Source organism: Numenius arquata, chromosome 6 (assembly GCF_964106895.1).
Source record: "Numenius arquata chromosome 6, bNumArq3.hap1.1, whole genome shotgun sequence".
Classification (NCBI taxonomy): domain Eukaryota; kingdom Metazoa; phylum Chordata; class Aves; order Charadriiformes; family Scolopacidae; genus Numenius; species Numenius arquata.
Window position 1 is genome coordinate 23,671,833 of NC_133581.1, and position 71,788 is coordinate 23,743,620.

General features: G+C 38.3%; 3 protein-coding genes across 11 annotated transcripts; 1 reads left to right on the forward strand and 2 right to left on the reverse strand.

Annotated features, from left to right (window-relative positions):
• The first annotated feature begins 1,383 nt into the window (after nt 1-1,383).
• Nucleotides 1,384-27,480, forward strand: BMAL1 (basic helix-loop-helix ARNT like 1). Of its 7 annotated transcripts, none has more exons than XM_074149517.1 (17): nt 1,384-1,523; nt 4,611-4,631; nt 5,636-5,674; nt 5,987-6,028; nt 6,839-6,996; nt 8,441-8,520; nt 9,525-9,617; nt 11,235-11,352; nt 13,833-13,982; nt 15,372-15,615; nt 20,002-20,108; nt 20,458-20,608; nt 20,846-20,934; nt 22,846-22,954; nt 24,659-24,752; nt 26,370-26,472; nt 26,791-27,480. In XM_074149517.1, exons 1-17 carry the CDS (start codon nt 1,384-1,386, stop codon nt 26,949-26,951), a joined length of 1,899 nt encoding a protein of 632 aa, XP_074005618.1. In that variant the 3' UTR covers nt 26,952-27,480. The 7 variants fall into 7 exon arrangements, with proteins under 7 accessions (XP_074005618.1, XP_074005617.1, XP_074005621.1 ...); XM_074149516.1 differs by having other exon boundaries at nt 15,369-15,615; nt 26,791-27,437; XM_074149520.1 differs by lacking the exon at nt 4,611-4,631.
• Nucleotides 27,481-27,800: 320 nt separating this feature from the next.
• BTBD10 (BTB domain containing 10) lies at nt 27,801-59,301 on the reverse strand. 3 transcript variants are annotated; one of them, XM_074149526.1, is made up of 8 exons: nt 59,224-59,301; nt 37,694-37,887; nt 36,757-37,042; nt 34,326-34,428; nt 33,502-33,622; nt 32,211-32,408; nt 30,764-30,874; nt 27,801-28,919 (listed from the first exon to the last, which is right to left on the reverse strand). In XM_074149526.1, the coding sequence occupies exons 2-8, from the start codon at nt 37,845-37,847 to the stop codon at nt 28,609-28,611; spliced, it is 1,284 nt and encodes a 427-aa protein (XP_074005627.1). In that variant the 5' UTR covers nt 37,848-37,887; nt 59,224-59,301; the 3' UTR covers nt 27,801-28,608. The 3 variants fall into 3 exon arrangements, with proteins under 3 accessions (XP_074005627.1, XP_074005626.1, XP_074005625.1); XM_074149525.1 differs by lacking the exon at nt 59,224-59,301 and adding an exon at nt 50,948-51,048 and having other exon boundaries at nt 27,802-28,919; XM_074149524.1 differs by lacking the exon at nt 59,224-59,301 and adding an exon at nt 43,774-43,898 and having other exon boundaries at nt 27,802-28,919.
• A 5,382-nt stretch (nt 59,302-64,683) lies between these two features.
• On the reverse strand, nt 64,684-65,845 carry PTH (parathyroid hormone). The gene is made up of 2 exons (XM_074149916.1): nt 65,751-65,845; nt 64,684-64,957 (listed from the first exon to the last, which is right to left on the reverse strand). Exons 1-2 carry the CDS (start codon nt 65,834-65,836, stop codon nt 64,684-64,686), a joined length of 360 nt encoding a protein of 119 aa, XP_074006017.1. The 5' UTR covers nt 65,837-65,845.
• Nucleotides 65,846-71,788: the final 5,943 nt, after the last annotated feature.

Sequence of the window (71,788 nt, forward strand, 5' to 3'; positions counted from 1 at the left end):
TAAGCCTGCAGAACAGAACAATGTTTAACCCCTCTTTCCATTGAAAATGCCAACTGCTGTTACAAGGGAAAATAAAATAGTAAGCCAAGCTCAAACTGTCTTACTGCTATGGCCACCTTAAAAGCGAGGCAGCCAGGAGTGAAGGGAGAAGTCTGTCTTTTGCACTGTAACAGCAGTTTGACTCATTGTAGTAGCATCTGACAACAAATGTGTTCCAATCTGATCGTTGTTTGTGAGTGGAGGGGTTTTATGCAAAGGCCAAAGAATGGATGATAAGCAGGGCCCAAAAGGAAGCAATGCTAAAGGGATTCCTTCTCTTCCAGAGCTTGGTCCGTTGGAGATACACATCCCAACATCTAACCCTTTTGATGATGGATAAAACTTCTACTTCTATAAGGAAGTTAAAATTTGATCCTTGAGTAGAAAACATCTGTTTGCTATTGTAAACTGTGTCAAAGCCAATTGTTTTAAACAAACTTGTTTTAAAAGTGTTTTTTAAGCTTGCTGGTTTTCTTCCCATTCAGGTTTTTGAAAGTACTTGACTAACAGAATATGAGGCATGGAAGAGTTTTAAGGTGATCAGCTGCTTCAGGCTGAGCATCATTGACTTTCCCCAGGTGGATCTAGGCTTCTAAGACAGGCTTTCAGGTAAAAGCTCTTTTGTTTCACAGTTGATGCCATTTAGTAATGAATAAGCTTTCCACAGGGTGTCTTCCAACAATATAGTTGTTTGCTGTCTAGAGGATTAAAAAGTGTATGTTTTGGATGAAAAAGCTAATTAAATTCGTTTGCGCCTCTAACTGTTCTTAGACCATCATTGGGTTATAAATTTTTTTATTTGTAGTGTTTGCTGTGGTGGATGTGTTTCTTTAACCTGATTTGCTATGGAAATCTTCTGAATTCTGTTCAATAAAGTTCAGTGGAATTAGAGCTCTCAAAACTTACGAACTTTGATAGTATGATTTTCAAATGGAGAGACACACTAAAACTAGAATTCCCAGTCAGCAAAAGACAGACAGAATTTATCCTTTATTTATGTTAGGTAGAAGCAGTTGACTGGCCGCTTAACATAAGAATAAACCTGGTTTAGTTAAGGATCATGCTAACAATTCTTTAAAAACAATTATGTTAAGTAATGTGTTTTGAGAATGGTCATGGTTTGTATGCAATATTCGATACACTAGTAGGTGGAAAAGGAGAAATTGCCTATTTTCTGTTTTACAGAAAAGGAAGTAAAAAAATAATTTTTTTGGTGGTTTTTAAGAATACTAGGTTTGAGATTTGGGGATTTTTTTGTTTAAAAATATGTAAGCTTCTGCTTCTAATAATGCATTTTTGGATGTGGTTTGTTTTTTTTTCCTCTTTTCTATGTTAGACAATCCAATGGCAGACCAAAGGATGGACATATCTTCTACAATTAGTGACTTTATGTCACCAGACCCTGCTGACTTGATCTCCAGTTCCCTTAGCACTTCAGGAATGGATTGTAATAGGAAAAGAAAGGGAAGCTCTACTGATTATCAGTAAGTTGGACTTCTCTTGATTTAGCACTGCTAAAAAGAGGTTGTAACAAAACAATACAGTGGTGGGGACGATAGAAATATTTATAGCAATTCTTAAGTAACATTTTCTTGGCAACCTGTCGTAAAGGTTTTAATAAAGGAAAAGGCTACTATGCACTAAGAGGAAAGTTCATTATTTAACAATAAAAATAAACCCTTCATCTCAGTGCAGCCAGAATTGAAGGCTATCAAATGGGGTGAGGCTGAGAAAAGAAGCCTTTGGCTGATAAGGGGGGGAAAAATTAATACTGATGAAATGTACAGTGTGAAGGTTGATTATATTAACCATTTACCTAGAAAATAGAATGTCTGATTAGTGGGAGGGAAGATAGTAAACTCATTAAAAAGCAGGAGCAGAACTGAGAATAGTTCCTTTTCTTCACCTATTTTTTGCCTTTTTAGTCACTTCCTATCAATGTGCCGCCAGCCTTGGCCTGGTGAAGCTATTTTGTTCTCCCAGTTGAACATGAATCTGAATAGTCACTGGTTTGCACCAGTAGATCTGCCTTTCATTTAATCAAGTGATTTAATCTTGTGTTGGTCCTTGACTGTAGGCTATTATTCCTGACAAAATAAAAACTTGGTTTCTTCTGAATCAGTGGTAGAATGTGGTTTTGTTTCAAGAAAGCTGCTTCTCCTTAGGCGAAGCTTGCTAATAACAGTGCTCAGAAGCAGTGTCCAAGCCATTGCTTCGGTCTTGGGGCAGGTGTTTGAAATAAAAAGGAATCACACCAACTCTGCTTTAGAATAGTGAAGGTCATAGTAAAGTTTGTCAAATTTCCAAACGTGTAATGTCTTCTGCACTAGGGTACGCCAAGACTGACCTACTTACTCACTTTGCAAACCTCATATGTATTGTAACTTCACAAAATCTAGCTGCAGGGTAACTTGTGAATGGGTCCTATCCGTTATTAATACAAGTACGTAGTCCATTTTTATGTGACAGCACAGATTTTATCATTGTGGGCCTTTGTATTGTTGACAGTTCTTTTTACAGAGAGGGGTAGAATTTTTAATCCATGCTGAGCATGACAATTGAGACTAAGTTCCCTGTGCATAGGACTTCTTTTTAGGAGAAGTTACCTGCAAAATGTTAAGAACTGTTTAAAGACCACAAAGATACAGCATACGTACCTTCTCTAATATACATTTAGTCTTCCTGAAAAGCACATGACTCCCTCTAGTTGAATCGACTACTACAAAATTCAGTGAACAGCCTCAATCTTACCAACTTCCTCTTCTCTAGAAAGGATTTCTCCATCTTTATTCTTCTGGGTAGGAAGCATTGCTCAAGTCCTGTTTTCCAAAAGACAGCTTGCTCTTGTAAGTTATAATTCTGCCCTTTAGGTTGTGTGTGCATTTTACTAAATACGTGAAAACACTGTTTCCTTGAATCCTAAGTAAAACAAGTTTACAACAGCTGTCGTCATACCACAGTTCATGTTGTGTTGCAAAGGAAATGGTGGCTAGTAAATATTATTTTAAAATAGAACTTAAGGTAGACTTCCTTGATCCCTACTTTTATATGTATGTATTAGTAAATGTTATTCAGAAATGTGACTGTTCAACAGTATTTTTTTGCCTGTTAACAACTAATTTTTTACATAAATTGTCTGAGCGTCCAGTTTTATGCTTCATTTACCAGTGAAGTCAGGGAATAAAGAAGGAAGAACCTGACTGTTTTAGTGCAGTTCTTTGTTCACCTCTCAAGTCCAAGCAAGCATTTTCATCAGCTGCGCTTTCAGCCCTCCACACCAGTTTCTTTTCAATTCTTTCTCCTGCCACTTCTCCAGGAAAATTCCTGTCCAACCTATTGCTTTCACTTCAGGAAAGGTTGTCTGTTCTCCACTATGGTCTGTTTTAGTCAAATGCTGGAATCCAAGACTTCATGCACAGGTCTATAAACAGTTAATTTCTTTTCTTGGGAGTAGAGTTTTCAGTTGAAATAATATATGATCAGAAAACAAACTATCCTGAAGCATTTGTAACTTGCCTTGTACTTCTCTTCAGATTTTGCTTTCTGGGTTTTTCTAAGGCTAAAATGAGTTTTGTCACAACAAGCATCCTGTAGCTAAAGGTGGCATCACAAGTGGAAAACTGATGCCTCGTTTCTGTTTCCAAGTCCTCTTCTAGACCTGCATGCTATTTCTTTGTGAGCATCAGAAGTGCCTTGAGCCATTGACTAAGACAGTAACCCAAATGTGCAAATTGAGAAAACCTTTAGCATTATTCAAACTTCTTTTAAAAACTAATAGCAAAGATAATTGATTTAAAAGTGCAATGAATAATATATGAAAGACTACCACGTTTATTGTTAAGAAAGCTAATGTCCAATGTTGAACAGGAATAACTGGTATGTTAATGGCTAATACGAGAAGATTTTTCATAAGGATCTTATAAAACATAGCCTCTTAACATGTTAAAGCTCAGTGGTATTTCAGGATCGCTTTACAGTCTTGAAGTGATGCCAGAAGTTAGTTTGCATGTAGAAATTCTGTTTAATTTCCTTATGATATGATAAAGTCTGTATAAAGTTCAGAATTAGGACTTTAATACTGACTGAAAAAAATGTTCATCTGTTCTGCTGGGCAGAATCAAAAACTGAGAAACTTGGGATACATTTTTTGGTTTGTTTTGGGGTGGTTTTATATATTTATTTTTTTTTTATTTCTGGCCTTAGAGTCTTCTGAAATCCCATTTATCTAACTACAGGGGCAACATGCATAAAGCACAGATCTTTTGTTTCTGAAGATGAAACAATATCTCAATGATTTGCATAAAGTAATTTAGGTTAGTTGTTTTACTAGTTTTTCATATTAAGTGTAATAAACTATGCTATCTTTTCTTAAAAAGCAGATTTACTTTTTCAGAAAGTAGGTTCATTTAAACAAGCTTGTCACCTTAGAATATGCTCACTGCTATTGTCTTGTTTTCATTGTGCTTTTCATTTCAAATAGAATATAAATTAGCTTGAGAATTTCAACAGAAAATGTAAGACGTTATTCTTATTTCCTATATATGGTGTACTTTATTTTTCTTTCTTTTCAGACTTGATGGCTTTCCTTTTGAGTAAGTATAAATATTTTAATAATCAGTTTCACTTGAAAAAGATGCTTGGTGTTTTTCATTGCTTTTCCCTCCCCTTTTCCTAAAATTAAAAAATTAAACCAGAACAAGCCAGGCTTCGGAGCGTCCATTTAAGCACAATTGTGCAGATTTATATATCAAGGCATTCTCTTCCTAATTCTTTTGTCTAACAGTGCTGTAGTCTTAGGCATTCAACTTTTTTGCACCAGATACCTCTATGGAACACGTTCCTTATTTCTGTACATATGGTTACAGTATTAAAATGTAGTAAGGGGGATCCTTTTTATTCTTCATGCCTTCTTCCTTACATTATTTTTTTTCTTCATGTTGAGGCAAAAGTAAGCCATGTATCTACACTGAAAGTTGTACTAATTTAAAATGTGCCTGGTTAGTTTCATACAGTCTCTCATTCTGTTTGTGCATTTGGCCATTTCCAGTGGTTCACTGGTCTAGATTATTACCATCTCCTACCCCAATATCAACTACCAGAAGGCAAACTGAAGTGTAGAACACACTGGCATCTGCACAAAGTAATTCAGGGCAATTTGTGAATTTTATGCTACGCGCTTTGATAAATGGCTTTGGTTGAACTTTTAACAATAGTAAATGCAAGTTAGTGGCCTTATTTCTGATGAAGGCAAGAAAAATCTGCTTTGATATGGCTTCTTCTTTTCCCTCTAGTTAACTGAAAAACATTTTTATAACAGATGATATCTTTGAACTGCAGCATGTTTTACTGTCAAACACATCAAACTATGCCATTTTGTTAGCTCCAAAGGAGACACAACTAATTTAAGAAAATGTCTTAATATTACAAAAAACACACAACTCCTTTAGTCCTTCTAAGTTCTCATTTTTCTATTCTTATTTTTGTATTTAGGATTTAAAGATGACAGGAATACTTTATTCTAATTTTATGATAGTTTGATAAAAATTTTCCTAATTCTGCTTAATTTGTGATATATTGCTTTATTCTGTTTCTGCAGGGAAGGTATGGATACAGATAAAGATGACCAACATGGAAGGTACTGTTGATACAGTCACTAAAATGTTAGTTCCACAGTACTGACATAGGAACCTGTGTGTCTATACCTGTTTTCAGTGTCATTGTGATGAGGTGTCCTAAATTGTCTCTTTGCTGGGACAAAGGGTTAAGATTGTTAAACTTTGAGCCACAATATTATAAATAATGATATTTTCTGAAAGAAAGGTTAAATATATATTCAAATTCTTTTAAAAAAATAATTTAATGAGGGTCAGTATATATGTAAGATGCATTAGAAGAGTGTTTTTTCGTGTTTTCAACACTTTAAGTTTGTGATACCATTTCTCAACAGATTGGAGTATACAGACCAACAAGGCAGAATAAAAAATGCAAGGTAATATTCTGAAGAAATCTGTTGAAAACAATTGATCTCTTGCCTTTTGCAATAAATGTAATACTTGCATGTGTTTCTTATTGTAAAAATACTTTTTTTCTAGCTTTCACTTTCTCTTATTTTTCCATATTTTTGCACTATTAATAATTTTCATGTATAAACTGCACATAGTTTTGTGAAGATGCTAACTTGGTAGGTAACTTGATTTTAGTCACTTCTGTCAATATTAAAGTTGAAATTGAAGTCTGTATGTGTTTCTGATAATGTTACATTCTTAATCTTGTTCCTTTCAAATTCAATAGTGCGTTAAAATTTTTAACAGTGACTGTAATATAGGAAAATAGAAAACAAAAATAAAATAACTTAGTGTTTATCATAATTTTTCCTGGTTAGGAAGAGTTTAGTTCAAATGGAAAGCTGTAGGATCAGTAGAAGACTTATATTGTCACAGCAAAAGGTAGTTTTCAATACTTAGTACATTCATATAGTATACCGATTATAAATTCTTAGTTGAACGCTTTATTCAATATTTATATACACTGGAATTTGCTTATCTGTGACCTTTATGATTCCAGTTATATTTCAGTGTACGTGCTAAGAATGTATGTGCTAATAACTCTCACACAAATAATGAACAAAAATTGTCTGAAGAATTCTGTATGTAGATAACCTCCTCCTTAAAATTAAGTTGTTCTTTTCATGAGGATAAGAGCGTATTTTTGTGTTTTTGTTATACTGGGTTTGGAGGTGTTTTAATATGATTTATTTACTCATGCTTTTCTGTTTTTCCTCACCACCTTACTTGTTTAGGGAGGCTCACAGTCAAATTGAAAAAAGGCGTAGAGATAAAATGAATAGTTTTATAGATGAACTGGCATCTTTGGTACCAACATGCAACGCTATGTCTCGGAAGCTAGATAAACTCACTGTACTGAGAATGGCTGTCCAGCATATGAAAACATTACGTGGTAAGCTGATTGGGGTGGAGGGGGGACGGGGCAGGGCAGGACTGCAGGAGGATGGCAAAATGGGTTTTCCCCAAAGCCATGTTTTTTTCTCCCCGTTTCTTGCCCTTTTGCCAAAAAGGAGTAAGTTAATGCATTTTGGGAGGACTTCTCCTTTTCTTAGCATTTGATGCTGCGCGTTCATTTATAACTTCCTGGTTCATGGTCCGCTATCCTGATCTTACTGGGAAGTTTGTGAGTGAGGAAAGAATAATTTTCTGTTGTCTGACCTGATTGATCACCATTACTAGATTCAACAAAAGGAAGGCATCTGAGGCTGGAGGGGAGAGAAAAAACATTCAAGTGGCAGTGCACAGTTGAATCTTGCCATGCTCTTGGGCAGGCAATGTGCAAAACTTCTTGGATACAGAGGTTAGATTTTAGGTGTAGCTATTATTTCTACAGGACTTCTGAGGTTTTGTTTTCATACCTTTGGATCTGTGTGAAAGAATTAAAAATACTTTGAAAGTTTAATCTTAATCCTTTTAACCAGTTTCTGTTACAAGCACCTGAAGGGAAACACACAGGTTTGGAAGAGTTAGGATTGTTGCAACTTTCTATATGTCCTAAAGCTTCATATAAGAGCGGATCAGTGCTTGGGTGCAATTGGTGATGATGGTGAAAGCTTAAGCCTTTGAGAAATATGCCCCTGAGAAAAGATAGTGATGCAGCTAATTTAAAGGAAGAGTTGGTGTTCTAGTTTCTAGGAGACCTGGTGTCTTCCAATCATATTTATCTAGTGCTTTTGAAAGGTTTAACTTTTTCTGCCACTGTCATTTGGTTAGGTTAGTACTTCTTAGCAGTTCAGTGGTTACTAATTTGACTCTTTTTTTTGGCTTGAAGGGAATAGAATGAGAAGAATTACTATTTAATAAATAGCTGCCTCATTTGTTGCTAATTTTGGGCTTTTGGCATTGTGAGATGATGTCATTGTAACGTTCTTTTTTGTCTTTGGTATGGAATGAGAGAACTGATTTCTAAGTTTCTAATTGACAATCTGTTTCCATGACCTTGTCATGTTTTACTGAGTTATAAACAGAAGAAATAGTTTGAAGGTTTTTATTCTTGAATCTCTTAGTTTTCATTTCTAATTCTGAAATAGATCATAAATCAAGCATAGCATTTGGGTTAAAATGTATGTTGAGGAACACTTGTATTTCAGGAGGCATTTAATTTGTATTGCTACATAATGCAGTGTTTGTGCGTTAGAAAAAAAGCTTCATCCTTTTTTGGGTTAATACCAACAGAGCTCATGTTGATAGTAAAACAAAACCAAAATTCAACTTTCATTTTAAAGAACATCTGCAATGAATAACAGCATAAGAAGAAGCTGAAGGAAAATTGCTCATTTAAGTGTGTATTGTTAAGCTTGTGATAAGGGGATTTTTTGTTTGTTTGTTTTCTTTAGGTGCCTCAAACCCATATACGGAAGCAAACTATAAGCCTGCTTTTTTATCAGATGATGAATTAAAACATCTTATTCTCAGGGTATGTTTCAGCTTTTAATTAAGAGATGTTAATGGCTGTGGATATAAATCTCCCAAAGCAAAGCACCAGTATTTTTCTGCCTTGTATCTCAGATTAAGAATGTTCTGATTATGGAGGATAATGTAGGAATCTGGAAGACTACTGCATAAAGTCAATGAGTTTTAATGATGACTAGCATCTTTTAATTTAAGCGGAATAATTTAAGAGGCATATCTGAGGATTTTAGTGGTAACCATCACAATCTTCAGTTATTTCATTAAATGAGCCAAAATTACACAAATTGTTTTTGTGCAGACTTTCTGCCATGGGCTACCGTGTCATGATTTTCAGTCTACAGTGATATAACGAACACCCTTTTTGAGGTCACTGATGTAACAAGACTTAGTATGTTTGGCTGCTTGCTGTGTATTTCTTTTGTAGCGTGGAGAGTATGTATCACTTGTCAATAGTTAAGCTGTTCCAGTGGTTTGTGTAATTTGTGAAGCACTGCAGTGTCCAGATGCAGCATATGCAGAATTTAATTTCAGCAGCGTTGTGACTCTAAAGCTAGAAAACTAGGGCCTAATCCTGCATGCTTTTATGTGACTGAAAAAGAGTACTATAGAAATGAGAATTACTGCCTACAGACAAATAAATATCCAGGTTATGTTTGGTTTCTAAAAGAGGAACTATGGAATAAATACAGTTAAAATAATATTTTAAGTTGAAGGCATTATTGAACAGAATCATAATATTATTGTACAAAACATGGATTCTTTCTTCCCATAAAAGTGACTTTAAATTCTGGGCATGATGCCCAGAATTATGCCAAAATTGTTTGCAGATGCAAATAAAACTTTATTGTAATTTCATATCTTGCCTGTTGAGTCAGTTATCTCTAAATGTTAAGGCAGCTCTCCTAGTGTAGAAATTCCACTGTATATAAAGTGTTTTTAAAGGTTATAATGATGCAATGAGGATGTATAACTTAGTAATTTACTTTTTTTTTTTTCTCTCATAATTAGGCAGCAGATGGATTTCTTTTTGTTGTGGGCTGTGACAGAGGGAAGATACTGTTTGTGTCAGAATCTGTCTTCAAGATCCTCAACTACAGTCAGGTATTCTTTTCCATTTTAAGTAATCATAGAATCATAGTGTGGTTTGGGTAGGAAGGGATGTTAAAAATCATCTAGTTCTAACCCCCCTGCCATGAGCAGGAAGGGGCCTTAAGAGATTGAAAGCTTTCTATGATTATGCATTTATATGGAGGGGTATTTATGTGAATAGTTTGTCTTGAAAGCTGAGATTTGTTGCAAAGAACGAACTTTTCTCTCCCACATCATTAAAAGAAGACTGTTTCTGGTTTCCATTTAAACTAAGGAGGTGAACTTTACTTCACTGATTGATGCATTCTGATCAGGGATTTACCCTGAGGCTTGTAAAAGAGTTATCTAATTGGGAGTGTAAGCAAATACTGAAAACTCAGTCTAAAGTTCTTCCAGTAGCTTTACATGAAATTTTTTTACTTAGTTTTCTTTCTGTCTGTTCTGGTTTTGCTAGCATACTTACTCATGGAAGCTGGGAAGCAATTATACCAAAGCCAGGTTTCTAATATATGCTTAATGTGAGGCTTAATTTATATTCTTCATTCTTTCTGTCATCTGTCCTCCTTACCAAATTTTAAAACTATGTTAGCTTCAGAAGTTTTCATCAGCCAGCCAGTTAGTTATATACTAAATACCTACTCATCATGTACATACTGAAAGAGAACATTTGCAATTACGATTTTTTTACTTCAACTGTGCAGCATATGAAGTGAGACTGAAGAGAAACCAAAATATTTGTTAGTGGTGGATTGAGCATGCTATTTCTGCAAAACTCTTATGAAAATAATGACATAAATTACTATGTAACATAGTCATAACTTCAAAATATACAGAGAAAGCATACCTTTGATTAAATCCTGGATCTCAGATGTTTGATATTCCTTGGTTAGACCTGTATGTAAAAGGATTGTTTAGAATGGATGTGCGGTGCATTGACCCTCTCTGGCTGGCAGGTGCCCACCAAAGCTGCTTATCACTCCCCTCCTCAGTTGGACAGGGGAATGAAAATATAACAAAAGGCTCATGGGTCAAGGTAAGGACAGGAAGAGATCATTCACCAATTACTGCTACAGGCAAACAGACTCAACTTGTTTAGTTTAATTTAGTACCAACCAAATCAGAGTAGGATAATGAGAAATGAACCCAAATCTTATAAACACCTTCCACCCACCCCTCTCTTCTTCCTGAGCTCACCTTCACTCCCAATTTCTCTACCTCTTCTCCGTGAGCGGCACATGGGGGACAGGGAATGGGGATTGTGATCAGTTCATCACACGCTGTGTCTGCCGCTCCTCCCTCATTCTCTTCTCCTCATGTTCTCACTCCTCTCTCTGGCTGCAATTGCCATTGCCCAGGGGTTTTCCTGGTTTCTTAAATGTATTATCCCAGAGGCACTACCACCCTCACTGATGGGCTCAGCCTTGGCTGGCAGTGGGTCTGTCTTGGAGCCAGCTGGTATTGGCTCTGTCAGACAGGGGGGAGCCTTCTAGCAGCTTCTCACAGAAGCCACCCCTGTAGCCCCCCCAAATTACCAAAACCTTGTCACACAAACTCAATACAGGATGCTAAAATTGGGAAAATATACTGAACAATTCTTTTATTTTTTGACTGAATATTCAATCTCTACAGAATGATTTGATTGGTCAAAGTTTATTTGATTACCTTCATCCTAAAGACATTGCCAAAGTGAAGGAGCAGCTCTCTTCTTCTGACACTGCACCACGAGAAAGACTTATAGATGCAAAAAGTAAGTATTACCACCTTTTGAAAAAGTGTCATATAGTCTGAATATTTGCCTAATATCAAAAGTTTGTGTGTGAGGTTGTCATGTCTGTCCTCAAACCAGGACAGGGGTGCTGTTTGGATTGTGTGTGATGCAAAGGAAGTTTTAGCTTAAAGACAGAAAAAATGGAAAGAAAAAAAAAAAAAAGAAACAGATCATTTAACCACAGAAACATACAATGGTTAGAACTGCAAGGCACCTTAAAGATCATCGAGTTCCAACTTGCCTTCCATGGGCAGGGACACCACCCACTAGACAGGGTTGCTCCAAGCCCCATCCAGCCTGGCCTTGAACACCTCCAGGGACAGGGCATCCACAACTTCTCTGGGCAACCTGTGCCAGGGTCATCACCCACATAAAGAATTTCTTCCTAATATGTAGTCTAAATCAATCCTCTTTCAGTTTAAAACCATTACCTCTCGTCCTATCACTACACTCCCTGATAAAGAGTCCCTCCCCATCTTTCCGGTAGGATACCTGAATGCAGAAGCTAGTAGGTTTAGCATGCACTCCAGTATGGATGCATTAGTTTAACTGGTTTCACCTGTGTGGTATTCTATCTTTTCCAGGCATCAAAGGTTTCTTTTTTCTCATTGAAGTATTTGTTCTGATCTGTCATTCTCAATCGTCAGAACACACTCAGTATTATTTTGGTCATCTTTAGCTGTCAGTCAAGATAGAGGAATTTATTTATTTAGTACTGGCACTATGACCTAACCTTTCTCTTAGAAGGTTTTTAATCTGGTCCTTGTAATAATATTTCCCTGCTACGTCTCTTAGCTCTGTTCCACTCTGTTGTTTTAAAGTAGTTCTGTATCTGTGTTGCTTTTGAGGTGAGTGGGTGTTTAATTCACTCTCATAACAGGAGTCTGCATTGCTTAAGTAGAAGATGATATCTTAAAACTGCAGATTTCCAGGTCATTAAGTCTCATGCTTGTCAGGAGCAGAAATCTCTAGGATCTCATCTCAAAGAAGCCAAGAGCTCAACTTCAGAAACTGAAGCTGAGGGAGATCATTCCAGGGCAGTGAGCCCAGAGGCTCCAGCTGGATCAGCTGAAGTTTTTCTGGTTCCTGGTTTTGTCTGGTTGTCAAGCATGTATATCCAGTGCTAGCTCCTTTTTTTGTATGCCTCTGACAAAGTTAGGGCAAAAATAAATACTACGAATTACAGTCTTCCCATCTGCTATGATAGACTGATTGGTAGAATTTCAAGAACTCATATTCTTAAGACTACTAGTATGTATGTATTCATTTTTATGTTGGCATGAGTGACTCAGGCACAGCTTGTGCTCTCACTGAACAGCAGGTTGGAATGCATGTGGTGCAGGATGGTCTGACCTCCTTGAGGTGACCTCACTCCATTCTAAAGTTAAGGGAGGCAAACTTTACACTACAATATTGGTATTGTTTTCCTCCTTATGTTAAAAGCCTACAGGACCCTAGAGGTTTTTGTACAATGTTTATAGCTGTTTGTTTATACACATTCCCATGCAGAAATGGTTGAAGTGGATAGCAGGCTGTGGAAAAGATGCTATGTGATTTAAATACTCCATCAGCTCTTGAAGCACTGTCCCCTGGAGCTCCAGCTGGATCACTGGCATTGCTGATACACGTGCTTCTGATGCATGCCAAGTATCTTCCTGTAGCTCTGTTTGTACCAGCGCTCTGCTGTTGGCTCCCAGAGTTGATGTGTGTGTTGGTACTGTGTTTCTCCAGTTACTTTCCAGGGAAAAGAATCTAAGAATCTCCTGTAAGAATATGGTAAAGGTCAGGGCGTGTTCATATGCACTTCTTTGAAGCTGAAGACTTCTTACACATAACTGGAGATCTTGGGGATTTGCAGTCCCTGCTACCTTTTTTCCCCTTTCCATCAGAACAATGAAGAAACTTGCTGTTTAGAAACACACCAGTTGAGGTGGACCTGGAATGTCACTGGGCCTCTTCTGCTCTATGCATGCATTATGTGCTCTCTGGGTGGGTGCTGTGATAGAAAAGCCTTCCAGTCTGAAGGGTCATGGGCCTATTGAGTGACTATATGTATGAAGTACTGCTCTGCTCATGATAAATAATCTCTCTCTATTTTTGATCAGTTGATTAGTGTTCAAAGAAATCAAATTTATTGCAAAACTTGTGTGGATTTTTATAATCTTCTGATAATCTTTGCATTTATAACCCTGTGTTCTCGAGCTTATGTCAATGTTTTCACACTAGAAAGTGTAATCAGAAATTCTAATGTTGATATGGTCAGTTGAGTCCTGCAAATATTCACTTATGAAAAAACTCCAAAATAGGACTTCTGCTTCTGAAAAAGTATATAAAAGGACTTCTGTGAAAGTCCCAGCAACGTTGAAACATCATACAGTTGGGTTGTATGATGCAATAATTTGTATGGTTAACTTTTTACCTGACAAAGGCGGCTTCCTCACTTCCTCTGTTTGCTACAGCTGGACTGCCAGTTAAAACTGATATAACACCCGGGCCATCACGACTGTGCTCTGGAGCAAGACGGTCCTTCTTTTGTAGGATGAAGTGCAATAGACCTTCAGTCAAAGTAGAAGACAAGGATTTTCCTTCAACTTGTTCAAAGAAGAAAGGTAACAATTATACATTTTATTACCAAATGTAATGGCTGTCAGGCTTGGTTTTTTTAGTACAGTTGCTCATTTGCAGTGGTTAATTTTTTTACATTTACTGAACACTGTCAATGTTTCTTATTAAGATACTGAACTATGTCTAGGTCTGTTACTTCTTCATACTTGCCTGCCCATTCCCCCCCAGTAGTAGCTCTTACACACTGTATAAAGCCCAATTCTCCTCTCTGCTTTCTTGAAATTTTTGCAGGCAGTTTGTGCTGGCAGTTCTGGTATGGTTACTGCATCTTCTCCAGACATTGATCGTGTCACATTCAGTCTTGACCTTCTAGCCAATGTCTCCAACAAAGAGGAGCTGTTACCTATTCTGTTTCTTTGCTGCATATTTGACAAGTGATATTTGGATGGATATCCAGCTTAAAAAATGAGATTTTGGGGATTTCAGCTGTGGTTTTGGTACATTATGAGTACTGAAAACATAGCATTTCTACACCAGAAGTGTTTGGTCATAACACTATCAAAGTTGGTAATATTTTTTGCCTCCGCAGGCTATTATTGTAGACATATTGGAATATATATTTAGTCCCAATTTGAAAGTTGCTTCTTTGAGTATTTTGGATAATACATTTGGTATTAGTTAGTGGAAAGTGTCAACTAGAGAACAAAAGGCAACTTCAGTGTTTTGTCTCTGGATGTGACAGCTGCCCCAAGTACTTCATGCTGTGTCTGAACCTAGCAGGAACCTTGGATTGTACTTTACTGCTTATCCCGAGAAAGCCAGTTTGTGCAGTTTTGGATAAGCCTTTTACTGTACCTCTCTTTGAAAGTCGTCTTCCTTGTGGTTTCAAGGCCTGCTCAGTGTTGAGGAATAGGAATTCTCCTTTCAGATACTTACTGACTTATCATTGTGAATCTTCATCCTCACCTCCATGTACAGCTGTCCCCAGTATACCCCAAACAGTGTATATTCTGCCAAATTGTTCCTGTTTTTTGTAGGAGCCCCATGTTAAGTTGAAAAAGCATCCTGTTTATTCATATACTAATTTCTTCAAACAATCCTTTTGATTATTTGCATCCTTTGCTGAAATAATAAAATGTGACGCAGCTTCTACTTAAACATTATCAAAAACAACCTTGGTCTGAACTATGTGGTGTTTCAGTGTAAACAATGGTTTTGCAGAGATAAATTGTTTATTGAATTATCGCAGATTAACTGCATTGAAGCAGGAGTGCTGAAAAATCCCTTAGTGAACAGTATCCCAGATTTCCTGGATACGAGAGGAGATGAATTATTAGCAGAACTGAGATGAAGTTCTTGAAAGCAATATCCATGACCTAACTGCTTTTTTGTTTTGTGGGTTTTTTGTGTGTTTTTTTTTCTTTTTACAGCAGACCGCAAAAGCTTTTGCACTATTCATAGTACAGGATATTTAAAAAGCTGGCCACCAACAAAAATGGGACTAGATGAAGATAATGAACCAGATAACGAGGGTTGTAATTTAAGCTGTCTTGTCGCAATTGGACGGCTGCATCCTCATGTAGTACCACAGCCAGTCAACGGTGAGATCAGGGTGAAACCTACGGAATATGTTTCTCGACATGCAATAGATGGGAAATTTGTTTTCGTAGATCAGAGGTAAGAATACTTGTAATAACTTTCACAATAAGTCACTGTCCAACAGTGCTTCACTGACAGCTTTACTTAAAGCAATGTAAATACTACTGAAAAAATAAATGACTGTTCTTTGCAGCTTTTTACTAAACCCTGACTGCAAGTTATTTTGGTTCTTGAGACCCAGCTCAAAGCTATTACTGTGTATTTATTCAATATTTCTGATTAAATTTTAAAAAACCCCACCCAAAACCTCCAAAATATGGCTTACTAGACAGAATAATCCAGGGATCGTTTCTGCCCATTTGTTAAGGGAATGTGTATGATGTGTAATCCTCAGAAGAATATGCTGTCCTGTTTTTAAACTGGACTTAGTAATTACAACCTTTGTCTTGTTTGAAAACTTTTGCAAAGACTACAGAGTTAAGTTACGGCACAGGCTGCATCAGGCTTTGATAGCATATACATTTATTTAACTATATACTTAGGTACATTCTGCTGAATTAATACTTCTGTATGTGATCTTTTGTATTTATAAGAAAAGAAGCTTTTCATAAGCTTTGCTTCTTGGAAAAGGTTTGAGAACTTGTACCAGTGTGGTATCTTCTTTCAAATATCAATTTTATGTATTATCTAAAAGGCTAATTCTTATATTTTTCAAAAGAAATTGCTTGAATTTTCTTAAGAAGCAGAGAGACATGACCTGGGTCTTCCTTCAAAATAACTGGCATCGTCAAAGGAAAAAAGGTGGTTGAAGAATGTTAATGGAGGGTTTCTGTTGGGTTGGTTGAGAAGGGCTTGTTTGGTTCCCTTCCTTGTCAAGATGGATTGAGACTGCCCAGATGGGACTGTTTCAGGTTGCCTGTGGCTTAGGCTTAGTTGCTCATAATGTAAAAGAAGGCCAGGCTCCAAACTCTGCCAGAATCTGCCTGCTGGAATTTGTTTCGGGGTGTGTCTAGCGTGTCAGCTGACTTCTAGTGGACTTTGAGGGGAAATAAGAGCTGATAGTCTTGAGAGGAAGTGCAGTAAGGAAAATTTTTTATTTTTTTTTTTCGGGTGGGGGTGTGTGCGTGTTGTCTGGTCTCATTGGGGTGGTTGGGTTTTCGGGCTTGGGGCCTTTGGGTTTGAGTTGGTTGTTGGGTTTTTTTGGTTGGGTTGTTTGTTTTTTTTTTTTTAATTTGATGGAAATCTTTTTGAACTACCAGCTCTTCAGCAGCAGCACTTAGAGCTGGTGATCACTCTGGGAGTTACGAGAACATTTGCAGACTTCTGTTGCTCAGAAAGCGTGCCGTTCTGCCGTGCCAAAGTATGGTAGTTTTTGAATGAGTTTTCTTTTCAAAAGATCGGATGTATTCCCCTGGTGGATAATTTTGAAATATTTCTAAAATATTAAGGCTCAGAAAATTGGATTTAAACACATATGCTCTTATTTAATTGTTTTCCAGCTGTTGTTTACAGACCTTGGAATGTGTATACTGCTTCAAAGGGATCTTTGAAAAGGAATTTTGTAGAAGTAAGCCTCATCTGTAGGCTTAAACATGGCATCCTACGTTCCCTGCTTCCACTGGAGAATATTTAGGCACCTGTAAAAGCTGAAAACTATTAATTTATTTCTGTATTGAGGGTTTTTTGTTCATACAGACTTGCACTGTTCCCTTGTCATTTACCCAAGGGAATCTGGGAAAGAAACTCTTTCTAACTTTTTGTGTTTATGGATTGCATGGTCCCTGAAGAAGAACTGCTATAGATTAGGTACCAACTAGCTGGGCTACCGCACTCAGAGAACTACTTAACAGTTCACTGTCAAAGTGGCAGGCTCCACTGAACAGAGTTTGAAAGAGAACCATCCCATCTCTTACTTCTTCAGTAGTTCTAACGACTCTGGATGGTGAATGTGAGAGTAAAATTAAGTTTATTATCTATGCAGATGACATCATATTAAAGCTTCAAAATTCAAAGCTGCTTTGTTAAGTCGGAAAAGGAAGCTAAGGAAAAAAAAGTAAATAAAGGATGAAATTCAAGAAGGATGAGAACAATTTCCTTCCTTGCTTAATAGAATATGGTCGGATATTGAAATCACTGAGTCTTTTGACATCAGCTGTAATTTGGTGCATCTTCTCCGTTCCAAAAAAGCCTGTTTATCCTGCTATGAATGTACATGTAAACAATTTGACAAGTTGCTTACTGATGCCCGTAGTGGCTGTTACCCATCTGTGTCAAGTTTCCCACCACTCCAGTTCTGTTAAAAGGTTTGATTACTGAAATTCGTGGAAAATTACTGGAATAAGGCTGACTTGGTTCCTAGGTCTTCGTTTTTAAAGATAGGCTCTGTGTTTTGCTGCTTCGTGGTTTTCCACAGGCTCTCAGAGATAATTCATCAAAGCAGTCTTCGAGCTGTCAGCAGTTTAAGTGTCCTGGGATAAGGTTCACCAGACAAAGGCCAGTTTGAAAATTTCTGTTATGTAAATGGTTGTAATGTTTCCTTCTCCAAGGCTGAGGTCTTAGAGCTGTCATTGAGGACTTCAGGTGTAAGCCACCTGGTTGGTACTGAATACTTTTAGTCTGCCTGGGAAAATACAAAAATGACCTGCATTTAAATACTATGGATTTTGTGCTGCAGTGCTTTTCCTGCTGTTCTTATTCATAATTATTAATATGTAGTCATTTCTACATCTTATAATACTTCATTTGGGCTTTTTTTTAGATTGCAGAAGAGGTGATGATCTACCTAGGTTTGTTCCTTATTACCTTTTCATTTTTATTTGCATTGGAATAGTTTGGAATTGTGACTCTTGCACTGATTTATTCAAGGAACTATCTTTTTTCCTTCAGTAAATTTTCTTCTAAGAAATGTACAAAATCAAAGTTCACTAGTTTTGTTTGCTCTCCATTCCCGTGAGTGAGGATCTCAAACTCTTACACTGGAGTCATTCAGCCATCTTACTTTCTATTCTGATGTTCTTGAGCAGTTTCTCTAGGGCTCCTGCAGATTTGATTCTGACCATGTTCTCTATCTCTTAAATTAACTGGTGCACATTTCAAGGTCTTCCTGGCTGGCTTGTCCTGCCTTGTTCCTTTCTCAACTGTATCTCCGTTCACTAGAAGTCCTAGAATGATTTCTCAAGTGGCAGCTGTGCGCCATGGTAGCAGTAATGTACTCTCCCTCAGATACCCTCAAAAGTCTGTCTTACGCTATCGTCTGGGGGCTGGAGGCAAGCGTACACATCCCTCATGTACAAGGTGACTGCAATTCTCCCTTGCTCCCTCCCCCAATCCTCATCTGTTATTTTTCATGTATTCTGGATTAGATGAGTTGCTCTAATAAAGTTGTTACAGCTTTTAAGTCATTAACAGCTCAAGAAATAATTCTTGTCTTCTTGTTTTAACATACAAGAAGCATACTGGCCCACTATAGGGGTGTTCAGCATAATGGTGTTCAGCATACTGGCCCACTGTAGCTGCTTCTTGTTGAGAACGACCCTTTCACCTCGTGTTAGGCTGTTGTATAGCTTATTGTCACCTTACCTGCGGTGTTGCTTTGCCTTTTCCCCTTGAACTTAGTTTAAGGCTTCAGTTACAAAGTTGATGCACAAAGTCATCTTTTCCTAGTTTCTTGAGATATCCTCCATCTTTGCCAACAGCTCCTTGAACACAACCCAAGAGTCAGGTGAAGAATCCATGCCTTTCGCACGTTGCAGATCACAGGCATATTTCCTTCTAAACTTTTCTGATGAGGAAGAAAATGAGTTGACTTTGTGGCTGGTTCTGATTGAATGAAACTTTACTTGCTTCATACTCCTGTCCGATTTAAATGAGTCACACACAGTAGGTCTTGTAGTGCTTATTCAGGAAGCTTCTATTTGTTAAACTTTCTTTTTTATGGGTGTGGGTTCAGTGTTTGGTGTAGGGTTGGTTTTTTTTGTCCCACTCTTAAAGTGAGAAAATTCTTCCAAAACATTTGTTATACCACAATTTGGCCTCTGTGCAGCAGCAAGAGCACTATGGGTACACAAAGGAACACGGCAGTTTGTTGAACCTTAGGTGTCTATATTTCAATGGCATCTTATGTAGAAGGCTTTGTGTTATCTTGTGGCTGTTGCAAGTCAGCTTTATTCAAGTTTAAATTCTCAAAACTATAATATACCTCTAAAGCTATTTAGAAAGTCTTACATCCCATCCAGTGGTGATCAGTCAAATATAATACCTGAGGGCTGTTGTGTTACGTACTTTTTTAAGTACCTGAGAATGAAAGAGTGTTCCTAATGATTTATTTTTTTTTAACCTTCTAAGCTGAAAATACCTTTCCGCATTACTTGAGCCTTATGCAACTTCACTGTGAGTTTTAGTAATCTGTTACTAATACTTCAATTTTTTTTCTTTTTTTTTTTTTCTCTACCTCCTTTCCCCAAGGGCAACAGCCATTTTGGCATACTTACCCCAGGAACTTCTAGGTACTTCGTGTTATGAATATTTTCATCAAGATGATATAGCACATCTTGCAGAATGCCATAGACAAGGTATGATTATTAATAATTACGTAAAGAAATTTTGTAAAAATATTGGGAACACTTGTGTATTAGGAAAACCAAACTAACTTGAAAAGATTTGGATATCTCTGTGTTTGCAAATACTTTAGTTAAGAACATTGTGCTGCATGTGCCAGACAATATGATTATCTTAGACTTCTATGGATTTTTAGTGAATATATGATTTTCAGATTGGGTGAGGGGGGATGACTGCAGAAATAGCAGTTTTCTTCAGGGATGGAGGGAGGAATTAACTTGAGTTTTCTCTGGTAAGGGCTCTACTTATATAGTCATGGTGCCTGTTTGACACACGGTTTACTTGCTTTCTGTCTGTCTTTAGTTTTGCAGACAAGAGAAAAAATTACAACTAACTGCTACAAGTTTAAAATAAAAGATGGCTCTTTTATTACATTGCGGAGTCGCTGGTTCAGTTTCATGAACCCTTGGACCAAAGAAGTAGAATATATTGTCTCAACAAACACAGTCGTTTCGTAAGTATTTTTCCCTTAGCAGATGTATGTAAATGCTGGTTGCTTTGCTTTCTTTTCCCTGTTTCCACTTAAACCCTGAAGTGGGGCTTTGAACAACCTGGTCTAGTGGGAGGTGGCCTTGCCCATGGCAGGGGCGTTGGAACTCGATGATTCTATGATTCCATTCTGCCTCACTGGCAGAGTGACTGTTTTGCGGGGTTTTCTGTCACTGATTCTTCTAATTCTTGAAATCCACAGCACCAACGTACTTGATAGTGGAGACGCAGCCTTTCCACAGCTTGCGGCTTCTCCACACAGCATGGACAGTGTGCTTCAGGCTGGAGAAGGTAACTACTGTACTGTGAGGAAATTATTGGCAGCTGTGCCTGTTAGCAACTAATCCTGCACGCACAAATTTGCTGCATTGAGAATTTGTTAACATAATGAAGAAAAATAAGTTTTAGGGCAAAAAAGTGCTAATGCAGTTCTTGCCCTGTTGAACTTAAATATCAATTTTGGATATAAGCTGGTCAAAGAAAAGTGAATGAGCCAGTTAAAAGAAACAAGTACAAACAGGGTTGGAGGAGTGACATAGAGGGGAAATGTATGCCTTCCTGCATGGCACTATTTGTACATCATCCCACAGTGAATTCACATTCTGTGGTTGGTGCAGATGATTACTCAGGGGGTGAATGGATCATAAATATAGTTTGGCCATTTGGCATATTGCCCCTCACCTGCCCTTGATTTGACTGACGTTTTGTCAAGATATGAAGACTGACCTCTGGTAGTCATCACGGGTTTGTCACGATTGCTGCACAACACTGAACCATCTTTTCTAATACGTGGCAGGCGGCATAATGTGGAGCAGAGCTTGATTTAATAATGAGGGGTTACTGGGGCAGGATTGAAGTGTGGTGGAATAGAAGCATATAGTGACAGCCCATAGATGAAAGATGGGGAGAAGAGAGATGGTGATAGTAATGAGATTCTTTCCAAAGAGTTGGGAACCATTGCTTTTAGAGACGCTGTTTACTAGATACTACTCTCATCGGCTATGCCTTTATAGCTGTAGAGCGAGGATATTGCACAGCTGGAATTACTTTGTAAGTTGTACCCAATACACTTGGAGAAGAGTGCAAGACTTCAGCAAAGCTGGACTTTTCACTTGTATCTATCTGTTCTTAAAAATGAGGTTCAGTACATCAAACTGTGGAAGGGGAAGGGTGGCAAAGCATGGGACAGCTGACAGTGGTAGGAAGAGAAGCTGCCAGGTAGGCACGATGGTTACTAATTGAAGGTGGAGTAATGGCAGTAACGTGCTGTCTGGGCCTTCTGAAAATAGGAAAAAGTATAGAACAAACTGTTCTATAGTAGGATAAGCTTATTCTTACCACGACACAGCTTTTGAAAAGAAACCAGCTGTATAGTATCATCATACTGGACAGTTCTTGTCCCCAGAAAAGAAAGTTAATTGAGTGAGATTTAATTTCAGGTGGTTCTGGCTCTGCTAAGCATTTGATGACCTTTTAGGAGAACCTTCTCAGCTACTGATGGGTCTGAGCCACAGATACTGAGGGTTGCTATTGTTAAATATTAATTTCTAAATAAAGGCAATTTCCCGTTATGCATAAGCAATAATAAGGGCTTGCTTGCTCTCTCAGTATGTGATCTTTTATTCACAATGTCTTGGAATATACTGGGCTCCTTCCCGACTACCTCTCAAGTGTTCTACAAGTGTCAAATCACATTAAAGTAACAGTGAGCTTCTAACTGTTTAGACCTCACTTTCTCCTCCATTTTTAGATACTTGCAGTTACCTACAGGGGGTTTATTTATGTTCATCAGGGAGCTTGGGCTTATCCCATACTGAATGGAATATGGGCTGGCAAATCGTTCACACGTAGCAAAGAACAAACATGTTTGGAGATGAACTTATTCAGGCACAGAATAAAGCAGGCCTGACAAGCTATTCTTTACCAAGTCTGGATGAGAGGTGCTACCAGATGCTTGAAATAACCAGAATCTGGTAAGAGTCAGGGGTATGTTATGTACCCGCTGGCACAGAGGGGTGTCTAAGAGACACAGCATAGCTCAGTGCAAGTCAGAGCTTTCCATAGATTTGAAGGTACTCATTGTAAATAAATACAGTTCAGAAAGTCCTGCAGCTTTTCAAAACATGCCTAAACATAAACATTTTTTGTTTTGGAAAAGGTTTGCAAGTGTTTATTTGACCTTAAGATATCTACTCATTTCAGGTGGCCCAAAAAGGACCCATCCCACTGTGCCTGGAATTCCAGGTGGAACAAGAGCTGGGGCAGGTAAAATAGGGAGGATGATTGCTGAAGAAATCATGGAGATTCACAGGTGAGAGAAAATTAAGTTAGAGGAAAATCAGTACGATACAACTGTATTTTATAAGTAGACAGCTACAGATGCCTATTCAGAACACCTCAGGCAGTCAAAGCCCATAGTGAAAGAATGAAAAAGTTACAGCCTTCCAGCTTTCTACTGTGAAAGACTAACGTTAGAACTTTTTTTGGTAATGGTGATAATTATCTGTTTACCAGAAATGGTAGTTAAAAATAACAGCTAATGAGAAACAAAATCCAGGCCATTTTTCCAATCACTTAAGGGTGTAAGTGGCACAACCTCCAAATGCCAAATCTACTGACTCCGTGCCAAAAAAGTAATGTTTGTTTTCACGTGATCCACTTTGCTCAGATCCTTTTAGAGTTGTTAGATACGTAAGTTCAGCTTGTGCAGTTCTCCCACAGCTCTTTGAGCAAGGACACAATGATTAAGCCAGCGCTGCCTCCCCGGGGGCAGTCTGTCTAAAAGTCAAGATGTAGTTCTGGTTTAAATGAGAACTCTTCTACCACCCTTCAGGAATGGACTGCAGCAATACGTAGCTGTTTCTCACAACAGCCATCTCATCTCTCACCCGTGTGAGCAGCTACTTTCAGTGGGTATCACTTAATTTCTACTGGCTAACACGCTCCATTCTTCATGAATTTCCTTTTGGGAATTGTTCCCTTTCCTATAAAAGTGGTCTCATCCAGCAGATGTATTTTAACCATACCGAGCTGCAATTCAGGAAAACATTCAGTCTGTTTCCTATAGTTTTGTTTCTGCTGCAGGCCAGAGACTACTTATGTCATTGTTTAAGAGAACAGCAGACCTATCACATACGGCTTCTTCCCTGTCTATTAGAATAGGAAGAAGGAGAAAAAAAAAGAAAAAAAAAAAGCCACAACCAAAAAGGCCACACTAAGGCCAATACTTTGAAACTTAACCATCCCTTTTAGAAGCTGTAAAACACTTAATTAGCCCAGTGAGTGTAGTAGTATAGCTTATCACCCATGTTTTCATTTCATTTCAAGACCCTGGGTTAGTTCCAGTCCTTTTTCAGCAGCTGTTACTATTTTCCAAAGCTGCCTTCTGTTCAGCTTTCCCAGGGGAACTCTGCCAAGGATAAGATTCCCATTTCCATTGCTTTTCTCTGTAAATACCCCTCCTCCCTTTAGTCTAGAGATTTGTTGGTTCTATAGTTAACTCATTATTCATTAATTTAAAAAATTATATTTGATCAAGCTATGGAAAACTGAAGTGGAAAATGCTGCTTCAGACAGTTTAAAAACAAATAATTAACTGTACCAACTGTCCAGTGTACTTCTGTAGCAGTAGCTCACTTAAGGAGTCTAGGTTACTGTGACTGAGGCAGCTTGAATTCTTAGCAGGTCTAAACTGAAGTGAAATACAAAAAAAATGAGGCTTTCCTCAGTACCCAGGACTTTTTCTTTCTTAGTCTCTGTGAAGACTGTACAGGAGCAAATAAAAGTGGGGAGGGGGTAAAGCTTGTGGACTGGGCAAGCTGGAAAGTTTACGCTCAACTGTTTCTCTAGCTGCAAATAAAAACATTGCTACTGCTGATTTGAGTAACACTGGAAAAGTGAGGAAATTACAAAAAGAAAGTTCATGCTTATGCCACCTTATAATAAAGTTGGCCTTTGAAACTCCTGAGTCTCAAAGTTGCTGGTAAATTCATTCCTTATTTTATCTGTATTTTAGGATAAGGGGATCATCACCTTCTAGCTGCGGTTCAAGTCCACTGAACATCACCAGCACACCACCACCAGACACTTCCTCCCCAGGAGGCAAGAAGGTAAGAACAAGCTTTACAAACAGCCTTGTAGCAATAGCGGCAACACGAGAGCATGTTCACAAAATTACAGGTCATGTTGAACTCTGGCTGCTTGGCTGAAGCAAGTCTGACAGCAAGTCAAAGTGGCCAAAATCCCTTTACAGTAGTCCCTGAAGTGCAGAGACCAGTAGTTTTTGAACACTGGCAGCTTTCCACATGCTCTTTAGATTTTCTTTTCTTTTTTTTTTTTTTTTTTTATTTAAGAGAGCTGCCAGAAGCAGCTCTCCACATCTCTTGATCCTCCAAAAACTCTTTAACACCACACACTGGTGAACGCTGGAAATGCCACCATTTAAGCACTTGCTGGGCTCAAATGAATCACAGCAGTTTTACTGTACTGCTGTAGCACAAAATATGACAATTAGATGCTTTACTGTGCACTGACGGTTTATTTTTAAATCAATACCATGCACTGTACCTTGTTCTAAGATTACTTGAGTAGCACTCACATACCATTACCAACACTTAAACCGCCTGAGCGCTGTACTGGCTGCATTTAAGTCATCTAGTAAATTGCTGCTTATGGTAGGTATATATTCAAGGCAAGAAGAGCACTTATCCAAATCCTTATTCTGTGCATTCAAACTCTGCCTCAGAGTTACTTTTTCCCCCAGAAATGTTTATGATTATACACAAGAATTGCTTGTACTGGAGCATATAGCTAACAGTAACTATTTCTGTCTATTCCCGGCTTGCTTTGTTTTTGAAATAAAACTTGAAGTTGGAACAAACTGAGTTATAATTCTAGGAGCAGTTATTCTTGCTCCTTCTGCCCTACAATAATTCAACAGCTACATATAAAAAGGGCTACTGTAACAGAATAAAGGAAAATACACATGGAGAGTTGGGTATTTCTGGTACCACCTCAATATTTCTAGGTTTGCTAAAAACAATACAAGTTCCAGCTGAAGCTGCCCTCAGAAGGGAGCTCGCAAGTACTCACCTTCCAGTGTACACACACCAGAGCAGTTCAAAACTGTGGTTCCAGTTCAGCTGTTCCCTTGCGATGTAAGAATCCTCGGGAGGTTTTTCGATTTCTGATGAGCTCTGGCGTACACAGTGCTGCTGTGCTGCTCCGTACCAAAAACTGGTTAGGCTTGTGGTGCAGGAGCAATGCTCAGCTCATGCAGTCTGTCTGTGCCCGGTAGGATTTCACTCCTAAAATGAAGGACCTTAGTTGGCAGTACTTTACACGTACTGCATTTGTAAATTCAAGAGCATTCTGTAGTTAGCTGCAATTGCTATCGCTTGCAGATGGAACACTTACAAAGATGACCCACAGAAATCCCCAGAGGACTTTTTTCTAGTTTTTCAGAATTTACTTTCAGAAGTTTAGCATGTAGTACAGACTTGATATCTTCCTTTCTGGTGGCCATATTCTGTCCATCTTATGCTTGCTTGATGGGCATAACATGGAGGAAGTAGTTCCTGGTTTATAACTAGTCTGATTAGCTAGCCTTTAGGTGGTGTTTTTTGCAGTAAGTCCATCTTCCCTGTATTAAAAATCCCAATAGAGGACAATTTAAAACTCAATGGAATGATTCATGCTGGTTTATGGCTTCTGTTTTTTCTTTCAAGATCTTGAATGGTGGCACTCCAGACATTTCTTCAGCTGGGTTACTGTCTGGGCAAATCCAAGATAACTCTGGTTACCCGTATTCTGACAACTCCTCTATTCTTGGTAAGTGAAGTCAAGTCATGCGCTAACATGCCTCAATACCAACTAAACACATATAGACAACTGTAACAAGATGAGCTTGTCCTTATGAAGCATACTGGTCACTTTCTAAGGAATGACCTAACCTTTGTACCCCTACACCAGGCATCAGGGGTATTCCTGAAACACTGTGGTAACCTGGATATCAAACAGGCTCACACTCCCAGCATTGTTCAGCCTGCTCAGTTGTTCTACTTCAAGTCACGTGGCAAGTGCCCAGAGCAAGTGAAGTGCACAAAATAACACTGAACTTCTGACAACTTACTGTATTTATGCTTACAGGGGAGAACTCTCATATAGGCATTGACATGATTGACAATGATCAAGGATCCAGCAGCCCTAGCAACGATGAGGCGGCAATGGCAGTCATAATGAGCCTTCTTGAAGCAGATGCAGGTCTTGGTGGCCCCGTAGACTTCAGTGATTTGCCATGGCCCTTGTAAATGATGCACCTGGCTTCAACATCCAAATATCAAAGTGCATTTACTGGTGGAGTTCTACAGTCTGTGAAACTTGTTGGACTGAGAAGCTTTTATGTACGGATTTCATAAAAGCTGTATCAGAATGCAACTCATCCTACCATGTGTAAGTTCAGACAAAGTGGAATAACCTGCTACAGTGTTCTGTGTTGATTTGGTTAGCTGTGTATAGCTTGCAATACTTGTATATTTTGGATTCTGTTGTTTGAAGTTTTTTTTTAAATCACTGTGCAACTCACTGGCATCAGTGGTAGCTTTTATATGCAAATGACCATTTCAGATGTATGGTGTGTTTTTACACTGCAAAACAGTCCCCATGTGGATATTTCTTATACTAATTGTACCATAAAGCTGTTTATTCTTTCTTGTAAGAATCCTTTACTATAAATATTGTTAAAGTGTAATGTATTAGACAGTTAAATATTTTTAAAATAAATGTTTCCCTTGTTCTAAGATGGAGCATTTACTTTGATAATAAATTTGATAAAACCCTGCCGAAGGTGCATGCTAGAAGCAGTTGCCTATTTATCATTTCTTTAGCCACGGGGGGAAAAGGGAGGAAAAACAATGACTTACAGAGACTTACAAGGTTTTGTCACGACAGTAAATTTCTAGAGAAGCTATTATTGCTTACTCTAAGATTCAGGCTTATACTAAGAAAAAAAACCAAGATAGAGTCTGACATTACCAGATTTCTCTTCAAGAAAGGTTTGTTTTTAACTTACTCATCCTTCCCTGAGGAAAGAAAAGCGACAACTACTTTCAAAATTCATCCATATACTTAATCTCATTCACAGATAATTCAAACCCATTAAAATAATGGAAACTTTATTTGCATGAAAAACTTGTTTACAATCATTAATAAATGAAGAATGAACCATTTGCATTTTCCTATTTCATGACACTTATGAAAAATGTATTAAATAAATATTTGTGAACAGATTAAGGTAAGGCAAAATTTAAGATAAAGCCCCTATGCATTGTTCACAAGTTTTGAACATGGCTCACGCTGCAAACAAGTGAAAAAATTCACTAAAGAACTTCAAATTTAACAAGATGTTACATGGGTAATTGAATCATGTCCTCAATCCAAAAACCCAGTAGTAAGTAGTTTTGTGCTCAACCATATACAATAACTTTAAAAGGGTCAGTCTATTCAGAGCAAAACTATTTACAGTTAATACTTTTGATAGAAGCACTTTGTTAGTATTGTGCAATACATTTATAAAAAATGGCTTCAAATTCCATTTATCAACCATTTGTAAAGTGCTACTATCAATTCCAATTCTGCATTCTAACCCCCGTGTAACAATACTGATGTACACTAGCCACCAGCATCCCACTGGTTTTGATGGGCCGAAGAGTGAGGACAGTCCAGCATACAAATCACCAATGTCACAAACCTACTGGTAAACACATACATGTATGTAACTGTAACCCCCAGGGTGTTTGATCTGCACTCTCAAAAACAACCGGGTACTCCCTTTGGTCTTTTCAAAGGTCCGTACTGCAATATCCTAAACACCGTTACACAATGGAAAAAACTGGACTTGCAGTGTAGTATGAATTGAGTACAGAGTCACTTTAAGGAGCATGCTTTTGGTTTAGTTAAGAGTCTAGATCAGAGCGGTGGGTTTTGTCCCTCGGTATCCATCTCGCTGTTACTGGGTGGAGGATGAATGGGCAGGATATCCAGCTCATCGACTTGGGGGGTAGGATGCATTACCACAAGCTGGTCCTGGGGTATATCGGCTGCCGCTGCTGCTAAATTTGTGATAGATTTGCTTTTCACACACTGAAAGTCAACGTGCCGACTTTTTCCTTCCTCCTTCTCCCAGGACATGCGAATAAACGGTCTTTGGACATAGTTGTAAATCACCTCCGGTCGGCCGCCAGGTCGCTTTTTCACTTTCTCTTTGTAGGTAGGGTAACCTGAGAGACAGAGCGCAGCAGCAGTTAGCCTTCCCTCTACTGCTTAGTTCAGGGGTTGCTTTTACAAAAAGAAGGTGGAAGCATTGTCACCAGATTAACACTTGTCACTGTCACTGTCAACATCCTGAATGGGAACAGATGCCATCGTGGTGTTCTTAACTTTATCTGTGCAAGGGGAACAGCCCGCAGTTTAACTACCAACCACATTGTAAGGAAAGAGGCTACAGTGCTATTGATAATGAATATCTCAAGAGACCTTATAGCAGCCTTCCAGTACCTGGAGGGGGCCTAGAGGAGAGCTGGAGAGGGACTCCTTGTCAGGAAGTGCAGCGAGAGGATGAGGAGTAACGGTTTTAAATTGAGAGGGGAGATTTAGATTAGATACCAGAAAGAAATTCTTTACTGTGAGGGTGGTGAGGCACTGGAACAGGTTGCCCAGAGAAGCTGTGGATGCCCCATCCCTGGAAGTGTTCAAGGCCAGGCTGGATGGGGCTTGGAGCAACCTGGTCAAATGGGAGGTGTCCCTGCCCATGGCAGGGGGGTTGGAACTCGATGGTCTTTAAGGTCCCTTCCAACCCTAACCATGCTATGATTCTATGATAATATATTGCCACCACACAACTCTTCCAAACGTCACAGGCAAAGCTACTTGCTCCTTCCTTGAGCCCAAAGCAGCTGGCTCTTCCTAAAACACTATGACCTGGAAAGCTGGAAATGAGATCTCAAAAGTAGAGAACAGCGTTGCTCTGATCTGCAGTTTAATTTCCCGAGTGGAATCCTAGCGCGTTCCTCCCAGCTCCTCCAAATGATGCAAATACATCGTTTTAGACCAATTACCCATTCTGGTTATGCTGTGTTTGAGTCATCTCTCCCCTCTGCCTAGGCAATAATTTTCATTACTAGAAAGTTCTGTATTATTATGGGGCACTGGCATTACAGTTTAGTCAAACAGTTGTTCTTTGTCCAAAACAAGTGCCAGCAGAAATGATCCAGTATTAGCCAGCGTTACAAACAGAACCAGTTCTTGTTTAGTTGAACGGCTTGTCAGTCTGAAGGCTCACACTTTGTTCAGCTGAACACATTTACCTAGTTTAGAGATCACAACCAGATAAAAGCATTTGGGTTTGGTTGGAAAATTACAAATGTAGCTATGACAACTTGGTGAGTGAATGATAGAAATCCTGCAAATTACGAAGGCTGGATTTTTAGATATTTGGGTCAACAGTCAGAAGGAAAGTGAAATGCAAAGAAATCCAGTTGTTACGTTCACAAGAAAAATCTAAGACTTAAATGTAGCTGTCTTCTGCAAAGCCAGAGCTGAGATCTTACAGATCAGCCTCCTAACTTACAAGACATTTATTTCAGATTAATATTTCTTTGCACTTCAATGATCCATTTAACAGTTTTCTATTTCCTGAAAGAAAATATTTACCTACTGCTTAACACAAAATGTTTCATTTCAAGCCCCGAAAAGGGCACCAGATCAGGAACAGAATATACAAATCTGTAAAAACACATCATTACTTCAGATAAAGTACAGAGAAGATTTTGCATGAAAACCAAAGGGCAAATGGCATGAGATGCAAGTCATAAGTCAGTAGAAACCACTAAAGTTACACTAGTAACAGCCACATACACCTTGCAGCGCAGCCACGAGCCTGTAACTGGGTTTTCAAGCTGGACCAGTTAATCATTGGGTACCACTCCCCCTCTGGCCATTTTCTCATCTAACCTCAATAGGGAAGACACCACCAACCCTTATTTCTTCAGCTGCAGAGACGATCATAAAGCAGAGAAGCACAGCAGACCTTTTCCCCGCCAGGAGCGAGCAATGCTCCCCTTACCTTCAATGCCCAGTCGGATCTTCTTGAGCCCCCTTTCCTTCAGAACTGATTTGGCCACATCTCGATTTTCAATGTATTTGAAGAATCTATACAACTTCGTGCTGTAAATAACTAAAAATACATTTTAATGAGGAAAATCTGTATTCACAGATTAAACTTCTAGTCTTAAAACACAAAGTTTTATCTTTTTCACTGTTTTGCTTTACTGTAGTATTTCTTTTTCACAACAGAGGGAGAGACTCAAGAACTCCTTAAAATATCCAACACAGAAATCAAAGAAAAATGGCTGAAGAGACTCTAGAACCGGTTGGTTGCACATGTCATTTTCCCTATCAATATAGTCTGTTTTATACACTTAGGGGTTTTTTTTTTTGTTGGATTTAGGAATGCAATAGGACAATTCACAGAGCAAACCACACTCTAGACTCCCAACTCCACCTCCACAAAAAAAAGACATCTCAAATTTTTGTTTCCCCTTTTTGATGGAATTCCTGCAGACATTAAAGAAATCCTTCCACGCTTTTTGCCAATATGTAAGAGAGATCTACAAGTCAGTTTCAGAAAACCTGGACTTGTGAAGCTGAACAAGAGCGCTGCCTTTGAAATTTCATTTATTGCATCTTAAAAGAAGGGACCGGGGCCATCAGTCCCACACAGCTGCACAGACCCAAATCGACTGTTTATGAAAAGCGTTAAGTGTAAAAGGCAGGTGTGTGCCTAACTAATTACTTAGGTAGGAGGGGTTTTAACTGACATCTCTGAGACATAAAAGGTACTAGAAACCCGAGCCAATTGTGTTACTACATTAGAACAGCCACATTTGATCTCTATTCACATCAACTCCCTCTTTAGGAAGGGCTGCAGGTTTGCATCCTCCAAAAATGTCAGGATTTTTTTATTTTGTTGGTGTTTTGGGTATTTTTTATTTAAAAAAAACAAAATAAAACACAACAAAACAAAACTGTAATACTTTGAAGAGCCTTCTAACAAGATTTTATACTACTGGAGTACAAAGAGTATCTCAAGCTCCTACATCCCCCCATCAAACCCTAAATTTCAAGTTTTCACACTGAAGTAACATTTTCAGCTACAGGGACCACACTGATGGGAAGGGCACTCCACTCACAGATACTTTAACTCATCTATACAAACTGTTATACTTCTGAAATACTAACAGGCTTTCTTCCCCCATTTTCCTCATCAAGCTCTTTCTGAAAAAGTATTTCCTTCCCCCTATAGATTTCATTCAATAGACTTGAATGTAACACGCAACATATGCTTCTGTGAAGCAAAATATTAAGCAAAACTCCCAAAACTAAGTTTTTGTGAGGCATTAGGGATGTTGTAAAGACTTTGCTAACAGCATTTATGTACAAAAAAGTTAAATCAGCACATTTACTGCTACCTCTACCATAGCATGGCTTGGTGGAAACAATGAAAAACTTACTTTGTGAATACTCCTCTCCCATTTGTGGAGGATACTCTTCATCCCAGTCAACAACATCATCATCTGTCAGCACAACAATGTGGCACTCCCTCTCACCACTTTGGGCACTGGCTACCATTAAAGGGAGAATCATTTCTTCTAGATAAAACTCAAATTGCTTGCGAGCACCATCATTTGACAATTCATGCATGAGAGCACCTGGAACAAAATTTAAGCACAGGCACATTTGAAAGCTTGGTAAAGAAATGAAGGCAGGAATAAGAAAGACAGCAGTTCTGTTTATTTTGTACTATTTACCACAGACAGCTGTGAAGACGTTTAGTCTATTAGTTTGTTTAAGGATCAGAACTTTTTCAAATGTTTACCAGAAGTTCAAACTAATAGGACTGTCCTGCAGATATTAACATTATGTTGGGCAGACAGTGGAGTGATCTTGAGGAGATCTCTGTGTTTTACTACCATTGAACATTTGGTAATTGTGTGTAACTCCTCTTGGGCTTCCTAAAAGAAACACTATTTAAGCCTGTTGCTGGAAGAGTAGCGCATGCAACCCACTTTCCATAAGCAGTAGCTTAAAAACAAAGCCTATCAAAACCCTCACAGCATGAGCTGCTAAATCCTCCTGCTAAGGACAAAGTGCTCCCAGAGTGTGACTCAGCAGGTGACACGCCGTGAGGTCACAGCGCTGCTGGTGAAGGCACAGGTGCCCCGCGCAGATCTCACAGCTGGAATGCCACAGCTTGGCCCGGCGCCGGGCTCTGCACTGCACAAACACTCTGAGATCAAAGGAACCAAAGGCACAGGCCAGGTCGTTTAAACATTGGCCAAAACTTTGGCTGCGCTCAGGAAGGAACGAGCTGACTGGGAACCCCGATGCAGCTTACATCACCAGCAAGGCTGGGCAGCTTTTGCTAGCAACACAGCTTAATTCTCGTAAGTGAGGAGTTGAATAGATTATCCTCCCTATCCTCTGCAAAAAGGATACCAGTTACTATTACTGTACCAGTACTGCAAATGCATCAATAGAATTTAAGTATTCCGCAGAGCTCACCACGGCAGAAAAGTATCTGAAGATCACATACTGAGGCATCAAAACATTATTTTTCAAAAGGTGTGCATCCATTGTCTTTGGAGCTTTATTACTAAGAGGTTAAAAAGGATGGATTTTGCTCATGTTCTATCAGCCACATTCCTTACTTTAATAATGAATACAATTCAGAATTAACACCCAATATATATGCTTAAGTTAGTCTTGTATAATTCAAATTATTTGAATAAATTCTGTACTTACTGAGATCTCTGCATTTAATAGTACTATACTCAAAAGAGATACAGAGATAGTCACAGGCTTCTCTCAATTCAGGAATAGATATCCCATCAGGACAGCGTATCACTCCAGTCTTGTAGTAATCCTACAGTGACGCAGCAAACAAAAACACAATGCACTTCAACATTCACTGACAGAAACATTCCATCATTTAATTTATGATGCTTTCTCCACAAGCAAACCCCCTAAAATGTCAAAAGGCAACATATGTTAAACTTTGTGAATTTTACTGTCCTCAAATTTATCAATTTTCTGAGCTGCTTCTGGAGCAGAGCGGTCTATTTAAGTGACACCTATTAATACTGATCATTTTGGTATGTGTATACTGTCTTTTATCTGTACTTCATTCAGCTTTTGCTATTCCGATTCTACCTCCTCATGTAGATATGAAATACATCATGGGCATTTTCTTCTCAGACTGGTTTACTTTTCTCCTCTTACCTGCAGTAAGTTACTTCCAGTACTCTGTTTTGTCTATTTTCAGCACAAGAAAGGGTGAATATATCTGAACAAAGTGAACTAGATGCATAGAAGAAGATGAACAAATTTCTGGCAGTGTATTTTTGGTTTCTTTCATGTGTGCTTTCTCTTTCCTGGCTGTCATGTGCACATGTCTAGAAAACCGAGAGGTGTGTTCCTACCATGCATTTTTTCCCCTCTAGAGAACAATACAATAACAAGAGTATTCATTCCACCCACAAAGTTCAGATATGCAAGTAAGGAGAAATCAAGAAGTTATGCCTCTTAACAGTGCTTGTCCTAACAGTACTTGCCCCTGAAAAACTCACCAGAATAGCACGGAACACAGTGGAACCAATTCCTTCAGCAACTTCATACTCTCCTTTTTCATTAGGACGCGTAAAGTTATGTTCTCTGCCTGATCCAAACATCCTGCTCAAGAATAAAAGTAATTTGGTCAGAATTCCTTACTATGGTTTTCTTTTTTGTAAATCTGAAAAGTAAAATGTGAAAAATTGTACTGAAATGGGAGAGAAGTCTATTCTATCTCCTATGTACGTATGCTGTTCAGTTTAATTTATGTTTAGCAAGGCTACTGTAATACAGAAAGCAGGATAGTTTAAACCAGGAAAGTCTAGTTTTATTCTTCAATCTTAACTTGCCAATATCCTTTTATCAAAACAAAAGCTAGACCAGGCCATTTCCTGCCAGTGCCAAAGGTGGGGGGACCCCAAAACAAGTTTTCTTTGGCATTTGTGGAAGAACAGGTTTGGTTGTGGAATTCTTATTATTTAAAGACATTTGAGGCAGTTTAAGAAAAAGGACTTAGCGTTCAAGTACACGTAACTCACCTCAATTTCATTTAAAAGATTTAGTTAATTCAAAAGTTAAAATAACATTCTGATAGAAAACATCTGTACTTAAGGGTAACACATACAGCGTATTTCTCCCAATAGGATGCAAGGAAAGTTGGACTAAGGAGAAAACTACAAGTCCCAAACAGTATCTACAGTATCTCCAGGAAAAAATTATTAGATCTATTAGAACTATTAGATCACCAGGAAAAAAAACTGACTTTTTAAAACACACCTATGATACAGAATGACATCCTATGCTTTAAGAAGTATTGCCATCTACTCTTTGTTTTATTTACAAATATACCCCAATGGCAAAGCTTTGCTCTCACACTCACAACCCAAAGCAACAGAGCTGGTGTACTGTGCGCCTCTACAGTGGAGAACGAAGTAACTTTGTTCACTTAATGATTCGACGTGTTTTCTGACCACTCTTCAAGAAAACAAATAATATTCACAAAAAAGGCAGTCTAAAAGAATGCAGGCTGAAGGTAAATAATACATTCTTACTAGTTACTTTTACCTCCCAGAACAAACTAGCTAAGCTGTTCCTGTTTAGTGTCCTGTGAACTGACATTGGGGGAAAGTGGGTTTATAACTAATTTGCGCTTTAGAGCACTATTTCCATATTTTTATTAACCTAATTTTGAATTAGCAGAAGATAAAATAAGCTTGTTCTTGAACCAGTCCCGAAGGGAGCATAATTCAGCAACATACAGAAAGAAAAATCTAGTGCAAGAACCAGCACCACTTACTCTGAGGCTGGGCATGAAAAGAAACAATTTCACCATGAAACTTCACACTGATATACCCCCAGTTTGTTAGTCTGGATCTTCACATGTATACACATATACGAATGCCTTACATCAATGATTTAATTCTCTTAATGATTACTTCTATTTATTTACCTTTACTATTTACACAGAGAAGCATTTTTGGCTTTCTCTGTTAACTCTTCCCCTTGACTTCTCACAAAATAGGGACCCACGGTACTAGTTATCCCACGCAGTGGCGATTTAAACAAAGCAGAAATTGTTAATCATATTTATTACCTTTACCTTGGAAAATAGCTTTATATAATATGGTTTTAAAATATGATTATATCCTAAATGTGGCTGAGAAACAGCCACATTTTAATAAAAAAAGCCAAATCCAAAGGAACACAGACATAAACCTTCATTTCTTTCTTGACACAAGTTTGTAAGCGGTGCTCTCTACATTTGGACAGTGTAAAACCAGCCAGTATTTGAGCAAGCAAAGTACAGAATCTTTTCCCACCAAGCAAACAGGCCAAATACGTTGCTTGTTATAGTTTCTACAGAAACTATTACATACATATTGCGGACTTTCATTCAACTATTGACCATTTTGAGTGCTAGGTCTCTTGGCTGAAAGGCTCTGACCTGTTACACTGTTTGACATTCCCCTGTCCAAAAAGCCATTTCAGAAGATAGATGTGCTGAGCTTGAACATTGTCAGCGTAGGCCCCCTAAGCAAAATAAATTCCTTCAAGGTCTTCCTCTCTGCTATTTTGAAACAGACTATCTATACTCACTACTTTGTCTTATGAAGCAACTAGCTTTAAAAACAGGAGATGGAACAAGGCAGACTGAATTCAGAAGCAACGCTCAGCGAGATGGAAGGAAATGAGTACATCATGACATGTTAATTTACTTATGAACTCTTTTGTCTCTAGGTAATAGACATCTATTGGCATCTCTGCTAAATACAGAGGAAAACTTACATCTGCTTTTAAAGACCTTTGCAAACTGATAATATTAAACGTTAGCCGATCAGCTGTAGCAATATGAGTTCAACAGCTATTTAAACAGTTTTAATATCTACAAAGCATTTATGGCTCTTGTATAGTCAGAGATAAAGAAAAAAAAAAAAACCAGATACAAACCTGCCCAACATTGTATTAGGTTGTGCAGTAAAGATAGAAGGATCTACAACAAATCTGGTGTTGTCCACTATGAGCGTTACTCGTTCAGAAGTTCTTACATTCCGAGCTCCTTCTTTTCCATTTTCATACACAAACACCATTTCCCCACCAGCCTTACAGCTCCCATCAGAACTTGACTGGCTGCTGTTTCTGCTGCTGTTCCCCATGCTAACAACGGAACCATTAGGGGAAGTCTTCTGAGGGCGAGGGCTGCTTGGTCGAGATGAACTGTGATCCTTTTCTCGATCTTAAGTGAGAACAAGGTAGAAAGAGAAAAAGCAGGAAATGAAATTATAGATTTACATGAGATCTACGCAGTTTATGCCTTTCCAGGCACAAAACCCAGCAACTTGGTAAGTACAGATTCTTTCAATCAAATCTATTTTAGTTAAAGAAACCTTCAAAAATAACTGTATGTATAGGAGATCCTGAAGTTTCTACCACTTAGATATCAGTCGCCTCGTCTCCCCAAAGCCTTTACAACAAAAATTTAGCATTCTAGTACTGAAAAAGCAACTCAACATCATATAGAAGCTATGCATCACAGTTTGTGTTTCATGCTGTAGTTCAAAGAAACAGACCAAGTTTTGTCACTTAGAAGAAAAAAAGGTGCTTCCTGTATTTCTAAATACCTAAACCCTACCAAGTAAAGGTGAAGTGTTTAGTCAATTATAATCTTGGAAAAATTAGACTGTTCTTTTGATTTGAACTAAATAAGAGAATTATGTAGGAATACATACTGCAGACTGAAGAGAAAATTATGACCTATCAAAGGTAGTACCAGGTAACAGTGCACACAGAAATCTGTATGTTATGGAATCAACAAATAATGCTTTTAACAAAACAGTAATTAAGTTTAAGAATTTTAATCCTGAAAAAACTATTGATCTGAACACACCAGAATGATACTGTCTTGTTGGTGAAGTAACATTCCTGATGCATGGAGTGAGCTGAGATTCTGCTCTTTCATGGGATGAGTCACGAGATCTGTCACTTGATCTGCGTCTGTCCCTTGATCTCTCATGTCCACCACTTGCACCATGAAAGCTCATTTTTGTGTAGTCTATTCCTTTAGCAATACGAGATGAGGTGCTGAAAACAGAAATAAGGGAAACATTCAGCATTTCAAAGCTTCAGAAACATTATACATTTAAATTTTAAAGGCATTCACACTCCATGTACATGTTTTGAAGATTAATATTATCCCCCTCCATTTTCTTTGTTTTACTCATGCTTATATTTACAAACAAGAACAATGATTTGGAACATTAAGAAGGCAGCAAGAATTACCTGTTTATTGCTGTGTGATCTGGAGAGACACTGCCTGATCAGTTGAGCTTGCCTGTGAAATCCCTTCCAGACCAGGTAAATCATATACAACTGAGCATTTTATTTTGATTCTTACTGTTAAATTAAATTTTCTAATCAAACCATGAAATTAAAAGTTATGGTTCTTTCCCCACCCCCAATGAAACCTGCTTTGGAAAACCCTTCTCAGAGCACAAGTTTTAGTACTGACTTCACTTTTTCTTGCAGCTTGCCTTTTAGAAAGGTGGTCACAGTCAACCAGTATCAAACTAGTTGATACATCGAGTCACACCAGCCAAGGGTTTATTTCTGCACATTCTTTTTTAAGTTTTCAATTACTCTCTGAAGGAACAATAGTAAGCCACCACAACTCAGACAGCAAATATGTGAACTATATTATTAAATCCAAGACCTACAGCACTGCCAGTAGCAAGTAGGAGATTTGTTATAAACTAGCAAATTTTCATGTAACACTTTAAGATTTTTTTGGACCGTGATTAAGCTATGTTACATTTCTAAATTTATGATACTGATTTTGCAATTAATTATTAAACCTACTAATAAAACCCAGCCAATTTCAAGATCCAGTACTCTCTGAAACTATCTAAAAATTAAGTATCAATTTACAACAGCTATTGTTGCATTTTACCAAAAATACTTAACGCCTTTTACTTGTGCTCTGTAAACCAGAAATTTTTATGTCAGGACAGCACAGACATATCTGTGTCCCTGCACCCCACTGGAATTCCTAAATCAGTTCCTCTCCTATTTGCCTTTCAAGCATGGGCAAGGCAACACTCCTCATTTACCAGTTTAACTGAGGGAACTTTCCAAAAGCCTCAGGTACTGGATAACCAAGACAGACATCTGCACAGCTACAAGGTCTGACAAACAAAGAAGGGTCATAATTTCCCACAAGAGCCCCAATGCCCCACTTGCTCACAGCCTGCAAATCCCACAACTTTTTACCAAGAGACCTTAAATAGGACTGCTAGGAATGCTGGAGGATTCAAGAACACAAAGAGGTAGGAATAACGACCTAGCTAAAAAAAGCACAACAAATTTTAAAAGAATGAACTGTACAAGCAAGTTGAGCAGAATGTCCTCTTTTTAAGTTGCTTAGAGGTAACGACAAAAAAACCCCAAAGTAATTCAAGACTTTTCAAAAAAGTGAACATCTAGCGTGACATGTTTCAACTTGAGGTTTCTGTGACCGATAAGAAGAGGAGCTTACATTAGAACAAAAAGGCTACGGTAGATCTTATCCAGTTTACAGTGGCAAAAAATTAGTATTAGCACAATGCAAAGAATAAGAAATGTACCTCTCAGCTAAGGAACACAAGCTTCTCCTCACTCCATTTGAATGAGAGAAGGATCTCATATCCAATAAAGCAGAAGCTTGATGCAGAGAAAATCTACTGCAATACTGTTTCCTGCCAAGCTTAAAATACACTGCAATAAGACATGCATCTTTAGGATGTGAAGTCAGCCAAAGGTCTATTGAATAAGGTAAAAGAACTGCAAGCCTCGCTTATGGCTGGAAATGCTCAGATTTACAGTCCAAGAATAAAGATGATCCAACCATTTTCATTAAAAGGAAACAGAATTTTCCTCATGACTTTCAATTAAATTCCGAATATTAAGATATATAGTGTTTCAGCATGGCTAATGTGTCTCCTTCTCTGTTAGAGAAAGGTAAATTCTGTATTATGAGAGTGAAATGTACAAAAGTTTGCAAGAATGAGATCTTCAAGCCTCCCTTTCAAGAACATCAACTATTTAAGAAAGTCTTTGCACCCTTTATATACATATATATGCATACAAAACAGAACCATTTTAACAGGTACAAAATACGCCCATAAGTTATCAGAACTGTGGATTACAGCCTAAAATTAAAATTTAACTTGAAACTGAAGTCTGGCCCCTGTTTAGACAGGATAATACTCAATACTACTGCAGCGAAACTTCCCAAGAAACGGTCACTTTCTTAAAAACAAAAAACCCCCCTCTGTATCTCATCTGCCCCTAAAGGGTTTATATTTGCACATCATGGCATAACCAACTGTCCCACAAAGGGGGGGGAGCAAGGGGGAGAGTGTGTGCGTGTGAGGAGTACTCAAACACATACATAGCAGCCTTGTGACAAAATATCTCAGCAAATCCTGATAAAGCCACATGGGATCAGGCCTTTGTTAAAGCAGCACTTTGATCCTAGCCCTGATAATATTTCTAACAATGCTGTGAGAAATCAAAGTTTTACAGGTGCCACATTTTATAGTATCAAAATGTATGACTCAGTATCTCTCAATAGCTAAAGCGTTCTAGTTGCTTTAAATAAGGGAAACAACTAGAAAATGAAACTGAACCACTGTAAGGACATGCAGGCTTATCATTCATTTTGGCAGAGCAGACATGAATTACCATTCAACAGAGAAGGCAATTAAAATGCGATTCTTAATCCAGAAAACTATCTAAAGCCACATTGATTACCCCCTAAGCAGTGATTCAGAGTTCACACTGAAGTAGGGCGAGCCCTAGTTAATAATCTCTTTGTAGGAGCTGAGAAGAACAGGTGCTACAGGAAGTAACACTGACTCAGCTGGCATCATACTTCCTCCTTAGTCACGGCTGAATTAAGGACTAAACACGCCAGGCACGACTTTCAGCTATACCTTCCCAGTATCGAAACTGGGGCTACTTCTGCCTTGGTAGGTACAGCCAGCACACCTGGGAGGAGAGGGGAAGCGTGGAGATTAACGTGCCTCCTGCTACCAGCCAGGTCCACCCCTTTGGAGCATGGACACGTGAACCATCAATTCAGCACACCGCACTATGGAGGAGGCAGAGGCTGCCAGCTGGAGGAGGACAGGATCCTTAAATATTAAATCAACTGTTCCTGAAACAGACAGATCAGTAAATAATTTCAAAAAACTGTTCAAATTGCAGCTGGCCACACCATTTATTTACTCTGTTTCTATGTTGTACTTTCCTCCCTTCAGTGTACAGATTAATGCTGTTAGACTGGCACATTATCTGTGAGCCAGAAGATGGAAGATACAAGCCAAAATTGAAAGATTTCTGAGAATTCCAGCAGTTTGGCTTGAGACAGGATCATCTGAATCATGAATCTTCAATCATCTTAATAACAACCATCTAAAATGTCAATCACTGTTGAGTCACAGTACACAAAAAAAATAAATTTCTTCGATCTGTTGCATATATACCTGAAAAAATCTGAAGTTCCATTTGCTCGACAGTATGCTTACTCAGGTAAATACTACCACCAAAATACAACTTTGCTGTACAATAAACAAGACAACTAAAATGAGTTTAAATCTGAACAAAGGTAAAACAAAATCTAGTACATCACAAGAGACAGTCACTAGTTTTATCCTGCAATATTTGACTAGAAAAACTGTGTTGCTGAGCTACTCTAGTCTGAAAAAGGAGCTACATCTGTGGCCAGTACATATGAAAGACGATCTAGGGCTCATATTTTCCTGTAAAGAAGCCTTAGAAGAAGTTGCAAGTGTTCAAAAAAATGAAGACAGCAGAACTACCAAATAATTTTTCTTTTTTTGATAGAATGACTTGTTAATAATATAATTTTTCTCTTCCCTAACAAAGCCATTGGGAAGAGGAGGTTGTTTCTGCAGGGAAATGCAAAAACCCTTTGCTCCAAACCAGCAATGCAAAGCTTGTTAGGAGTTACTTTATTTCATACATTACTAAGACCAAAACATTCCCCCTCTCCCCGCTGTTTTAAAATACTGATTTCTTAAGTTGCTAACTAAGACTTGGCAATGCGTTTTGTTCAAGTAGCCCTATTGTTTGTAGAAAATGGAACTTTCACTACAAACCCATCCCCAGTGATGCAGGTAAGCCCAACTGGCATTCACTAGGGAGTTCCACAGTTGTGTTGATGCACCCACCTACCAACACCAATGGAAAAGTCACCGACAAAAGCAGAGCTGCCCCATTTGCAAGAGCAGGCAAACTGTTAGAAAGTACTGCGTTTCACAGAAGCATCATGCAGACCAGCTAAAATGCCAGGGCTTCTCAAACAGCAGTGAACCGCTGATGACTAAAAGTGCCAGGAAGCCGTGGCACCTGGCTGCCATGCTACATAAAGCTGTAACTTCAGTCTACAACAGTCAATGGTGCTCCACACAGTGCATTACTTCAAGCCTCCAAGAAAGTCATTATAGTTTCGGATCTCTATCTCACTCTGAAAAGAAGTATTTGCAATGCCAGCTTTTAATTAATTTCCCAGCCTATGACCACCAGCTGCACCCTGTGCTGTGGAAGCCATTAGCAATGACTGAGGCACACCACCAGCGTATAAGCAAGATTTTCTCCTGCGTACTTAATAATACCTTGCATTTAATTTAAAACTGTATGAGGAAAAAAACACAAACCCAACATTTTAAACCCACAGCCCAATTTCCTCATTCACTAAATCTGGAAAAAAACCCCATATATGTAGACCGTGTCATACCCAAAAGTTTATGAAGGAAAGATAAGAGAGTCTTGCTTTATCAATTACTTTCCTACTGGGGAGAGGGGGATGGACATGACAACATGACACAAGATGCCAATCCTATGAATATTCGTATATTTAGACTATCTTCATAAATTCAATATACAGTTTTTCTCAACTCCAAAGGAATATTGGGGCACTAGCACTGCACCCATTCAAGAACTTTAAGTCAGTGACAATTTATTTTCCCCCTCAGTCAGGGATCAAGGAAGCTCTGCCTTTGTAAAGGGAAGAGGCATTTTCTTTAAAAGCAGCTGCCTCACAACGAAAACCAAATAAGCTCAAGGCTTTATTTAAGCAAACCTATTTAATATGATGTAAAGGAGGAAAAAGAGCACCATCAAAATGGCACACTTGTCATACTGGTATACTTCATATTTTTGCAGTAAGGGAAGAGCAGTTTTAAAAAAATGTAAATGCTCTTTAATTTAATGATGCTTTGGAATCATCTGTGGAAGGAGAGCTTCAGTTTGTCTAATTTATACATAACAACATATTGCTATGAATATATTACTAATGATTAAAAGAACTCATTAAATGGAATTAGTTTTACTGCCAAAACAATTAGCATGTATTCCAATATAAAAACTTAATATGCATCCTACTGAATACTGGCAATAAACATACTCTTTTTTATAAACCCAGCTCTTGCCTACACAGAATTATGGTGCTAAACCAATACACTTACTACCCCAAAACCACCCTAAAATCTTATCTAAATGAAAAGGACACAGCAATGAAATATTAGCCAAGATTTTTACCCTTTTTTTTCTTCCCTTTATCTTCTAAAACTTGCATTAACTAACTCTTCTTAAAATATAAACTTAGATCCAATCCTTTCCTAGGACGATTCACATAATCAACACTTACAGAAATGGGATATAGAGCTTTATCTATATACTAAATTACAGATATATTGCTATCAGGCTTTAGAAGAAAAGAAATCTGTTCTGCTCATATTGCTAGGACTTACACAATGACAATGCTTATGCCCCCTTCCTCCCCCTGAAGTCTGTTCTTTGTCAGCAGACATTTCAATTGACCAGTGCACACAAAGGACAGTACTTTTCCTTTTCCTCATTCTTCTCCTGAATAATGCCCACAGATTTTTCTTGTTAACGGATACGCACCTTCTTCTTGTATCTATCAGGGAGGAAACACAAAAGCATGGAAATAATTTTGAAATCAGAGCACAAAGGAATTCTGTTCCTTTCAAGAAGGCTGCTTTGAAAGCCAGATCAGCATCCTTTGGCATTACTTGGTAAGTTCAGCACATTTGGTATTTCCATCATTTCTTCAGTAGTTCACTGCACCATCAGTGAGCCTTACTTTTTCCTCCATCATCTTCCCCTCAAGGATAAGAGATTGTAGCTATAGTGTCCATTAAGTGTTCAAAGACGCAAACCCCTCTAGATATTAATTCAATTCAATTTCTCACAGTCACTGACTCAGCCATGCGTAGTGCGATACTGACGTCTGACCTCGCAGCCTCCTGTGAGCTGAATTCATACTTGCCGTTTCCCCATCTCTCAGCAGCCATTGGGTACCGCGACTGACAGGCAGGGTGGGGAGCGTGCGAGAGGAGAGCTGCTCGGTACCGTGCCAAGTACCATCTGCCAAGCTATTTCTAGTCCTGCCAGCTTGTCGGGTTTCAGCACACAAACACCACATCTGAAAAGGTTATTGCTAACTTTCTCTTGTCACAGCTCTCATTTGCGATCACGATCGTTCAAGATAGGCAAATCCATACAAGTTTCAGGGGATGGTTAATTTGTTCCTGTAAAGTCTGCCAGGATTAGTATTTTAAATTAATTCACCTTTCACTGAGTTCATAAGCAGGTACAGCAATAGCTTTTTGAGAACAAGGCAGCACAGCCTCCATTTTTTAACTATGAACATCCCTTTTCCAGCAAGTCTAAGCCGGAAAAAATGCACTACGCTTTGTGACAATCTAAATATTAGAATATAATCATATTCATCAGTATGCTTACTGATCAGAAATCAGTTCACCAAGTCCTGATGTAGCATATTTTCACATCAATGGGTCATCAAATGCTTGACAAGTCAATCCCACCAAGCACAAAAAGCAAAGCAAATTAATACACGTACCCAGATAAAATTTTCTAAAGGTTTTTTCTTCGGGGGAGGATAAGTAAGTGTTATGCTACAGCTTTTTTTAAATTATTCTTTTTAGAGTGTCTGTAGGCTGTTTTAAGGAGCCACAATACACTGGAGGAACAGTTTAAAAGCAAGTATTACAATAAATAAAAATAAAGATGTCATAAGCTGTAGAGTGGAAATTAAAATATGATGAAAGCTGAAGGAATAAGGGGGATTGTTCAGCAAAAGAATGCTGTTATAAAGAGGAAGTCAGTAAGAAAAACAAGAGACATGATTAGAAAGGCAGGAGAGCATCGGCATTCTAGACTGAAGAGTCAGCTCCTCAGTCAGGGAAGGAAAATTTCTGCTCACACAATTTCAACTACCTGAGCCAGTGAATTTTCTCCTGTTTTTAGGGTCTTGTGAGGGTTCACACAACCATCCTCCCCATGCCCCAGGGGTAGAATAACCATCATAGTCTTGTAAGCCTTTTCTTGCCTTCAAAATAAGCCTTGGAAGATGTAGCTATAATAAGCTGTATAGAAGGCTTTTCCTGCATGCTTTCTTTCTCAAGCATTTTTTTGCCTCCAATAGAACAGTCTCCAAGGAGCAAGAAAAAGTGAAAGTGCACCCAGGGTCTCTCAGCACTGGTTCCCTATGAGGGGTCTTTTCTCCATAGTAGAATTAGCGTGTTTTCTTCTCCTTTACTCCTATTTCAGGTAGAGTTAACATGCCATAGATGGATTAGCTCCTGATTCCCACAATACTACCCCTCAGGCGAGGACATGCCTCCATCAAAATCTTGTAGAAGCACGGTCCAGCAGTCACGCTTCACTTGAGGCTCAACCTCCAGTAAGGAAGCCCTTGGAAAGAATTCTCTCTGCTTAAACTGGGAGCGCTACAGATCTTCCCTCAACACAGCAACTCTGCAAACACTTTTCCTGCTCCAAAATTCTTAAATATTCACATAATTCTGGTCTTCAGTGGGCCCTCTCAACTATGAGTCATAAATTTTTAGTAATTCAGTTCTATTTCAGGAAGGAAATGACATAAAAATCCCACGAGCATTCAGTTGCCAATGGGATTTTGCAAGCAGCAAGAAATAAACCTTCAGGTAGGTATAGATTAACACCTTATGACTTCCGTCAAGCTACCCAAATACACAACCTCCATACAAGAGCACTAGTTGCCTTTATTTATATTCCAATTCCCACTCCATTTGCAAAAGGGGATGTTAGGTAAAAACCAAAGTCTAAGAAACTCGGAACCATATTCTCCTCGTTGGAACTGGAAAGTACCTCCATCTATTAAAAAACAGCTTCAGAAGTTCAAATTCAAAAGAACTGAATCCAAACACTGAACTTGTATCTAGACATTATAGTTTCTACTCTCAGAGCAAAAAGGAGCACAGAGCAACGCAGAAGAGAGCAGTCCATAAAAATTCAAGGGCATAATAGTTCTGAATGCAATAGCTTCACCTCTATAGAGTGCTTTGTCAGGTCTGATGAAGTTTTGCCTGATGCCGAAGTTTAAGCGTTGGACTTGATGATTTTAAAGGTCTTTTCCAACATAATCGATTCTATGATTCCATAAAGACCACCACAAATAATATCTGATGATATTTGGAAAATATGTCTGCATGTGCCGGACATGTTTAAGAGGATTTAATGTGTGCTTTTGCACAGAAAGTCACTAAGTTTTCCTTCTCAGCAGTGTTCACAAGCTGCCATTTCAGAAATGAAGGATTTCTAAAAGGAAGAAAGAAAAGAAAACCACACAAAACTGTTTAAGACCACTCACTACACCTTACCTCACTACCTTACAAAAGATTGGTAGACTGATGTTTTTGAAAATCATTACTGAGTGCAGCCCATTTTTCTAGATTCCAAGAACATTCCCTGCCCATCTCAGTTTCTTCTGAGTGCTTCACATACTGGTGACAATAAAATCTAGACTTAGACATCTTGATCTGTCAATACCACATTGCAATTAAGAGCGAGCATATTTGCAGTTAACTTAAAGCAGATGGTGCACGATAATTCATAGACTATGACCTGAGTTGATGGTGAAAGTAGCCCTAATTCTTTTCATGTCATATATTGTGTAGGTCTGCCCCATGCTATAAAATGTTCAACTGGCGAAACCCAATTTACAAAAAGAGAAATAAAATCCATCTTGTACTCTAAAACAGATAATACATTCTGATATCATTCCAGAGACAAGAAAAGGACCCCTCTGGGAGTGCTTCATGTACTTACAAAATGCTGAGGCAAGTAGCACTTCCATTCACAACCCATGAATGCATCCTCCCAGCACGCAAAAATAATATTAAGAAAAAAATTCTCAGCATTCAGCATCTGCACAATAACTTGTTATCTATGGAAAATTCTTCAAAGAAGCTGAAGATTTTCAAAAATTCAAGTCACAACAAGAGGATCACAGCACAGCCACATTTTGTTCATTAATGCAGTAGGGCAGGCAGGACTTTGAATCTAATACTATCTAAATAGAATGAACAAACAAGGAACTATCAAATGGGACTAAAACAAAAGCAGATTTAGAAAATTAAATCCACGATAAATCTTAAGGAAGAGGCAAATTTAAGTCACAGATTTTTCACCACAACCTCAGAGAAAGGACTTGGCACAACAGAATTAGAATTAAAGTCTTCCAACAACAACCAAAACTACAACACTATAGAGAAATTACATGTGGGAAGCTAACAACCAATGAAAAATTACATAGAAAATACAGAACAGCAACACCTAATACTGAAAATATTAATTCAGAGACCACTTACATGAACCTTAGCCACTGTTTAGTCAACATATGGTTTCTGAGAGTTTTCTTCCATTATACTCGGTACTTAAATAAAAAGCGTCTCAAAGATTTTTGTAATAGCTCGGACAAACAAGACTGTTTGCATCATTAGTCACAGTCAGCTTTAACACCATATAATTTCGCCGCGAGAGGCTCTTTAGATTTATACCAGCGATCATTTGCATTATATTTTTGGTCCTTATTTTCTGGATCTCTCCCTTCTGAGTTTTCTGTTACATTCCCCATCCCAGAACAAGTAAGAAAAAGGAGGAGAGAAAACAATGGTACAACTTGCCAGAGGTTTCAAAAATTGGACACTTGCCAAACTTGAAATAAAAAGATAATGCTAACTTGTGGAACTGTTTAATATGTACACCCTGTTAGACAGTTTTGCCACACATCCTTTGCCTCAGACATTCAGCACAACGAAGGGAGCAGAGTCCCATGGCCATCCTTGCAGCCACATAAGCCTCACACACAGAAGGACGGCTCACAGTCAGTCCTAGATTATGTTTTCTATGAGTCTAGGAAATTATCTAAGCTATTTTAAGAATGTTAAGGCTGGAGGATTAAACACTCCAAAGCACCAAGAAGTGACAAGCTAAGCATCTCTCTGAAATATTACTCCCATGTTGAGATTTATTATAAAGTTTTATTTCACCATTACACTTTTCCAACCCAAAGTATTTTTTTTTCCATTATGATAACAAGGCATATTTTGAAAGTGCAAGACAAGTAAGACTGCAGTACTCAAACCTTTTAACAAAGCAGTTCTGTTCAAGTTATACCATTAAAACTTATGTCTCCAAAAGCGTTTTTCTCCTCACACTGCATTTTTCACACAGACTTTCACTTGTCTGCAGAAAAAGCATCAAGTCAGAAATCATAGTGATACGTCTATAGTCAGCCACCTAAAATTCAATTATTTTGTTTAGGCTTTTGAATAAAGTACACTATTTTCCAATAATTGGATTCTCTGAAGTAATCAAGTATCCCAAGGGAACAAGGTAACAAAATATTTCTCCTTAATTTATTCCTTATTCCATTACGACCTCAAACTATTAGTCGGATTCTCATTCACAAAGCTTTCCAAAATGGGTCAACATTACTGGAGGGGGAAATCCGATGTTAGCTTGAATACTATATCCCTACAGTACACATTAAAAGGTTCCATAAAACACCGGCTATTCAGCATTTTATTGGAAACACAAATTGTGTTTTGCCACAAACATGACCAATTTAGTTGCAATTATTTTAGAGGCATAGATTTCATATCGTCTGATGTGTGAACCTTGAATTCAGATCTTACAAAGAGATCAACAGCCTTGCTGAAAGGCATAGGCCATAGACTTCCTTGAGTTAATTCCTGTCTGCATCAAAGAATCTTTTCAGAAAGCTGTACAGCTTTTTATTTAAACATTTCCCCAAAACAGATAATCCACAACAGACCACACATGGTAAGACATATGCACTGTTTTCTTCTCGACTGGATTCACCTATCTTCAGCTACCAGCTACCACAATTTATTACAAATTTGTGTACTGACTGAAGCTCCTCATCATAGTGCTGGTTTTGTGAGGATCTTTATAGAGACCGATCAAGACACCATTATTTAACCTTTGAGTTTTCCCTGTCTCAAAAGATATTTAGTAACTTCTATGTCTTCAGAATCCCCTCTAATCAAAAATCTGTCCTGTGAACTGCAGATACCAGATTTCCAGTAACTTCACTCACTATAGAGCAAACAGCTGCATTAGCCCTTTTGACTGTATGATGTTAATGGAGACTTACATTCAATTGACTACCCATTGAGACAGTGTTCTTCACAGTGCCAGTACTACCAACAGCCGTCACTTGATGTAGTCCACAGAACTGGCCTACATTCTTTGTTCCTAAGTGTTTAACTTTGTATTTAGTCATTGGAGAAGGCATGGTTATTTGCTACTAGTTTATCAAACCCCTCAGATCACGTGCTATTAACGAGTTCTTTTCATTATTTAACACTCTCCATAATGGAGTATCTGTGTCAATATCAGTTTTAGGTTTTATCCCAGATCACCAGTCATGGGGGGTAGCGCAGGATCAGAGATGAACTACATGAACTGGACTCAGCAATGAATTACCTATTTACAATCACACGCCGAGACCTGACAGTGAACAGTCCTCAACTCACATACAATGCCCTATTACATCTGTATTGTTCATCTGCTGATACGGCACCACATTTTGATCTTAAATAAGCAGCACAGATAAATCACTTACCAGACACCATCATCTTAATAAAAACATCAGTTGTACAAAGCTATATTCCATAAGCCTATATACGGACCAGCAGCAGCAGCCACCCTCTTTGGTTCTGCATTAACCATCCCATTATTCACATCACAGACAGGGATATAATTATGTGGGTCTCCCTGTGAGGCTTTTAATTATTCGTGCATTTTTTTTTCCTGCCCTCTTGGATGTCTCCCAATTATCCAAGACTTAATGACGTGAAAATAACCCACAATATTTATTGCCCATAGAAAACTTCGGGCAACACTCGAGTGCAGTTTATCTGAATCTATGCAATAAAAATGTGAATTAAATTGCTGTTATTGAATGTGCTGCTTAGCTCTTTTCCCATCATCTTGCAAGTGGGAAAGCTTACCTAACTAACAATTTTAGCTAGCTAACGGAGATGTTTTAGTTGTATTTAGCATTTCTAAAAGGGCAAAGTACTTGGAAGATACACACTTATTTGGACGTGCTTATATATTTCCAGGAACATCCTTCTTCATGTACATCAGCTAGGTGACTAGCTGCTTTGCTTAGCTCATTTTTGAACACTGTATGCTGCAAAAACACTAATCAACTTCATAATGTCTTCAAATCAAGAAGCATTTAAAAAACATTCCTACAGTGAGGGATGCAGGTGAAAGCAAGATCTAACACACAGCTTTACAAGAAAGTGCTATAGAGCGTGATATTGCATGCAAGCAACTATTAGTCATCACCATGAACAAGTTGCCCGTATTTTAAGTACTCTACTTAACAGACAGTACCAATAACTAAAAACTGTTGAACAGTAATTAAGTCCTAGAAAGCACCCAAAAAAATATTCATATACTTAGTCACTCAACTGGTATCTTGATATGCACACAGGCATTTAGTTTTTTAAAAAAAGACTAAAATTCCACCAACAGCAAAACAAATCTAAGCACAGATTAGGGAAGCTGACAAATCAGTTACATTAGAAAGTATCTTTTAAAAGGATTAAGAAGCGTTCCTTTTAACAAGAACTACAAAGTTTATGACAGGACTTGCCACAACCAGATACAGTAGCCTTTAGAATGGACTTTTATTGTCATTTTTGAGATGCAATAGATGGTACATAGCACCTACCTTGAATGTTTACAAAGTTTACGAGGTCTATTATGCAATTTCCGATCCCAATTCTCTGGATCACTGGAGTTACTGTCATAAGGATGAGGCCGTCCTGCCATTCCACTGCCAGTTTCCTCACACTACTGCTCTGAAAAGCACACATGCAGCACTCACAACCTACATTAAGAGAGCAGTGTATACCTTTAAATAATGCCACACAGAAAAAATAAGACATGCAGAATTTAGTTTTGTTAGGTTATGGGTTTTTAAATAAAGATTACAGAAAATAGGATATGCTGAAGGATAACTTCTAAATTGCATGACAATAACATTCTATACATTTTGCTGATACCTGCACTGAAAAGACTATCAGAAATATAGTTCTATAAATGCTGGCAGACAACTTCAAATTTGCTACAATTAATTTCGCTGTGCCCAAACAGAAGTCACTGGTTATAAAACACAAGGCAAACATATTATCGTTTTCTTTCAAATGTATAAAGTTAATTCAAAGGAAGATCCCAACTGCAGAAGAGAGACCAACAGTTTTACAATTTGAATGGCTGCCCAAGAGGAAAACAGAATTGAGATTAACAAACAGTTATATCTGAGTCCTTACCCCAAATTGGAATCAATAGCAACCCTCAGAAACACTCAATGTAGTCTACTTTCACTGACTTTTGCAGAAAAGTCACAAAAATTTAATAGAAAAAGAGACATTATAAGCCTACCCTTCCTTGTCTGGGATCCAATATTATGTTCAACTCCCACTAAAATTCACTCATAGATAAAACAACCTTGTGACTGTCAATAGCCAGTCTTAAACGACTGGTGTTCAAATCATACCTATAAGTGACACTTGTGTCAAGAGAGTTGTATAGTTCAGAATGACCTGGTTACAAGAATGAAAAAGTAGCCACAAGTGAACAGCTGATGATTGCACAGAATCTGGAAAAAAAAAAAAATCGAATTACAGATAGATAAGCCTACTAAGTAATGGAAAGATAAGCCTACTATTTTTCTCTAAAATTTTAAGCTAAATATTTTAGAAACATTATCTCTCCACCCCACCCCCGTTTATTGTATTTCTGTTACATTCAATGAAGCTTATGCTTTTTTAAACTGAATCTCAAAGGAATTGAGACTTCTTTAAAACAAGGCAGCTTCTAAATAAAATGTCCCTCTAGTCACAGAAAATAGAAGAACTCTTCTGACAAACTTCTAGATTTTCTTAGCTAAATTTAGACCCAAAAAGTTTTTATTAGATGAGAATGGTAGAGAACAGGCTTCTTAAAAATGTTAGTTGCACATGAGTTTTTCCTTCATGTTCAGTTCTAACAAAGAAAACAGATTTTATACCAAGTATACAATCTCCACCACAGGGTTGGGTTTTTTTTCCTGTTATGGTTTCTATAATTAAACACACTTTGATTGGAAGCCTTGTATGGTTGGGTATATCCATATAGAGTCAGGAAAGGAAAAAACATTTTATTTAAAATTACAGGAAATACCCAACTTTCTCATGCAAAAGAAAAAAAAAAACACAACAAAAAAAATCCAAACCAAACAGTCCAGATAACCATTTCATTGTGTTATTACCTGGAAATTCAGGTTATCAAAGCACGGTCAATGTTTGAGGATACTACACAAACATAGAAGGTTATAGGATTTACACACATTCATTGGGTATGTTTAGATGCTTAACAAGGAGAAACCTACAACGTATTTCAGAACAGAAAAAGTATCATTAAGATGACAAGGGAAAGAAAGGGAAGAAGGGGAAAGAAGGCTGGTTTATAAATCAAGTCACAAATTACTTCAGCAGCCATCATTCAGAACTTCAGTGCAATATGACATACCATTTTCATACACAAGCAATACAAAAATAAAGACACCTTTTATCCTGAATTAAAACAAATTCTGTTCATTAGATTGAGTCACTCGAGCAATATACGCAGCGAGTTGTACTACTCGTGGCCACAAGAAGTTTAGAACAAAAAGCAAAGACTGGCAATTTCCCAGTGGAACCCCACAGCTCCTGTTCTGCAATCACTCCCAGCAACTGACTACTGCAGGGTCCTGCTTTGACTCCCATATTTGCTGAAGCACCACAGTGACAAGCTCATTTAACACCACATGTTTCTTTTCAAGCTTCTGTTTCCACAAATTCTCTCTTCCTTTTAAAATGATCTGAAAGACTTATAAAAACCTCACTCTCTCAAGTATGGACCAAAATAGGTGTTTTATCAGAAACAGGTTGTCATCCAGCAGCCAGTTCTCAGTAATTTCATTGAAGTACGACATCAGTATTTGAGGTTCAACAAGGCTAAGTGCAGGATCCTGCACCTGGTTTGGGGCAATGCCAGTTATCAATACAGGCTGGAGGATGAAGGGACTGAGAGCTGAGAAGGACTTGGGAGTAATGGTCGATGAAAAGCTGCACAAGCCAGCAACGTGCGTTCACAGCCCACAAGGCCAACTGTATCCTGGGCTGCATCAAAAGAAGCATGGCCAGCAGGTCAAGGGAGGTGATTCTGCCCCTCTACTCCACTGTGTTGAGACCCCACCTGGAGTACAGCATCCAGCTCTGGAGTCAACAGCACAGGAAGGACATGGACCTGCTGGAGCAGGTCCAGAGGAGAGCCACAAAAATGATCAGAGGGATGGAACACCTTTCCTACACAGACAAGCTGAGAGACCTGGGGTTGTTCAGCCTGGAGAAGAAGCAGCTCCAGGAAGACCTTATTGCAGCCTTTCAATACTTAATAGGGGCTTATAAAAAAGATGGGGCCAGACTTTTTAGCAGGGCTTGTTGTGATAGGACAAGGCGTTATGGGTTTAATCTAAAAGAGGGTAGATTCAGACTAGATATAAGGAAGAGTTTTTTTACAACGAGGGTGGTGAAGCACCTGGAACAGGTTGCCCAGAGAGGTTGTAGATGCCCCATCCCTAGAAACATTCAAGGTCAGGTTGGACCGGGCTCTGAGAAACCTGATGCATTTGATATCCCTGCTCATTGCAGGGGAGTTGGACTAGATGGCCTTTAAAGGTCCCTTCCAACCCAACCCAAACCATTCTATGATTTTATGAATTTTGCTTTCACACTGGAAAGATGCGTAAAAGCGGGTGTTTATTTACGAGAGCTGGAGCTGAAAGGACAATTTAAAGTCACTTTCTTAAGCTGTCTCACACTTTCTGCCTTCTCCCCGTGTTTCATTTAATGAAAGTGACAGATTCAACAGGAGGGTATAGGTTCACATGCACTTCAAAGAAAAAGATTGTTTTAAGTAGGATCAGTTCCACAATCTGCTTTGCTATGCAGCTACATGCTTAAGCCATTACAAACAATAGATGACACAGAAGGACAGAAACAAACACATGGGACTGCTCTTCATGAACAACAGTATTCCCTTTTCCCAGCTTAAAGCATATAAGGAACCCCAGCAGTGTCACTGATGAAGTACCAGACTGGCACACAACCCAGAACTAGAGCACAGTTATGAAAAGAAGATAAACAATCTGAAAGTGTCTAAAGCCACATCTTGTGAAACTTATAATACAGCTACAACCATGTCACACTGAACAAGAAACAGTCTTCCTTCCCTCCATCCTCCCACTCAGCAGGATCTTAACAAATAACACTTCTCTAAGAAACAATTTGCTGTAAAGCAGCCAATTTTTATTTTTTTTCCTTCTTGACCATTGTTGATAGCACTTTTGTGCTGATTATAAACAAATGTATTTATCAATTTTATTTCAGGTTTTAAAAAAACTTGTAAAAGACTACAAACAAGGAATATTTTTGATGCTTTTCTCTATTGAAATGAGACTTTTGTAAAGTGACTAACTAGTCCTCCTGATTATTTCTTAGAACACTTCTGCTAATTCACTTTTTTCTGCAGTTGAAAAGAATGTTTCAACTGTGGTTCAATCATTGTTTTGTTGCAGGTTTTTTTCAGGGATTCACACTGAGGGCAAGAAAGAAAGCATTTTTTGTAGAACATTCTGGCCTTGCATGTAAAACGAAAAACCTGCAAGAGTACATGGCCCTAAGTACTATTGAATGCCTCCCATGAAATCAAGGAATTGCATCTGAAGTGTTGGTAAAGGTGAAAAGGCACTGGGAACACATGAAATAAAGAAAAAAAAAAATCAAATCAAAATATCCTTTGTAGACCATGAAACACTGCCATATTGGCCAAACTGATTGCCATTCTAACTAGCTAACAAGCAATTCTCTAGGTGTAAAGAATGATTTCTTATCCCTCTGCTGAAAGCTAGTACTCCAGAGAATTATCACAGGGAATATTTTGTAAAATAGGAAATCAGGAAGCAGACTTCAATTTTGAAAGCTTTCAATACAGACAGCTAGAACACTTCAGATTTGCTAACACCAGCTTGAAGCTAGAATCATCACTAATTTATGAAAGTTGTAGACTACCAAAATGCAAGGGAATTGTAAAGACAGACTCCCAGTGGGTTTGGGAAGCTGATAGTCGGTGTGGTAGAGCCACGCCAGGCATTGCAAAACACAGTTATTCACGTGCTTACATGAAGAGTTCATGAAAGGATGTATCATACACTAACTTGTGATAGCTGTAGAACAGATTATGTTAAATAATATTGAAAGCATATTGAGTTCTGTGCTAAGACAAAATACAATGCACAAAAGATGCACAGCAGATTAAGCAAGATTTAGACAACATCAAATGCTGGACAGAAGCAGACATCTACTTCTGTGAGATGCAGGACTTGCACTCTTCAAGGTACTGCAGGTGGGGAAAAAAAAAAAAATGTTCTTTGGAAATCTTTCAGGAAAGAAGTAAAGCTAATCTCCATCAATATCAATGTGTTTCAAGCCAGCCAGCCACAGTATATTTATTGAGAATACTTGTAAGGCTGCAAAGCTCAAATCAAAGATTATTAAAATAGCCTGAAGTTTTGAGGCAGAGGCCCAAGATGTCATCTTCCGGACACCAGCTCAGCAGGTGGAACAAAGAACTCATCGCTCCAGCTGTCAGTACAGAAGACAACATTTAGGTAATTAACACATAATACTTCAGGCAGCTACTCAGATTTAAGCCTTTGTCAGAAGCATCTCCTAAAGTAGGACAGGTTTTAGAAGCTCATCTGCTCAAACCTGCTCCATCAGTGAAATACATTGTAAAGGCGCATCAGAATAATTGGAAAGATCCAATAGACAAATAACCAGCTAGGACAAAACCTGGCATTAGCCGTGACAGAAAAACTCCAAGATCAGAATTATTTAGACTTTCTGTAAGGGGCGAGTCTGCTGTTCACTGCGTCTAGTCATCAAAGCAGCAACAACAAAAACTAACTTACAAGTAAGATTTACTGGGAATGCAAGCACAGTGACATTACTTCCTAATTAAGAAATACAGTTCAAAGTACATATGCTCATAATGCAAACACCACATATCATGGAAATTCATACCTGCCAAGTGAGTTTCTTGCAAACTAGTGCAGACATCAGCCACAATTCACTCACATAAAGTATCTTTAGAAATTATCATCATTGAAATGTTATCAAGCTGAGGCTGATTAAAGCATAGCTAAGAAACATCCTTTGCAATACAGTCTCAACATTAACATAGTAGGTCAGGATTGAAGCTTCTCTTAATGAGTAAGAAATAAAAAAATGAAAATAATCAAGCAGTCATGGGAAGCTGATGATATTCCTATTTCTATAGCACCAAAAGCAACAGATATCCAGTCACTATCTTGCAAGCTTTGACTTTATAATTCCTAAAAGTAGCATGATGATAAAACACCTATCTGATATTGGAAGGCTAAAAAGCAAGAGGCAGATGATTCCCAACTTGCCCTCTGTATTAGGATTCACCGTGTAAAAATCAGCCTAAGTCTACATGTAAAAAGCTCAGTAGATTGAGCAACTTCTCCCCCACAAAAGCAGAATCGTGGCTATCACTGCAGAAAAAAGAGCAGAATCCAACTTCCTGACATTACTACTAGCACCGTCCCCAGTAGCCCACCAATATAAAACAGAAAGCAGACAGACACTGAGCTTCATAACACTCAGCATCAGTAACAAGATGAATAGCATGAAACAGAGTATCAGATAGTTTTCTTGAAGAAATAAGCAAGGCCCATACTCACGGTTATACCCAGCAGTAACAATACATTTCAGTGATCAAGAAAATCCCAAATAATTTTTCACATTTTAAATGAATTCTAAATTAGCTTTTGACTTTATACATATTTTAAAGAGATACATACTTTTATTGATAAGCAACAGCACCAGGCCAAGATTTAAGCAACACTGCTAAAGGAAAGCTGTGCTGAAAGAAATTAGCCCATAATGAGATTTTGGGTTTTGTGTATGCATACAGGACAAAACAGCCCCAGCCTCAAGCATACAATCTACAAAAGCATACAGTTTATGACCAAGTGACAGAAAAAACAACAGTGATGACATTTGTGACTTATTTAATAAGCGGTGTCATCCACACATTAGCTATTTACCATTTTCAAATGCAATGGCACCTGAAATGAAAACTGGGCTTTAAGAATGAATTTAATGTGTGACACGAGAGATGATTTAACTTGTCTTTCTTAACACCTAGTTGCCCTGGCATTGACACATTAGGCAAAAGCACAAACATGCTGAAAAAACTCGTAAGAACAGTCTCAAACAGTATCATTGGTAGATGGCAATGACGACCAGAGACAGGATGTAATAAACTATAATGAGTTTCTGAGACAGAAATGGTACAAATTGACAGGTAATATGCAAAGGTTTTTGGCAGGAGATGTGTGTGTCTTAATAGAAAAAAAAAAAAATATTCTCCCTGATGTTTTGCAAGAAAGAGAGCTAGTCAAAGACAAATCCACACTGATAGACCTGCAAAACAAATACAGTGGAACAGTTTTCCATAACTACAGAGAAATAGGTAAAAAACAGAAAAAAAAAGGAAAAAAATCAGCCAGTTCCTTTTGACTGCACTTGTGTTCAAGCTAGAGGAATTTAAGGTAACCTACACAAGATGATGCAGGAACAGATTTTTAGTTCACATAAAAGAAAACAAGTGTGAACTATCAGGTTATGGACCATGAATAGTGTGAAGTTGGTAATTTGAATTGTATTTCTGGATCATCTAATTCAATAGCAAATTGATGACAGAAAGAGGGGGTCTTCTGGGGAAAGGATCGCCAAAACTGAAGCAAAAATGGAGATAAGTACTCTTTAAATTAATCACTGAAGATGATTTATGAAGAAAAAAGGCAAACAAAAATAAGGAGAACAGAGATGACAGCCAAAAGGCTACCAAGAAGCCAGGTTTTAAGTATGCACTCGAATTTGTAAGAGGCAGCCAGCAATAAAGAACAAAAAGATACAAAGCTCAATCACTACTTTGGACAATGAAGCCAGACAAGTGACAGAAACAAACCTGAAAAAGGTCTATGATAGAGTTGGATCCAAACTCTGCAAGAAGAGTCCTAAAGTGACACTTTTGATGGGATCAGAGATAAAAAGGGAAAAAAAGCAGAAGCAATAGCTAGAAATAAAAGTGGATTTAAAGAAAAAAAGTAATGATAAGCAACTGCAACGTGTATTTGTACTACGATAGATTTATTATACAAGCAACTGATATTCTCTGCAAATAAAATATGGTTATGTGGAAAAAAAGATACTGAATTCATTATGAAATCGCTTGTGTAGGTAAATCAATGCTCAGGGATTACGTAAAATAAGCATGCTCAGGAATTATATGATCACTGTCAGGCAGTCCTAAGCAATAATACGGTTTCCATACAGCCCTCATAGCAACTGCAGGTTTCACCAATAAACAATTAAAAATAGCAATTTAAGTAGTATTGAGCCTGCTCATGACACCACACATAACACACTTGTCAAGGTATGGCGACCGGACGAAGGCACTCTTTCTACGATGCTTTTGAAGCATAAAAGCTTCAGCCCACGACCTGTTTCGGGCATCAGGGACACCCGAAGCAAGGCCCGCATAACCGATGCCGCGCCTCAGGAGGCCGGCTGAAGTACTCCGAGACACCTGTGGACGACTACAGCACCGGCTCCGGTACCTCACAGGGGCAGGGGCAGCAGCCGCTCGCGCGGGCCGGCCTCACGCAAGCCCTGAGGGGGAAACAGCCCGGGAACCGCGGCCGAGAGCCGGGCCGGCGGCGCCTGCACCCTCCGCCGGACTCGGCCCGCACCGGCAACGGCCCTGGCCGCGGGGGAGCAGCCCGACCGAGCCCTCGGTCGTCCCGCCGCGTCGCCTCCACCCGCCACTCACCCGCCCGGCGCCGCGGCCGAGCCACCGTCTCCCGCCGCCACCGTCCGCCGCTCCCAGGCCCGGCAACCGCCGCCTCCACCTCTCGCGAGATCCGCCCAGCACGCAGAGGAGGAGGCGGTGGCACCACCCAGATCTCACGAGACTTGCGGAAGAAGGGGCGGGGCGCCAGGAGACGCCGTTGCTAGGGGCGGGGCGGCGCCGTGAGGCGGCGGTTGCTATGGTGCGGGGCGGCCGGGCCAGGCCGGGCCCGGGGCTGCCTGAGGGCCGCTGCGGCTCCGAGGGGCCACGCTACGGGCAGCGGCCAGATCGCCATCCCGCCGGGCACAGCCGCAGGGTGTGTGACCAGATAGGGCGTAGCCCTCGCCGAGGTTGGAGGTTGCCGGTCTGAGGGCCTGAGAGGCGGTGCTGGAGAGCGAGCGCCGCCCGCCGGCGGGAAGAGCGGCTCCTCGCCTCCCTCCTGCCGCTGCGGAAAGGTAATTAGGAAAGATGAGGCAGATGAGCCAAACTTTCCCCTATAGAGCTACAGTGAGGGAATGATAACTGGGCTGCTGCCTTTCTGCTGGGGCTCTGTCAGTGTTTACACACAGGTGTTCTGAGGAACAACCGTTACCGGTTTTTACATGGCAGCACATACCCAGCACCCAGGCCTCTAGTCTAGCCCCATGCTCCTCTGGCACCATCATCAGTCTAAACCTGCCTGGCACAGAAGAAAAAGCCAAAGAAGAATATAATGCAGTTTAACTAGACGAGCTGACATCTCTGCTATCTCAACCTTCATCCTAAAACTGATTCCTGATTTAAATACAACTCTAATTCTTAGGTTTGTACAACCCTATAGGTTATATAGAGCCTGTGTAATCTGCAGTCTGTTTAGGAATGTCATTAGTGGATGAGGCTTTCATTCCATAATACCCAGCAGAACTATCATGTCCCACATTGTAGTTAACTTGTACAGTTGTTGAGATGACACTAAGCCATTGGCACTCCTCATGGGGGGAGAATAAACTGATACCAAGCCTCAACTGTATTCAGATCTAAAGACATTTGTTGTTCTTCTAAGATATTATCTATAGCATCATTATTAAATACAGGCAGAGCTTTACTTCCATGTCAGGTGAAAGGACTGTAGATCTCTAGACAGTAAGTATATTGAAGCAAATTTGAATTAGTAGATTTTGGGAGAAGGAAGAGAATGAGCAAATCTCTGTGCAAACTTTTGAATGTCTATCTGTTCTCCTTTGTGCCCTGTGGGAAGTCGGTCTGGTTGTACAGTGGCTGTTTCTGGGCAGCCCTGCTGTGAAGATCAGCCACCATGTATTGCGTCTTCTCAGAGTCTCATAAAATGCTGTTCTAAGCCACTGTTGGACCAGACCTCCCAGGGGAAACATGCAGGTAAGAGGGAACTTGAATCTATATCCTAATGATGAGTATATTCACCTTGAGCAGGGGTTCTGATTTAACCTCTTGTGGCGGAAGTTGACAATTTTGCTGTCAGATTCCACAGACTGGAACTGTACAGCCAATGCCTCTTGTGTGCTTCTCATATATATGACAGAGTATCCTCCTCTTTCAGGGACACTTAGGTATTAATCTAAAAATTCACTGAATGTACACCTCTGGACTTGTCTGATACAGTAGCAGATCTGACTGCTTCAGGCAAGGAATATTGTTGTACACTATGCAGGTTGGGGAGAGGAGTGAAAGAGGGAGAAAAAGAGCAAGGATTTGTGTCTTTGCTATACCAAAATGTCCCATAAAACACAGAAGCTTTGCCAAAACCTACAGCAAAACAAGAATCTGTTAAATGAATTCTTGTTTCCATCCTTCAACAATAGCCACAGAGATAAACCACACAGTTCTAGAAATCCACCAGTAGAACAATGACAGCCAAGCAGCCCGCACAAAATCTGTTAGAATGCCCTAACTAGGCGAGGAATCAGATGTTTAACAGTGACCTGAGCAATATAATACAGCAGTATTTAGAGGAGACAAAGTTAGAAGCATCTAAGAAAGCCAAATCACTAGCAGTTAAATCGCCAGCAGTAGGTTTTACTCATAGATCTTAAAATTTATCTAATTTTTGTTAGAATTCTTGTGATTTTGGCTTTGTTAATTTATCATGGGCTTGGCTTTTTTTCACATGCTACTGTTTTACTTCCCTTGAGAATGGATGTTGATATTAGTGCTTCATGATTCAATGAGTCATGAATGAGAGATACGATTATATTTCTTTTCACTGAGAATTTTATAAAAAACAAGTGTGTACAATAGATGTCTGTCTGCACAGAATAGGTATTCAAGGACACAGGTCTCAGCAAAAAGCCCTTGTCAGATCATAAAGCAAGGTTTTCTGCCTTGAAAAGAAGTATGTACATTCTTCAGGGAGGAAGTAAGCCTTCTAGAGACACCCTGTCTTTGGGAGGCTGATCCTGTGGATGTAAAGGGATGTGGACCTAATACATGTCTGTCTCACTATAACAGGGGACATAGGAAGTCTCCTCTGGCAGTTACATGGATGTCTGAGTCTGTTGTGAAATGTAGGCTTGCTTAGTATTTAAATTGTTTACATGCAAGTACACAACCTGGCATAGATTTAAGGCACGTTTCACTGCATGCATTGGAGAAGAACTTGAGCATACCCAAGAGTCATGCCACGCTCTCCTCCAATGACATTGGCTGGAGATGAGATTTTGGCTCATACTAGCTAAAAGCTCCATGTTCAGCCATGTGCAAGCTCAATTCTTTGCCTCTCTTTCCTTGTTCTCTTAGAAAGATAGGTGAGCAATAACTTTTATCTCTCCATACCGTTCATTCATCATATCTTTATTATGTTTCTTTTTATTTATTGCTTTTCTAACTGCTGTTGTTACCATTTATGTATTAGTGTTTCAATGGCCCTATTATTTCTTACCACCCTCTTTCTATTCTCCTTACTCTGTGAAAGAGAGATGATCAAAATTAGTCCAGGTGAAGATGAATCTTTGCAGTATATCATAGTATTAAAATATTTTGGTAACATCCTCTGCCCCACTGAACATTTTGCTGTTTTGACTGCTGCTACACTAATCAGAGGTTTAAGCAGAAAAGCCGTAGCAAATTTGTTTTCTAGATAATTACCATTACTAATTAATTTAATGCAAATTACTTTTTTTTCTAATGGGCATTACCTAGCACTAATTATCTGCCACTGTGCTCTCTTCAGTCCTTCTGAAGAGTTATACTGTACGTGGGCAAAGCAAACATGATTTTAGCCATAATTGAGACAGTGCTGAGCATAGTTTGTCTGTGGCCTTATTTCTAGCTAAACAATGTTCAGTGGTGCATCATCTCTTTCTGACCCTGAAGCCCTCTGTAAGCAACAAGTATTTTTTGAAGTGTACAGAAAGTTTAAATATTTATGTAAGCATCTTTCATCTACAAGATAGCTGAAGATTAGGGAGAACAAGTTGTGTAGGTAATAGAATTCTTTGTTTAGATCAAAATGAAACAGTTTATGAATTTGGCACTTGAAGATTATATAGTTTCTGCACGTGTCATTATTCTAAGGGGACGTAAATAGGTTCGTGCTAGGTAAACACCCTTTGTTTAACCATCGATGTGATTTTGTGTGCAGGAAAGAAAAGGAAAAATAAAAATTGCTTTTATCATTATATTTGTATTTGTATTGCTGTAGTAAAATAAAAATGACTTAATAAACTTGCCCCAAATGCTAAATTATATCAGAATAGCTACAGGTCAGCCAGTTATTATGCTTTAAAATAATGTCCAAGAGCTTTTTGGTCCACTTTATTTGGTAATACATAAGTGAGACATAGGTACAAAAATGCAATTTTATTTCTTTAAGTTAGCACAGGTGTCTGATAAAAGAATAAATAGAAAGTGCACTTTAAGGCCTTGATTCTACAAAGAGACAAGTGGCATGGAACCCTTGCCTGTGTGTGGAGCGCACTGGTGCGCACAGGCATACCATCTGCTTGCAGCATCAGGGCCTTTACATTACTAAAAGTATAGCCAAGATTATGAAGTACAGTTCACTAGTTACAAGTACCTTTCTAGCCTCCAGCAGACTGCATTTATATTTGTACTGATTTATGAATTTTCTACCAGGTTCCCCAAGGCGTGCTAGACATCAAATAAAGAAATAATAAGCGATATGGGAACATACATACAGACACTTTGACTTAGAGCAGCAGGTTTGAGCTCTGGCAATGGCAAATCTAGAAGCAACCACCATTATTCCTATTGAGAAAACATTCTTATTCGTCAGAAATGATTGAGGGTCTTAAGCACATATACCATTCAAAATAATTTTGTAGTTGCTGCTTTTTAAAATTGTTATTGTAATTGATATTTTCCCATCCATTTAATGTTCTTTCAGAGTTTGAATGTATTACAGCTAATGGTTCCTCTCCCGGGTTGGTTTCTGCATGTCAATGGTTCTCATTTTGGGGATTTGACAAATGAAGATACCAATTCTACAAAAAAATGCACATGAAAATGAGTAATTTTATTTATGAGAGCCACTGGTCTCACAAATAAAAGTTACTTATATGAGGTCTAACACAACATACAGAAATTCAGAGGCAGTTTACAGAGAAAATGAGGGACAAAAAATATATATTGCAAGATTTTTGTTTCAGTTGTAATTTTCTGGTATAGAACCATTTCCCAGTTATATAGTTAGGGCCATGCTTAGATACGTGCTATCATCTCTGCTCCCACTGTTTCTCCAGTTAATTATAGGTTATCATCTTTTGGAGGAGGGGAAGGTAATCAAATCCTTCCCTTCATTTCAGTATTTTGCAAAATTTCATTCTTCTATTTCGTACAGAATTTGTTTTAACTTTATCCCATTGTAATCTTAAGTTTTGCCTTCTTACTTTAGCTTTTCATGTTTGCACTCTTTAATCCTAAATTATTATTATGCAGCTTTTGCTATGTAATTAATGTTCATCTGATTTTTGGCCTTCTTCTGAAAATAAATGTGGATTTAAGTTTACATATTTTCATTAATACAAAGTTAAACAAAATTTAACCCTAGGCAAAATGGTGCCCTATTCTGGAGACAGGTTCTACTGCATTTATTCATTATTGATTAACAGTACAAGTAGGTCTAGTGATTACATAAAAAGGCTGTTCATTTAAGAGTAGCAGAGCCGGTCTTAAATGATTATTCAATTTTCTTACTGTTTTTGGTTTCTTTTTCTTTTTATGATGGAAATGTATAAGACAAATTAGCCATTTAAAAGATACCTAGAAATTAGCAGCAATGGTCATGGGTGGACTGTAAATACATTTTATTATTTGGTTGTGAAATATCTAACTCAATGGGGCTACAATCTTGAATGGAGCCTTTAATCCTTATTGTAGTTTGAATAAATAATAATAAAATGCCCTACTTGATCAATGATATACAGACATGTGCTTACTTGGACAGACATAATGCTCTGGCTTTGTTCATTATGGCTTTGTTTTAAAAAGTACATCCATGTAAGCTTTGTCCAGATCAATGGATTTCTTCTGCATTGCTGCCCGCAAATGTTCAGGGAGCAGCCTGCGACTTCTTATCTCACCCAGGACAATATCATCCTTGTTTCGAGGCCTCTGGGTCCTAGCATCCTCGAGGGCACTGTGCACATCCTGCAGTTTCATCTGAAGCCAGTCCTGTCTCTCCATGGTGTGTCGATGCTCTCCAAGATTATGCATTAATTGCATCTCACTCACTGATCTTTTCCTGCATAAAAGAAAAGCACAGAAAGAGACTCATAGTGGCCCTTCTTGAATTCTAGATCTTCACTCAGAAATCCAGGCTTGGGAACTTTTGTGAGGTATCACAATACAGAGCTGTGAGGTATCACAATACAATAGTCTTTCTATTTTGTAAGGGATAGGGTAACATCTGGAGAAGAGGCGGAGGGTGAATGGTGATTTGTCATTGGTAAGGGATATATTAGTGAGAAGGCATCAAAAATGAGAAGTAGTCCAGTTTTGTGACAATGTTGTTTGACTATATACTTATCACTTCCTTTAGCTGTTGTAGATGAGCTTAGGTAGGGCTTATGCAATAACAGGTAACTGATTAATAAAACTATGGCATTTATTCACCGGTAGTCTTCTTTGAACACTAGAGCTAAGGAAGCATGATTTCCTGTGGTGGATTTGTGTCTCAGTGCTGATTGATGTAGTGTCTAAGTGCAAGTTCCAGCTAGATTCTTGCACACTAAAAAAGATGATCTCCTGTGTAGACCCCTCCAAGTGACTAATTCCAAAGAGAATGCTTGTATGATTTTTCTCCCACTACTCAGCTGCATATTTTCAAAACATGTGTAAGAACTCCAGGTATCTGAGATCTCTACAGTTGTATCTAGAGGACAGAATTTAGCCAGCTTGGCCAAAGGGTTCAAAAGCAGGAAGAGAAAGACTCATATACACATAAACATACAGACAGACAAACCAACCATGTTCGCAAGAACAGCTAAAGTCAAAGTCATCCTCCAGACTTTGGAAGTGTATAATAATGTACTCACATCATTGGTCTTCCATCAGAGTTTGTCAAAAAGCATACAGCATATAAAATGATTGCAATCTTGGCGAGATTTTTTATAGAAGTCATTTTGTCTACAAAGATAGAAATGAATACATGTATAAATCTCTATTTCAAATAATTTCTGTTCACTGCAAAGAAATTTAGTGTATAAAAATGTTGAAGACAGACATCAGAGAAGTGATTTTGAAGAATATTTTTTTGGCGAAATGGGTTAGAGCAAGGAATGCAAATGAAGAATTTAGTTCTAATACTTATTTTGTGAGCAACTTACTGTTACTTTGTAGGCAAATCTAAAAACTTTGGTCAGCCTTAGTTGCCCTGCCTCACCATCACATAGGTACCCATCTCTTGGATAATTGGGTGAAAAGCACTATGTTCTTCCAAAAATACTATTTTTTCATTATTATTATTATTATTATTATTATTATTAACATAATTAATACTTTATATGCTCCAAGTATGTTGAAATACTTGTATATAGCTATGCATGTGAAAAGTTTTGTTATTTTATCTATTTCTTTTGCATATTCTTTAGAATGAGGAGGCTGGCACTTTTCTTGACAATTTTGCAGAGGCATAACTCTACTGAGTTATGTCATTCCCAGTTTAATTACATAAGGGAAATCAGAATTAAGTTCCTCTTTTTTTTTTTCAGTGATAATCCTGCGTTGCCAGTATGAATTCCTCTCTGCTTTGTACATCATCAGCAAAACTGCCACTTGGGATGTATTTGAAAAATATTTATTACTGATGATGCTACAACAGGTAGAAACGACACAGTCCAAATACCAGTTTCCAGTTTGGATTTTCAGTATTGGCAGCCAGAAAAGGCATCTTTTTGTTATAGCTTAAGAAATTTGATATGGAGTAACTGAAATTTAAGAAATATAAAACTATCATTATAAATTATCATTTTTGCAATATTTTCTGCAGCTTTGCTCTAGGTCAGAAAAGCATTTATTACGTGGTATCTTACATGATAATATGAATGTGGTCCTAGCAGACCATCTAACCCAATTTTAGAAATTGAGGAGTTGGATTCACTTCAAGATATTTCTAACTCACTGTTCAGATTTTTTTATTTCACAAATTTAGTTCAGATAATAAAACTTTATAAATATTCACTTTATTTTTAAGACAGTCTGAAAAGAAGCTAATGTAAAAATGAATAAAGAATCAATGATAAAATTTACTAAATAAGTCTTTTAAAGGACTTGGAAATAAAATAGAGTATACTTACCAGATAGTATCTCAAACAGATTACTGGTTTGGGTATGTCGGCAGATGACTGACTCTTGATGTCAAGTATATTTTAAGACTACTGAATTGGTTTAGTGGACCCCTTAAACCTTTAAAATAGAGCTTCTAAGTAACTTAGAAGCCCTTTTATTGTCTCAGTTGATGTCACTCTCAACACACACCCTCCTGACCCTCATGTACCCACCCTCAGATGCTTTTGTTAATTTGGCATTTACAGGGAAAAGAAAGGTCTCAGCAAAAAGAAAGTAGCCTGGGTAGCTGTGAAGAAGTTTGACTTTTAAATTCAGATTCACTGTTACTCGGAGATTTGTGCCCAAGATAACATGATCTCTGAAGCTGTTGGAAGGATTTGCAAAGAAAACTTTGTGTTGTTAAATACAGGAAGGTAAAATTTAAATTAGGCAGTGAGGTTAGTGATCTACAAATGCAAGATTAAACCAAAATATTAAAAAGTTCACATCCCTAATACTTGTGGGAAATAAGAATAGTCACTTCAGGTCAGATACTAGGTTTCTTTTTGAAAGAATATACTGGAGAGAAGCAGAAGCCCCAAGATGACAGAGGAGCATGTTTTTAATGATAAGCTGGTGGTACTGAAAAGTTGTTACAATATAGTGTTAGACCCTTATTGTTCTGTTATTCCTATACCTATGAATATCCCTGAATCTCTCAAATGTGCTAGATAAAATGGAGGCATTTGAAGAGGCTGCCATATAAATTAGTACTTTGTAAATTTTGAAAAAGAAATATAGGACTCTCTGCCTACATTAAGTGAAATGTGTAAATCAGCAATATTTTTCCATATGTATGAAGAAAGATTATTTTTGGCTGCAAGATATTTTTCCTACCTTAGATGCTTCTGAGTTCCAGCATATTTCTCAAGAAAAAAAAAAAAAAAGTTTACCTCTGCACATTTTAACAAACCATTTGGAAGCAATTACTGCTTTTACCATGGATGCTTTTTCATTTATGCTATATACCTGTTGTATTTCACAAAGAGGAAAGAGGTAAAAGCGATATTTTATAATATTGATTTACATAGGTGGTATTTTCATGGGGAAAGGAAGAGAAGACCCTGAAACTCCAAAAAGCTCTAAAGAGGTGTGATGGTTCCCACAGTAAATAGTAAACTGAGAAATAAAGAAATAATCCACTTAAACAAGTTCAAGAAAACAGGGTAGGGATGGCTTCCAACGCTATACTGCCAGTTGTCAATATCCTTCCACCTACACCAAAAAAAAAGCATACAGAGGTTATGGGGATAATATGTTTTGTTAGGAGATTTGTATCTGATGTGGTCACTAGGAATACTAACCTGAAGGCTTTAGTGACTAAAAACATACAATGGGCATGACATGCCAGAGAAAGGATTTGAAAAATCTCTACACTGTTGCTAATGAAAGGCTCCGGTTTTTAGATTTTACCGTAATAAACTTATTCAAAACCTTTAATGCAAAGCCTCGAGGCAGTATTTTTACAGAGGCCTGGCATTCGTGTGGAGCCTCTAGCATCTGCATCTGACAGCAAAGCCATAACTACAGGACAAGCATTAGAACATCTAGTGTCTGTGTACAAAAAAATTATGCTTTCATATAAACTGGCAGGAACCAGTAGCAAAAATTGGCAATAAACCATTAATAAGAATTGCAAAGTGAGTGTTAGCAGGGTTGAGTTGCTGAAGTTATTCTTTTAGTTGCAGTCGTATCCCTTACAATGCACATGTAAATCTGGAAGAGGCCCCAGGCTGGAGCTTTGAATAAAACTGAGACAGAGAAAACACCAGAGTATGATGTTGTAGTTGAAAATACTTAATTCACTTCAGACAACTTATAGTATGTTAGTGCAGATGCCCTTAAACAAGGTGTAATTTTAGCTGGCTTATTTGCTGCATTCCTAGTCTTTAAAACAAAACTGTGAAATTGGATTTCTTATTCATTGCCATTTTTATTCAAAGGTAATAAATAGGTTGTACCTAAAATCTCAAACAAAGATGGCTAAACTTGATACTTTAAAAATATTCACCTGTGAAAAACTACAATCAACAAATTAGAATTACACTTTTCCTCAGATGAGTGAAGATAACAAAATAATAAAAATATGAAATACGTACCCCACTATTTGCAAACAAATAGAGCTTGTGTTGGTAATTAAAGAAACTTTAAATTGCAATTCAAAATTGGCATAGCTTTATCTGTATATGCAGAAAAAATAACTTATTTGATTTGGATTATTATCCCTGATATCCAGAAATGATGTATTTGAAAATACAACTGCTAATAACTTATCCCATGTCCTCTGTATTCGCTAAACTTGGCATATCAAATCTAGGAATGACAGATAATGGATCAAATTCATGTAGTTCTTTTACAAAATACTGCAATTGTGTACATTTCTGTTTGGACACAGCTTATCCACTGTGTAATGATGACCTGAAAAAGGTATTGAGCTCTTTTAATGATTCAGAAAGATGAAAATTCATGTTCAGATTCAAATTTTTCTTTTTCTTAAGCATCCTTTTAAAAAAATCGGATCTCTTTTGGGCACTACTTAATGGAAGAGCCGAACCCAGGAAACCAGGGCTAACAGCTGCTGAAATGCTGTTCAGTAGGAGGCTTAAGACTAGCCAAATTTATAGACACTATGGTGAAAAAACCGTATATAAACTCTTATGACAGAAAGAAAAAATATTATCTCGGTGAAAAGGCATTTTATGATCCTTTGTAGCTATAAGGCTGTGTATATAAATATGAATATAAATACAAAAAATCCCAAGTTTCTTAGGAAATTACCTTCTACTAGTGAGGGTTTATTTCTAGTGCCTACAAATGAGGACTGACCTACAGGACACAATTTTTGCTTCTTTTGGAATAAGAGGAGGGAAAACACAGTGGATTCTGAGTTTCCATGTTCTGAAAACAGCAGGCTATGAATGAGCTAATGCATGAAACAGTGGGTGCAACTGAATAGAGCAGTCAAGAAACTATAAACCCTTAAATGTTTCAGATACCTACCAGACAAAGGCAACTGATTCAGAAGTTGATTGTGAACTATTGGTGTGTATGTTGCATTATCAATACTGAAATTTATTTTCCTTTGGAAGAGGAAGAAGTGAGAGCAGGTAACTTTTTATGAGACTTAGGCTGAAATACAATAATGCTTAGAAGATTGTAGTTCAAATTTGTGATTATTTCTTCATGTACACCAGCAAACTGTCTCAGGCTAGATCTAACCTTGAGCTGAGTACTCTCTTTTATCCCTATCTAAAACCATAGAATGTTATACTGGAAATGGGATAATATAGCAATATACTCCAGAGTTTATTACAGTAATGGCTTCTCTATGCCATAAGGCATTATAAACATCAAACAAGGACATGGCACTTCTGAAGATTAAGGGGATGGTTGAAGAACTGAGGAAGCTGGAATCACAGTGTGGGAGGGAAGAGCTGACCACAGCCTTTTCATCTGACAAGACTTTTTCTTAATCAGTCAGAGACCTACCCTTCCCTGACCTTCCCTTATAGATTGTACAGATACTTGAATCAACTGTGCATGAAAAAATCTGTGTTGCTTTGTTTACAGGTGGTGTACCCCTTATGTTGAATTTGTGCCATTGAATGTAATCAGGCTCCAGGGCTGAAAACAAGCAGAGAGCAATTAGACAGATTTTACAGCCAGGTAGGTGAACAATGGCCATATTCTAAAAATTCTTAATTCTTTATAATTTACTTTATATATTCTATTCATTCTGCCAGGGACAAATATTATACTGCATCTTGAAATTAAACACATCCTGGGGTACATTACCGGAATATGGCTAGAGGACACAAAGCTTTCTAGAATTGTACTCTTAAGTGACTAAAGCATATATTCACAAATCAAGTATGTAATCTGGTGTATTAGTATAATATTCCTACAGAATTCTTCATCCTCTAGATTTAAGGCTGAAATACTGCAGTCAGATTATTTCTGTGCTATTTACAAATGCAGGCTTTTTCCACTTTGCTTGTTCCAGTGGGTAGTTTCAAATAAAATGCTTTCTAACTGCAACTACGGCTAAGAGAATATTAGTAGATCATTGAGCAAGGGAACAAAGTGATTGGTGACACTGGATGATTGGTGAGGCAACCTTTCTAAATGTGTCCAAGGAATGTTTCTGCCTTGACACAATGAAGAGCCAAAGTGACAGTCAGTAAACTCTTTAGAACTTCATTTGATTGACAAGATTTGTGGCTTTTCAAATACCACAGCAGCGTGTCTGGTAATTTATGTAAGCAATGTTGGGTGGTTTTGGGGTTTTTGCAGCTAGATGAAGCCTCAACCACACACCAGTTTCCAGTTAGATAAAAAACAGGACAGACTCTTATGTGAAAATCAAAAGACGGCCTATCACAGTTTAAGTTCGTGTCCAATCTGCTTCATACAATGTGTTTTTAGCAGCTTCTGGCAAATGTGAATTTGGAAATAATTGCTTGCCAGTATATTTTTCTCCAGTTACATAAAATCTTTCATCTGAGAATCACAATGTTCCTGAATCTCCCTAATTTCTTTCTGGGGAAAGTATATATTAATGATGTTTGTTTCTAGGTTATGGACATTTAGGCAAAGATGGATTAAATGCAAACATCACTGAGAAAAAGATCAGAGGAAAAACCAGAAGCGGATAGATTCTAGTCCCTGTCACCTGACTTTAAGTACACTTGCTTACCTAGGGAGATAAACTGGATATTTTAATGATAATTGTGATCCACATTATTTC

Bases quoted from the DNA above. Each gene is read 5' to 3' on its own strand.
- BMAL1 (XM_074149516.1), top strand. From the start codon at position 1,384: ATGGCAGACCAAAGGATGGACATATCTTCTACAATTAGTGACTTTATG. The intron at 1,524-4,610 runs GTAAGTTGGACT...CTTTCTTTTCAG, and splicing joins GGAAGCTCTACTGATTATCA to ACTTGATGGCTTTCCTTTTG. The intron at 24,753-26,369 runs GTAAGAACAAGC...TTTTCTTTCAAG, and splicing joins CCTCCCCAGGAGGCAAGAAG to ATCTTGAATGGTGGCACTCC.
- BTBD10 (XM_074149524.1), bottom strand. From the start codon at position 43,898: ATGCCAAAGGATGCTGATCTGGCTTTCAAAGCAGCCTTCTTGAAAGGA. The intron at 37,888-43,773 runs GTGCGTATCCGT...TTCTGTTTTCAG, and splicing joins CTGATAGATACAAGAAGAAG to CACCTCATCTCGTATTGCTA. The intron at 37,043-37,693 runs GTGTGTTCAGAT...TTCTCACTTAAG, and splicing joins AACAAGACAGTATCATTCTG to ATCGAGAAAAGGATCACAGT.
- PTH (XM_074149916.1), bottom strand. From the start codon at position 65,836: ATGACTTCTATAAAAAATCTCGCCAAGATTGCAATCATTTTATATGCT. The intron at 64,958-65,750 runs GTGAGTACATTA...TCTTTTATGCAG, and splicing joins TCTGATGGAAGACCAATGAT to GAAAAGATCAGTGAGTGAGA.